The sequence below is a fragment of the Camellia sinensis genome, chromosome 2 (assembly GCF_055761805.1).
Source record: "Camellia sinensis isolate YWXY chromosome 2, ASM5576180v1, whole genome shotgun sequence".
NCBI lineage: Eukaryota > Viridiplantae > Streptophyta > Magnoliopsida > Ericales > Theaceae > Camellia > Camellia sinensis.
In genome coordinates, this window is record NC_138962.1 from 102,766,272 (window position 1) to 102,838,360 (window position 72,089).

At 33.9% G+C, this 72,089-nt stretch overlaps 3 protein-coding genes and 1 pseudogene across 10 annotated transcripts; 1 reads left to right on the forward strand and 3 right to left on the reverse strand.

Moving 5' to 3' along the window:
- The first annotated feature begins 1,304 nt into the window (after positions 1-1,304).
- Positions 1,305-39,360, forward strand: LOC114308457 (nuclear pore complex protein NUP107-like). Of its 8 annotated transcripts, none has more exons than XM_082915318.1 (24): positions 1,305-1,515; positions 3,517-3,884; positions 4,877-4,946; positions 5,835-5,933; positions 6,898-6,929; positions 7,017-7,142; positions 9,716-9,874; positions 10,180-10,272; positions 10,340-10,507; positions 10,854-10,952; positions 19,690-19,925; positions 20,003-20,060; positions 22,582-22,670; positions 23,192-23,323; positions 24,217-24,339; positions 26,405-26,503; positions 26,608-26,796; positions 32,265-32,439; positions 32,560-32,716; positions 32,877-33,079; positions 37,148-37,289; positions 38,028-38,188; positions 38,396-38,512; positions 39,144-39,360. In XM_082915318.1, exons 4-24 carry the CDS (start codon positions 5,906-5,908, stop codon positions 39,210-39,212), a joined length of 2,655 nt encoding a protein of 884 aa, XP_082771444.1. In that variant the 5' UTR covers positions 1,305-1,515; positions 3,517-3,884; positions 4,877-4,946; positions 5,835-5,905; the 3' UTR covers positions 39,213-39,360. The 8 variants fall into 8 exon arrangements, 6 of the variants coding, with proteins under 6 accessions (XP_082771444.1, XP_082771440.1, XP_082771439.1 ...); XM_082915313.1 differs by having other exon boundaries at positions 1,311-1,515; positions 5,835-5,948; positions 6,896-6,929; XR_014361428.1 differs by lacking the exon at positions 37,148-37,289 and having other exon boundaries at positions 1,311-1,515; positions 5,835-5,948; positions 6,896-6,929.
- Positions 39,361-44,297: 4,937 nt separating this feature from the next.
- On the reverse strand, positions 44,298-45,504 carry LOC145816543 (cation/calcium exchanger 4 pseudogene; annotated as a pseudogene).
- A 1,613-nt stretch (positions 45,505-47,117) lies between these two features.
- On the reverse strand, positions 47,118-57,319 carry LOC114324064 (putative disease resistance RPP13-like protein 1). Its single transcript, XM_082915320.1, has 3 exons — positions 49,207-57,319; positions 48,475-48,560; positions 47,118-47,908 (listed from the first exon to the last, which is right to left on the reverse strand). The coding sequence occupies exon 1, from the start codon at positions 57,062-57,064 to the stop codon at positions 54,044-54,046; it is 3,021 nt and encodes a 1,006-aa protein (XP_082771446.1). The 5' UTR covers positions 57,065-57,319; the 3' UTR covers positions 47,118-47,908; positions 48,475-48,560; positions 49,207-54,043.
- LOC145816557 (putative disease resistance protein At3g14460) lies at positions 52,877-53,962 on the reverse strand. The gene has a single exon (XM_082912557.1). It carries the CDS (start codon positions 53,960-53,962, stop codon positions 52,877-52,879), a length of 1,086 nt encoding a protein of 361 aa, XP_082768683.1.
- Positions 57,320-72,089: the final 14,770 nt, after the last annotated feature.

Sequence of the window (72,089 nt, forward strand, 5' to 3'; positions counted from 1 at the left end):
AATAATAAATAAATCATTCGGAACTGTAGTACTGAAACAAAATACATCATTCAGAAAATCTACTGTTGAAAAAATTGACAAAATTCAGAACTACAGAACTGAAATAATTTGTTAAATTCAAAATTCAACCATTGATATTTTTGTTTTTATTCGAAACTAATCTGTCAAATTAGTAAATATTATTCGAAAGTAAATTTCTGAAATAAACACATAATTTCGGAAGACTGGGGCCGAAAACTTAAAATCGCAAAAGTTGAAAAACAAAACAAGGGTTTTATGGCAATGGAGTGCACAAATGTTTGGAAATGATAAATGCAATAACAAAATGGAATGATGGTTCACATTCAACAATGCAATGGAGTCTCTTCCATGGTATTGTCGATGGAGGTCTTTAATGAAGTCTTCAATAGAATGGAGGTCTTCAATAGAGGACTTTAGTTCTTCAATGCGGGTCTTCACTTTGACTGTTGTAACACTGTGGGTCTACAAATTTCCAAACCATAACAGTAGCCAGCGTATGGAAGGAGGGACAAGTGTGCGAAATGAGGGTTGAAGGAGTGTGTGTATAATGATATGAGTGAATGATATAATTGATACATTTATTCCTCGTTTGGGAACAGGCTAATTTAGTAACTTTTTGGCTATTTGGCTAAAAAGGTAGGTAAAAAAAACTTGTATGTTTGGGATGACTTTTTGGCTAATTACGAAAAGATGTGCAAAAAGTAGAGAGAAAAGAGAATCTTTGACTTTTTGATATGGGTTGTTGGCTTTTTGGCTAATTTAGTAACTTTTTGGCTAATTGGCTAAAATAGCCTCTTGCCAAACGAGGCCTTAGTATATGAATTGAGAAAATTAATTAATAATTAAATTACAAAGTGTGTATACTAAGAAATGATATGGATTGAGATAATTAAGTATGTGAAAATATTTTCCTATTTTCATGCGTAGACTTTTAAGTAAAAAGAATTCAAATTCAAATTTTTGGCATGAAAGCATAAACTAAAAAAATGTGAGAGAAAAAAGTGCGGATTGATTTAAAAAATTAAAAAATGCAAACGGAAATAACAACAAAGGAGTGTTTTGGAAAGATAATTAAAAGATAACTGTTTAGGTTTTTTTAACATTTTAATTTTTTTTATAGAAGGAGAGAAGTGAATTAAAAGTTGGGTTCCAAAAAAGGCAAAAGGCTGTTTGGTGATGACGATGCCGGCTAGCCTGTTATTGAATTTGATTGTGCGTTACACCATATCATTGTTGTGACATGCATTAGCCAATTTTTCCTCCTCAGATCCTACTCCCGTCTCTCTTCCCTCTGCTTTGTCTCTGTCTAAACCCTAAACCCTTTGTATCTCTCTATCTTGGATCCAAGCCAGACTGGACACACAATTGAAGTGATTTAGGGTTTTGGGGATTTCCACAACCAATATTTGCAGCGATGGAGGTTGATATGGAGACTTCTCCCAGCTACTTCGACCCCGAAGATCTCAGCACCAGAGAGCGCTATCGTCGTTATGGGTATTCTGTTCTATTTACCATACCATACGCTTTGCATTTCAGTACCAGTCACTTTTTTCCCTCTATTTCTGCTTCACTATCATAACAACCCCTTTGTATCTTTAAAATGCCCAATTTCAACCAGTATCATTTGGGTTGTTCATATTTATTTCCATCAATTTGGTCTAACCACATTTATTTCCCCGTAGTATTAGTGCATTGTGCTCTCAGGCAGTGTTGGTGAATAATGAATTGGTGAAAGCGTTATGCACACTTGAAGGCAAAGGCATCTTGGAGCGTAGGTGCAAAGCTCACAGAAAATAATTATAACGATAATGATTCATAACATATATAATAAAAAGTTAAAAAGTCAAATAGCAATATATTTAGCCTTTTAACTGAAATGGTTAGAGTCTTATTCAGTTGTACAAAGGTTGTAGTTCAAATTTGCACAGGCTTGTTGATGTAGGACAAATAGAGATAGCAGCAACAGTGAGCTTTGGGGCTGATTTTAATGTCAAAGTGCAGAAAACATAATAGGAGAAGGAGAAGAAGAAGATAGTTATAGGAATCACACCTAGGCTAAGAAGCACAGACACTGACACTCGTTGGACACTTCCTGACATGTATCTAACTCTCGTCAAAATGTGTCCTATTTTTTTAGAAGATTTTTAGATCCGGACATTTGGAGGACACATCTGTCCATTGCTTAAACATAAGTGTCCATCGAGTAGACACACATAAAACTAGTTATAACTTATAAGTTTGAACTAAATAACTTAGGATACAATAATAAAAGAAAAAACAAAGTAAATTTATAAAATAAGTGTTGTATTACATTTTTTATTATTTTTGAATGACATAGTCATATATGTGACATATGATAAATGTATTAAATTATATATTTTATACGTGTCCCCCACGTGTCCTACATTTTTTGAAAGTTGGCATGTCTGCATGTTCGTATCGTATATGTGTTGTGTCGCGTGTCCATGTCTTTCCTTCTTAGTACCTGGGATTTGATTGCGTCACACAATCCGTAAGAAAATTTCAAAGCTTCTAAAATTCTCTAATATCAACTCTATTAACTTAGAAGCATTACACAACTTTATATAAGCTTTAGAGATTTCCGATTCCAACTAGAACTAAAAAAGAAAACTACTAAAAATACTGTGACTTTCAAAACTAATTTAAGGCCAAATAAGAACAATAAATTAAAACTAATTAAATAACTTGATCCACAAGATAATCCATGGGCAACCCCTACAGCCCATGTCAACAAATATGAAAATTACCAACATACCCTTGCCCTAAAAATCCTAGAAAACTTAAAAATAATAATAAAATAACACTCTAATAATATTAGAAATATGATTATATATGGTTCCTATTGGTTTTTCTTTGAAATCTTGCCAACTTTCAAATATTGTCGCTTTTTTGAATTTACGCTTCCTTGTGCTTCTTATACTTTGCATCACTTGCCAATATCTTTGAATTTGAAAACAATTATTGATGGATAATATAACAAAGTGACCAACTAATCATATACCATTTAAACAAATCTTTTTATATAATTTCTCACGTGCTTTACCAAATATTCACAATTACAAATTATTCTCAATCATGATACTTGATAGTCATAATCAAAATGAAGTATATGCTTGAATAAAAATATATCTAAAAGTCAAAATTGAAAAACACTAGTGGTCCATGCCTAACATAAGCAATGCAATACAATCCTATAAGTGTATAATGATCATTCTCATTAAGCATACCACCATGATCATTGTAATCTAAAAGTAGAGCTGATAAATTATGTGTTAAAATATAAAAAAAATCTCGATTTAAGCGTATTAGATAGAATGTTTTTAGTGCAGTGTTGTGAATACGCTTCGTTTTACCTACTAAAAGCTCCTGTTATTGCACTTTAAGTGCATTTTTACCAACCCTATTTTAACAAATTACAGAATTTACTGTATTTCGCTTGTGCATACCTGCACTAAATGATTATGCAATGTGTAGGAAAAGGCACTCAACTTCCAGTCACGACAATTCAGTTTCTAAGTTCAGTGGAACCAGGATTTTGTATGACGGGCAGAGCATTGAAAGGCGGCCAAACGCTGCACTTTTTCTTGAAGATATCAAACAAGAGGTTGAGAGCTTTGATTCTGATCAATTAGAAGGAACACCTGCAAAGACACAATCTGCTTTGTGGAGAAAATCATTGGCTGGCAGTCGCGGTGTATCTGAGGTAGATGCTGCTGCTGATTCAATACGTCGACCTGGAAGTTATTCATTAAAATCTTGCAAGCATGAGGATGATGCATTGTCAGATGGTGGAGATACAACTTTTACTTTATTTGCTTCTCTACTTGATTCTGCTCTCCAAGGTGCTTGAAGTAAATTTTCTCAATTAAAATCACAATTTTCTCAGTGTTTTTGCATATGGATTGGTCTCTTACGTCAATGGTTAAAGATTTTGGCCAGGTTTGAAGGATGTGTTTAAGTTGCATTTATTCATCTAACCTATGCCAGTTTATGTAGGTGTGAGATCACAAGATGTTTTCTTGAATCTAATTAATGTTTATCAATTTTGGAGCTGAGTGGATCATTTAAAAAAAAAAATTGAACTTTAATTATTGTGGATTCAGTGACATCAAAGAGGGCAATTCATCAAGTGCATTAATCTTTTGGAGTTTCAGGAACTATTTGATTACGCTTCTGCATATGTGATGCCACTATGTTTTTGTGTTTAATTATGTGTAAATCCAAGTTCACCCCTATGTGGAGTTTTTCTGTTTGTGTCATACATTATGGTATATATCCATTTAGGATTGCATGATGATGAAATAGTGCAATGCTACTTGGTTTTTTGTTGTTTTTGGGATAGCCATTTTACTTGCTAAAACTGGCATGGTAACTTTTCAAATTGCTTGATGCTTATGATCTTCTTTAGAAATGAAATTTGATTTTGACCTCAATTGAAGTTCATTTTGAGTTAACTTTTCTATCCTCTAGTTAAATTGTTATTTTACATATTACAAAATCTTTAAATTTTTTATTTATGTTATTCTGAGCCATGTCGGATGCTGATCTAGTAACTGTTTGGTGCTAACCTAATAAATATTTCCATTCCGTAACTCCTGGAGAAAGTTTTGGAGGATTTTGGACCTAAGATGGTAGACTTGAGAAGCTTACATTGATTATTGATTTGCTTCTTTGAAAGCTGAATGGATGCTTTATCTTGTTTCACATTTTAAATTACTACACTGGTGTTCAGAATTTCCTTTCTGTGCTCAAGTTTCTTCTGCCACAAAACTTATTATGAATAACATTTATGATTCCCTTGTGTATCTTACAGTTGACAGTCTATGTATCACAGGGTTGATGCCTATCCCTGATTTGATATTGCAATTTGAGAGATCTTGCCGCAATGTATCAGAGTCAATAAGGTGGGTCTCACACTTCTCGTATATTTGTATTTCTATTGAAGAGTCTTCTTTCGGAATGTGTGCACATGTACACTGTAGCATGTTGAGTATTGTGAATATTATTGTAGTATTTTACTTTGCATGCACGAGAAACGTATCTTTATTAGGATGAAAATAGGAGGTGGGTAGACAAGGGAGGAGGAAGTCTCATTTCTAGTTTATAAAGAAAGAAACAATGGGAAAGGCTAAGAAGCACGGATACTTCTAAGAAGGTAACGTATCCGTGTCATGTCCGTGTCGAACACCGACACTCTTTGGACACTCTTAAGACACGTGTCTGACACTCTTCAAAATATGTCCTATTTTAAATTTTTTTGAAGACCCAGACACTTTTTGAACACTTGGAGGATACACGTGTCTAGTGCTTAAACACACGTGTCTATTGATTAGACACTTGTGAAACTAACTATAAGTTTGAACAAAACAACTCAAGCACAATAATAAAACAAAAACCATATAAATTTATAGGAATTAGTGTCACATTACATTTTTTATTATCTTTGAATAATATATTCATATATATAATATAGAATAAATATATAAAATTATATATTTCATGCGTGTCCCTCACATGTTGTGTCCTGCATTTTTTGAAAATTAGCGTGTCGGCTTGTCCGTGTCGTGTCACGTGTCTGTGTCTATACTTCTTAGGAGAAAGGTCTCTGCCTAAAATATTTTGTATAGTGCACATTTTTTTTTGTTTGTAAATACTGGCTCTGAATTGTGCTGAATGAGGTTCGTAGGATGCAGTTATCATGAATATTTTGTTTTGATTTTTTCATATTAAATTTGGTAATGCTTAGCATCTTGGTTGTTTGTTTTACTGTATCCTGTGCTCTACTTCCGTAGGTATGGATCCAATGAAAGACAAAGAATTGTGGAGGACAAGTTGATGAGGCAGAAGGCTCAACTCTTACTTGATGAGGCTACTTCTTGGTCTCTTTTGTGGTACCTATATGGGAAAGGAAATAAATCTCTACCATTAATGTTCCTATCATAGAATTGATGTTTTATATAGATAAAGTGGGCTCTACAGTGTCACCACAACAATATTGAAACTTCTTGAATGCATGCTCATTGAAGTTTGGGAAGTTCATACTTCATGATTTATGTATTGAGGAGTGAAGTATTTGCGTAATTTATCCATTCTCTGTTGGTATCAAATTATTTAGTTGTGCTTAAGAAGAAATAGCATTGTGACATTCAAAAATGATTTTAAAGTAGTTCCATGTTACTAGATTAAAGCACACTTGAAGTTTATATTTGTCAGTTACATCCCTGCTGAATATATGAGCATATAAGTGATCTGACTATTCTCTTCAACATTTACAATTAATTCGTCTCTCTTGGTCAATGTAATATTTGACCACTCCACTCTGCACCTCACCTTTTAATCCACTGTTTCAATCGGGCTAGTTATGTAGACTTCTGAGAATCTTGCTGGTTCATGGTGTAATGATCTTCATGAGACAACATTGGTATATGTTACAATATCGGATCATGAATCAGCTAGTATTAGAAATCTTGGAAGATTTTTATTCCTGATTGTTGGTGCATGTCATACTTGATACCATGTCTAATTGAATACTTAGAAACCTTTACAAAGTGTTATCATTTTCCTTATTAAACAAATTTCTATTTGATGGTGAAATTGGTCATTCTTTTATGTACATTTCTCATCACATAACTTCCCACAAATTGAATTCTTAAATTAGATGATTGGCTATCCCAACATTCATCTTAGAATGTTCAAACTTTAGTTACATATTTGCTCACATAGTTTCCTGGTTAGGAATAATGATGCATATTGAAGTTACTTAGCGTACTTGAATGTTTAGACAAGGTATTCTTGTTGGCTCCTGCATGTTTATGTTGGCTTGTTTGTGAAATTATTTTATTCATCTTCTTGCAGGAAATGAAGAACTTCCAGAAGATCTGATGCTGGTAATGCATCTTCTATTGTTAACTCTCAAGTTTTCCATTATGTTTTCTTGCTCTTATTTTGTGAGTTCATCTAATGCCTTATGACAGTCGCCTACAACTTCGCATTTGGAGGCTTGCCAGTTTGTTGTTGCAGATCATACAGCACAATTAGGCCTCCGGATTGTTCAGTGGCTTGAAGGATTAGCCTCCAAAGTGCTTGATTTGGATAATGAGGTGATGACTCTGCTACTTTCTCCTGTTTTGACAGTCTAATGCTTATCCATGGTTTGTTGTTTCTTTACTTTTTAAAATTTAATTTTGATTTTGAATGTCTTTCTTGTTGCATTTCAAAAGATAGTCTGAAGCTGCCAACTATTGTGAATTGATACCATAATCCACCATATACTTGAATTATTTTTTCCTTTTTTAGAGAAATTATCATAGTTGAAGGTGGCTATTTTCAGCTGTTATTATTTTTTAGTTTATTTGAGGTCTATTTTAGTAAACAAATGATTTAAGATAGTGAAAATTAACATCTTTTTTCTTTAACATGCACATCAATGAGGTGTAAGGCTTGGAGTGCCTTCTTTCCAAATTAGCAGACAATTTAGTGATCAAAAAGACTTTTTCCCTGGAGAGATTTCAGTGCACGTTAATAAATCAAATATATTATCAAGATATTGGGTGGCAAAGAAGATAAAATATGCAATAGGTTTTATGTGCTGAAATTTGAAAGAAAAAGATCTAAAGCTTTTATTTTGTATTAGTAAAAGGAGAATGTGATTTGGTAGAAGAATCAGTGACTTGCAACATTAATTGCCTGGTTGTAGGAGAGTAGTGATGGGCCCTTGGAGGGTTAAACAGGAGCAATTGTAAATTGTATTCTGAAAGCAAAATTTTGTTTTAATACATTGTAGTTCTGAAGGCTGTTTGGTGGGAAGGTTACAATGCATGATATAGTCTTGGAAAAGGGATTACTTAAGTAGATAATTATATTTAAATGGAGACTAGTAAGCCAAAGATATATAAAAATTCACATGACGATCCATATTGTAAGTTTACAACTATGGTGTGTGGTGATCAAGACATGCATGTACTTACTACAATAAGTCATCTAGAAACTAGAGATGGATTATATTATAGGCATCATGGGTGAGGATCAAATGCTCGTGTCATGAAGAACTTAAAGGATGTGGAACAGTGACAACTTTACATTCATTATTTACCCAATAAACCACACAGGGGAACACATTGCAGCAGAAATTATTGACTGACTTGGTTTTAGGAACCGTATCTGTTTTTTTTTTTTTTTTTTTTTTGGGAGCAATTTATAGATATGGGAAAGGCATTGAGGTTTTAATTGAGGGCTTTGAAGATAAGAATAGTCTCATTGTAAGATGAAGCGTAACAAAACTGAGGTTTGCACTATTACAGTGGAATAAATTATATTTAACTAGGGAGTATTTATTTAATTTATTTTATTAGTAAAAAAGTATTGATGATATCTGCATGTGGAATAGAGGAGGTATTTTATATGATGAGAGAACAGAGAAGGAATAAAGAGGGATATAAATGCTGCATCAACTGCTATGTGAAAAATTTATTAGGTGTGCTGTGAAACTAAGAGGGTGACAGAGCAAAGGTCAAGAAATGAGACAAGAATAGTAGTATATTATGTGGTTTAGTATTATGTTGGTTATCCATGGAAGTTATTGTTATGTTATGCAACTGAAGGAAAGATGAGCATCTTCATATTGTTTTGTGGCTTTTGATGGAGTCATTACATGGGGGGCAAGAAGTCCACTGAAGTGATTCTTTTACACTAGGTTAAGGTTGCATTGGGAAGGTCTTCTTTTGGATTGATTATGGTTGGATTGGTTAGGCACTTCAGGGAAGAGATCCCATGTTGTTTGCCATTTGTGATCACTAGTTTGACTAGTAGAGACTGATAGTTTAGAGCTTGATTGCCTTGATTTAAGTTGAGATGCTTTAGATTTCAATGGGTATATATGAGAAGCAAGACTAGAGTTGGTAAAAGGATTTTGTAGAACTGGGTGCAGGTGGTGAGGGTGTAATGATAATGGATAGCCACTGTCCAACAAATTATGAAGACTGCTGATTTTATCTATCAATTGTTAGATAAAAAAAGCGCAGATGTAAGGAAATATCCTTAAGTTAATTTCATGATGAAAGTAAAAACATTGTTGTGTGGGATCAAGCATATGTATCGAATTGGAAGAAAGTCAATTAGGACAATGGGTGTGCTTTATTGTTGGACAAGATCCAGGAAGTGAAGGAATAACACACTCATAAGGGCGAACTTTAATTAAAACAGAGGAGGCTGAAATGGATGATTGATTGATGGATGCTGGAGATTTCATTAATACCACCAGTCGTGAGATGGGTAAGCAAATGTTGACTAAGCTTTCTGGTCATGCAAAATGAAAATGGAGACGTCTTAATGAAAACATAGACTATGGGATGACAATTTTGTGGCTCTCATTCACATTGTTTTTTTAGCCCGGTTGACTTTCAGTTTTCATATTTGAACATGTGGTTGGCCCAAAGCAGAAGGATCAAACCATGATTAAGCTATGTTGGGTCCTATTATCAATATCTAGACAGAATACCAAAGAACCATTCGGCAGCCATTTAGTCATTTATCTTCTTTGAAGAAGATTGTATTTAAAAATAATTGTTTGATTTCCTTGGTTCTTCCCTGATAGTTTAAACTTCACAATAATTTGACTGAAATTGTATTAGGAGTTCTGTGGTATGGTTGGCATAACTGTTGGTTGTCTTTGCAGGTGAGAGGTTCTCATGTTGGTACTTATCTCCCCAGCTCTGGGGTTTGGCGTCATACCCAACGTGCTCTAAAGAAAGGTGTCTCAAAACCAAAAACTGTTCATCACTTGGATTTTGATGCTCCAACGCGTGAACATGCTGAACAACTACCCGATGATAAAGTACTCTTCGATGAACAATTGTCTCAATATATATAATTTTATTTCACCGATGAACTGCTTGTGGTCTGTTGTAGTACATTTTGAATATAATTTTGATTACATTTCAATATATTAAAGTCCTTTTCACATCTGTTCAGCTTTGCAACCACGCACTGTATCTGTATCCTATGCCGTACATCTTGTTGGCTTCAATTTTCCTGAAACTAGTAGATCTATAAGATTTTTAACATTTTTTGAAATGTATTGTTTGTTTATTTATTTATTATTTGTTATTATTATTATTATTATTATTTTAATATCAACAGAAACAAGATGAATCTCTTCTGGAAGATGTCTGGACCTTGTTAAGGGCTGGCAGACTAGAGGAGGCATGTGATCTTTGCCGGTCTGCTGGACAGGTATGCAAAATATTTTTGAGGTTGTAAACTTTCAGTCCCATTGTGATATTAAATTCCCTTTGGACAGCCATGGAGAGCTGCAACTCTATGCCCATTTGGAGGGTTGGACCTATGTCCATCAGTTGAAGCCCTGGTAAAAAATGCAAAGAATAGAACACTGCAAGCTATTGAACTTGAAAGTGGCATTGGTCACCAATGGCGCCTTTGGAAATGGGCTACCTATTGTGTATCAGAGGTACGGGGAAAAATATTTAATCAAAGTACTTTCTGTGAACAAACTTTCTTATGCAGTTACAATGATTTCTATAAATGTCGCACACAAATTCCTTGTGCTCCCTTTTTCTCAATATTTTGTGGCTCTAAGTTTTCTCTTCAGCAACTCCCATTGATTGATAAATCAAATCTTGTTCACTCTCTCTTGTAAGATTGGTAGACAATCGATGTTATTGTAAATTGTTTTCTGCTCTTGTTGTTTGGAGATTCTCAATGTTCGTAGCTTAATAAGATGCTGCCATATCTCCATTAAAAAATGGTCGATCAATTGAGTGATTTTCTTTCTTCTATGCCTTCTTATATTGAAGAGAATTGCAGAGCAAGATGGTGGGAAATATGAAACAGCAGTATATGCAGCCCAATGTAGTAACTTGAAGCGTATTCTTCCTATTTGTACAGACTGGGAGGTAATTTTTTGCTCCTTAATGATGCTACCTTCTAATTTTTTATCAGTTTTTTTTTTTTTTTGGGTGAATAATTTTTTTCTCAGTTTTTGTTCCCCCATAATTTGCTTTGATACATCTTTTGAGCTTTTTTAAGAACAATCAACTATTTATTCCTTCTACCTATTACTTGGCATAAAATGCATATGAGCATATGCAAAAGCTCTCCCAGTTGTGGTTTTGAGTCCAAGCATGTCTATTTAGCTTCTACAACATGTATTGCAACATATATATATAGATATATGTATAATATATATTGAGGAGGCTGTTTGGTTAGGCTGATTTCAGAAAAGCTCAATGGGGTTTCCACAAATAGAAGTATGTGGGATTTCGATTCCTTTATAAGAGTGTGAGTTGATTGATCTATCCTTGAGTAATGCTCGGTTTACTTGGTCTAATCTTCAAGAGAATCGTGTTTGCTATAGGTTGGATAGATTTCATCGTACTTTGGGTTAGGAGGAGTTGTTTCCTAATTTACAACAAGAGGTAGCGCCAAGAGTTGTTTTGGACCTTTGCCTGGTGATTTTTGAGAGTTATCCCTTCAAATGGGGTCCAACCCCCTTCATATTCGAGAGCGTATGGCTGGAAAATCGCTCCTTTAAAGCTTATTTCAAGGAGTGGTGGGAGAATGGAAGAGTCCATGGGTTTTATGCGAAAGTTGAGAGGGTCAAGGAGAGTTTAAAGGTTTGGAAGCGTGAAGTTTTTGGTGATCTAAATGAGTTGAAAGCAGAGTTAGTTCAGGGTATTGAAGATTTGGATGCAAAGGAGTCTGGGGAGTGTTTATCTAGGACTTCAAGAGATGAGAGATCATTGCTCAAATTAAAGTTGGAAGAGCTTGATTTTAGGGAGTAGATTTTTTGGGGACAGAGCTAAGTTGAAATGGGCAAAAGAGGGCGACATCAATTCAAGATTTTTTCATACGGTTGTGTCGGGGAAAAGGAAGAAGAATTTCATTAAAAATTTGAAAATTGGGCAAGGATTGGTGGTGAATAAGGAGCAGCAAATCATTAATGAGATTTTCAATTTTTACTCGATTCTCTATTCTGATGGAGGACTGGACCGTCTAGGGATCGAAGGTATTTTTTGGGCTCCTGTGGATACCTTGAAAGCCAGTTGGCTCGAGAGACCCTTTGAAGAATGTTCGGTGCCTATCCAATAGGCCGTGTTTGAATGCGAGAGAAATAAGGCTCTAGGCCCGGATGGTTTCTCAATGGCAAGTGTATCAAGACTGTTGGGAGATCGTGAAAGGGGATCTTATGAAAATGTTTGGTGAGTTTTTTGAGAGTGGAGAGGTTAACTTATGCACCAATGCATCCTTCATTTGTCTCATTCCCAAGAAAGAGAAGTCGGTCAAGATTGGAGATTTTAGGCCCATTAGTTTGGTTACATCACTTTACAAAATTTTTGGAAAGGTGCTCTCCAAAAGAATTAGGGCTGTCCTTGGGGAAATCATTTCTCTCTCACAAGGGGCCTTCGTGCATGGACGGCAAATCCTGTATGTGGTCCTAGTGGCTAATGAGATTGTTGACATTTTGGGGACACATGGACACGACAGAGACAAGTATGGGACACACCGCATGGCGTGTTCCTTTATTTAATTAATTTATTTTCAGGGGACACACTAGGGACATGCCAAATTATCTTCTTTTTTTTCCATTTTATTTAGTACTTTTGATGAATGTTAAATGCTTATTATTTTTTTTCTTAGATTTAAATACTTAATAGATCATCTATAAAAAAAGATGTGTTAATTTAAAAGTGTTTTTTTTTTTTGGTATAAAAAAATATAGAATTAGAGTTAGTTTTTGTTAATATTCATTGTTTGTGGATGTAATATTAATGTAGATAGAAAATAAAAATATATGAAAACATATTTTATTGTTGTGTCCCTGCCGTGTTTGTGTCCCCATTTTTTGGAAATCGCCATGTCCCGTGTCTGTGTCCGTGTCCGCATCCGTATTCGCGTCCGTGTTTCTTAATTGAGGAGTATAGAGGATTGCATAAAAAGAGCGCTATTTTTAAGGTGGATTTCGAGAAAGCATATGATCATGTGGATTAGGGCTTTTGGATTTTGTGTTGGAAAGGAAAGGCTTTGGGTCTAGGTGGAGGAGCTGGATTTGGGAGTGTGTGTCGTCATGCAATTTGTCGGTCATTGTGAATGGTAAGCCTGGAAATTCTTTTAGGTCATTGTGAATGTCGTCATGCAATGTTACCATTTTTGTTTATTTTAGTTGTTGATGTGTTGGGTAGAATCATCGATCTAGCTAAAGAAAAGGATGCTATCAAACGATTTGTGGTGGGTAGGGATAGGATTGGTGTCACCCATTTACAGTTTGTGGATGACACTATTTTTTTTTTCCGTCAATGGAGGGCAAGGTTGGCAATTTGCTAATGCTTTTGAGAATCTTTGAAATTGTGTCGGTGCTCAAGGTCAATCTTAGTAAGAGTAGTGTTGTGGGTATTAATTTGGAGTCTACCTATGTTCAAAGGATGGCGGATATGCTGGGATGTCCCATTGAGTAGTTTCCTCTCAATATTTGGGGCTTCCATTGGGAGGAGATCCTAGATCGGCATCTTTTTGGGAGCTTGTATTTGTCAAAATTGGGAAAAGAGTGGAGGGTTGGAAGTGAGCTTTATTATCTATAGGGGGGGTATACTTTGGTACAGTCCTTGTTGGGTTATGTTCCTATTTACTTCTTATCCTTGTTCAAAATTCCGGTCAACATTGCAAGGAAAATTGAGAAATTGATGAGAGATTTTCTTTGAGAAGGGTGTGATGAGGGTAAAAGGGATCATCTAGTTAAGTGAGAGGTTGTTTCTCTTCCTAGGGATAAAGGGGCTCTTTCTATAGGAAACATTATTACTAGGAACATTGCCCTCTTGAGTAAGTGGTTATGGAGATTTCCTGTTGAAAGTGGGTCGCTATGGTATTCTATCATTAAAAGCAAGTATGAAGTTCATGCCAATGGTAGATATTCTAATGTGGTTACTAGAGGCAATTGTCGTTCTCCTTGGAAGTCGATCACTCGTTTGTATCCACAAGTGTCCAATTTCCTATCATTGAAAGCGGGGAATGGGGTGAGTATCTGATTTTGGGAGGATGTTTGGTTAGGAGATTCCTTGTTCGATATAGCTTTTCGACTCCTTTACAGATCGGTTCATACTCGGGATGTTTCAATAGCGTCGGTGGCATGTTCTAATGTGGCACCCATTTCTTGGAATCTTGGTTTTCGTAAGAATTTAAATGATAGGCAGGCTGGTGAGTTGGCTTCTTTGTTGTCATTGATTGATGGGGTTTTTCTTTCTTCCTCTTGTGATAATAGGGTTTGGAATATCAATTCTTTGGGGGTCTTCTCTTGTAAATCTTTGTCCGATAAACTCATTGATGATCCCTTTGTGTGCTCTTTATAAGAAAATTTGGACAGTGGTTGTTCCTCATAAAGTGAAGTTTTTCATGTGGTCCTTAGCTCAGAAGGGTGTCACAGCCAATGACCTTTTCCAAAGGAGAAGGCCTAATCACTTTCTTTGTCTTCAATGGTGTGTGATGTGTAAAGAGGAACTCGGAATTGGCGGATCATCTATTTTTGCACTACCGGGTGGCTTTTGCTTTATGGTAGCGTTTGTTTGCCTATGTGATGTTCAGTGGCTTGCTCCGCGGGACTGCATTCATATGCTTCGTGTTAGGTTCAATGGATTGGGTGGCAACAAGAGAGCCAAAACAATGTGGTCCTGTATTGTGTTTGCTATTTCTTGGACTATCTGGTTGGAGAGAAATGCACAAATCTTTGACGGCAAGGAATTAGATGAGGAGGCTTTGTGAAATAGGGCGGGATATTTGGCTTCATTTTGGGCATTTGCTTCTCCTCCTCTTGAAGGAGTTTTATTTTTCTTGATTTCTAGGAATTAGGTTGCTGCTTGCCATCTCTAGTGCTAGGAATTCAACGTTTTTTGTTTTGACTGTTCTGCCTTCTCTATCTATTTGTTTGAGGACTTTTTGTCTTCTCTCATTCTTCTTTTTTAATAAAATTCTTTGTTGATGCTCAAAAAAATGTTTCTTGAAACTATCGCCACTCTGTGTTTCGTCCTTTAACTATGACTTTTATTTATGCTAAATTACAAATCCACCCCTTGAGATTTAAGTTAAAATACGAATTGCCCCCTATAGTTTTGAAAATTACAAATACCCCCTTGCCAAAAATTTTTATGTACCAAAATTAATAGAAAAAATGAAATTCTTGATCACTCTCCTATACAACAATAAAATTGCTTGAATTTTTAATTGAAATATATTTATGATATTATTAAAAACTGTTGATTGACTTGATGATTTATTAATAAAAAGGGTCATTGGTTATGCAATTAGATACTTGAAGTGGCGAGATGTAATTTCCAGAACTACAGGGAGTAATTTGTATTTTAAGCAAACTTCAGGGGGTGTATTTGTAAGTTACCCTTTATTTTTATTTAGTCGTAAGGATTTTAATTTCAACTAAAGTAGTCCAATTGAATGTTAAAACCTAATTTGATGGGCAAAAAGTCATTTTAATAATTGAACAATTTAAACCACATGAACCCAACAATCATTTTTTTATTCGCTAATTTGAAATGAGGGTTAGAGAAGAGGATGGGTGTATAGTTGTAGAGTGTAAGTTGTCTAATATAGTTGTTGTATGATTTAGGCTATGTATGGCATAGCTAACAAATCTACATTTTTTTGCCTATTTTTTTTTTTAAAGTGATTTTTTAAAAAATTTGTGCCAAAACTTTTTATTTTTTAGGTTTGTCAAGTCTAAATGGATCTTATCCACCCAAAAAGTCTAAGTGGATCTTAAAAGTAGGAAAAAATTGAAAATTTCCAAAAAAAGCTCACTAGAGAAAAAAACTCAAAAAACACAATTTTAAAGTTTTTTTTTAGTTGCTTTTCAGGTCTGTTTAGTCTAGTAGGACTTAAAAGTGAATTTTTTTTTGAAAATTTCTTTTTATAAAAGTTCACTAAAGACAAAAAAGCCAACAAAAAAACTACTAAAAAAACTATTGCCAAACCCACTATTAGGTTGTCCAAACTGTCAAATTATCTTTTTGCCTAGTGGATTAGGTTTCCCTCATTATTGATTTGGATGGAATTGGACCATATGAACTGAAATCAAATTTTTACGGATTAAATAGATAAATTGATAATTTAGTGATGAAATAGAAAAAAACGACAATAGTTTACGGGATAAAACTGAAATTAATCCTAAAAATTATCTAGTAAACTGATACAAGAGGTGGTTGATATTGCAAATAGTTAATCTTTGTAATTTAGTTTTCTTGAACTGCTGTAATGAAAGGAGAATTAGTTGTTGACCTGTCATATTGTTATCTAGTTGAATAACTGTTTAAATATAGTTGTAGAAGGGCAATGAAGTAGCACAATGGTGAGATGACTTTGTCTATTTTTTGATGTCACATTTACAGGGTAAAATCCGTTTTCTTTTGGGAGACAATTATATATTATTATCTTATACAAGACTACTGTAGGTACCTATACCACGCTTGACACGTGGCAAGCCCTTCGGGCGCCGCATCATTGTCATCACACCCCCACGTGGCAAACCTCTAAGGCACCACTGTCAATTGAGATTGCATGCCTAGCCTAAGTCGAGGCATGCACCCCATCAAGTATGGAGAGCTCCAAGACAAATGAGCTGGGCTGTCAGCTTGCCTATGCGCTCATTGAGGACCTAGACTCACTTGCATGCCCATTTGGGTTCTTAGCTCACCCACGCTCTCTTGGGGGCCTAAAGTTGAGCCCTTGGCTGCCCATTCAGTCCTTTGGCTGACATATGCTCGCATAGCTACCTAAGGCTTGCCTTAATGCCACTCATTATACTCAACCACTTGGCTTTCTAGGCTAGGAGCGGGGCCTAGGCAACCTCGCTTGGGGACCATCGGAGGACTGTGAATTGGAGGCTAGGACCATGGTACCGTCAAGGTTTTGCTTGGCTGTCTCTTTAGGGAGAGACAATGTGGACCTTACATCCACGCCTCCACATGCGTGATATGTTGCCTTTGAGATATTAGATGTGTCACCCCAGACGATAGTTAGGTTGATATCAGCTTCTTGAGGTGAGGAGAGCCCGCCACCTGCCCCATAAGTTGCTTGGGCTCCTCCAATACTAGAGGAGCCTGTATTACATATCATATATGCAACGACCACGATCACCATACAACAAAGTCTATAACTACACAAACCCTAAGAGCACGTTTGGTAGATGGAAGGGGCTGAAATAGAATGTCCATTCTAGGTTTGCATTCCATTTCCCATGTTTGGTATGTCTTATCTAAGTGGGAATAGTCATTCCAATGGAATTGCTATTCTAACATGTGAGAATGCCTATTCCTTTCTCTGACCTAAGGAATAGCCATTCTATTCGATCATAGAATCACCATAAAACATTATCAATTAGCTACTACCACCATTTCCTTCTACTACCACTCCTTTCCACCACTGCCACCACCATTACTACTACTACTGTCATCGCCACAACCACCACCCTATTGTTGCCACCATCACAATCATTGCTACCATTACAACATTATCACCACCACCATCGATGCCACAACTACAAGCACCACATCACCACCACCACACCGCCACAACCACTACCACTACCTCCACAACCACCACCGCCGCCACCCTATTACCGCCATCGCCGTTGTCGCTGCTGCCGCCATCACCCCAACTACCACCGCTACAACCACCACCTCCACAATCACTACCAGCATTGTTAGAATCACTACCCTACTACTTTCGCTTCTATCATCGCCACTGCCTCTGCTGCTTGAACCATTACCTTACTGCCACATTTAACAAAAAGCATACGACCACCACCATTATCGCAAGAACCACCACTCTACTACTGCTACCCACCACCACCACCACCACCACCATCGTCACCGCCACAACCATTACCTTACCACCACTATCACCATTTTTACAAAAATCACATTACCATTATCGTGAGAACCACCACTCTACTACCACTACCTGCCACCATCACTGTCGCCACCACAACCAACACCACCACCTCCACAAACACCACAACACTAGCTTACCACCACTACCGTCATAGTGACCTACTGCCACCATCCTAATACCATCACAACCACCGATGCCGCCACCAATACCACACCACTCACACCATCCTTTCCACAACTATCATAATCTATATGAATTTTTAACTTGTTTGTTACTAGCTTGTTAAAAAAAAAATAATAATAATAATAAATAAAAAAAATTGAAAAAATAAAAAATATTCTATTCCATTAATTTAAAGGCATAACAAAACATGAGAATAAGAATTATCATTATATTTCTATGCCATTTCATGTTGGCAACCAAACAATGGAATGAGAATGAACATTCAATTCTATTCAACCTTGCATTCCATTCCCACACTCATTCCATTCTTTTGTACCAAACATGCTCCAAGTGTTCAAGGTCTTTCACTGCACGCCCCCATCTCTAGGCCTACTTTGGTCTTCTCTTCCTCCACCTCCAGTGCTCTCAAGCCACCAAGTGCCCGTCATTTTCCCAAAGGTTCATAACCGACCACCTCTAACCTCACTTAACCACAACTACCAAGCACATAAAATGCTATTTGAAACTTCCAAGTTTTCTTAGTGGTTGTATTCTACAATTTTCACAATAATAGCTTGGTTCACAGCCTTAAGGCTCAACTTATGTATACTGAGATTATACAGAAAAGATAAAAGCTCAGCTATGCAACATCTAAGGCACCTCTATATACCGTAGTTCTTCCCAATCCTATTTGATACCGCTTGACCAACATCTTATCTAATCCCAATCTTCAAACCATGTTGAGATTTTCAATAATTTTCAACAAGGAACAATTTTATTTAACTTCTGCTTTGGTTGTAGAGAGATACTTTAGAACTAGAAGCTTATACTTTACAAGAAGCACCTTCTGTGAAGGGGTAAGAAACTTCCAAGGCCCTCTCTTGACAAGCTATATTTGGCCATGACTGGATAATAGAGTTGGGCCCTGCTTGGGAAAAAGGGTTGGGGCTAAAATAGCCTATAAAGACAAAAAAGGCTAAAATAGGCAATAAGACAAAATGTCACATCCTACACATCAATCAATCACTTTTTTCTCAACCATCTATTCAACTACAAAAAAATCTACAAATCATCACAAACACAACTTTTTTTTCATCTCATAAAATAGTCAAAAAACCAAAAAGCCAACTAAAATAACCAAGTTCCCAAACGAGGCCTTAGTGTTATTTTAGCCATTATGAGGTCTAGAGTACCATTCCAATAAACACTCCCCTTCTTGAAGGGAGAAAAATAACGATCAAGCCACACATTTGCCTTCACAACAACCACGTTGTATTGTTTTTTATGCTTGTCGCTCTCCATTGTCATGAATACTTTCTCATACTATACTAGTAGACAACGTAATCAAGTTCTGTGAATAAGCAGTGTGTTAAGTTTAGAGCTTGAGGCAGTGAATTTTGATTCGTAGTTTAAATACGTAATTTGTTTAAATGGCTCAAATCTTGAGGTTTAGCCGCTCCCTTTGCAATATTTCTTGCGAGTTTTAGTTGCGTTGATCTTCATTTCTTCTCATTTTCTTGCCTTGTTACTTCTGTAGTTTATAGTTATTTTGGAAATTAACTTCCAATGCTTTTGCAGTCAGCATGTTGGGCGATGGCCAAGTCATGGCTTGATGTTCAGGTGGATCTTGAACTAGCTCGTTTGCAACCTGGTGGAATGGATCAATTTAAAACTTATGAAGATGCAATTGACAGAAGTCATGGACAAGGAGACAGTGTTTCTTCATCTACAGTTGGGCCAGAAAATTGGCCACTGCAAGTTCTGAATCAGCAACCCCGGCATCTGCCTGCGCTTCTTCAGAAACTCCATTCAAGGTATACGTCGTCAATTTATTACGGTTTTCTGGTGGGGTATATTAGTATTTGATAATTCTATTTTCTGCATGATTTAGTGACTCAGTACATGAAGCTATTACTCAAGAATGCAAGGAGCAACACCGGCAAATTGAAGTAAGAGCATCTTCTTAGCAGAAGACTTTAGCATACCTGAATATTCAAATGCCACTTCTTTATACGAATTGGTTTTGAGCTCTAAAATGATGTCTCACGGGCCACCTGTTCCATTATAAATAAGGGTGGTTATGACTTATTGGAAATGATGTCTTGTTGACAGTTAACTTGTTTGATGGATTGCCTAAAAAGGGATTGTGTTACAGTAATGTAAGGATCAACCCACCTATTTGCTGGTTTCAATCATCAAAGTTTATTTTAGGTTGTGTTTGGATCATGGATTTGGGTAGGGATTTGGAAAGGGAAAGGGAAAGGGAAAGGGTACAAGTTAGTGAAATGTGAATGAAATATAGCCACATTGCACCCACCTTTTTCCCTTTCTTTTTCCAAACTCCTACCCAAATCTATGATCCAAACACAGGCTCAAGGAATTTAACTTGCTGATAATTCTAGTAACTGACCACCTCCTTGACTGGCTCTCACGTCCTAAACATGCATGAAAACTAATACGTTGCACAATTACATAGTAAGAACCAAATTAGCAATATTTAGACCATTCAATATCTCAGTGTAGGAAAAATATTTAGACATGTTGAGTAGTAGATTATGAGTTCTATTCTACTCATTATGCATATTCTGAAGTTAATTGGATATAAAGAAACTTCACGGTCGTTGCTGACTTGGTGACCAAACATGTCAGGGCACATTTGATGTTCAACATGCATGGGATAGTATGCAAATAATATGATTTAGTTGACAAATAAGTGGGGTAAACTCTTAGGTTAAAATTGTGGGGGACACTATTGAATCTAAAGGTTTTAGGTTAAATAGGACCAAAACAAATTATTTGGAATGCAATTATAGCGAAGTTAGAAATAAAGGTAAATATCAAGTAACACTTGAGGAGGGGTAAGTGGTACCCAAGAGTGGTCAATTTCTGATGTTTTGAGTCAATTATTCATAAAGATTGAGGAAAATGTGGCTCATAGAAAGAATTAGAGTTGGTTGGATTGCTATACCTTATAAGGCAATTTGAGAAAAAATAAATTTTCCTCGATGTCCGACTCAAATTCAAATAAATTTTGAGAATCTCAACCGTTGCCGACAATAGGATTGGCGAAATCATCCGTAATGTGATCGGATTGGCCGAGCTGGGTGATTAGGCGGCCGTTTAAGATGGTATGAAGCAGGAGTCCCACATTGCATGGGTATGAAACTAATGTGCATTAAATAAGCATGTGCAACCTGGACCAACATACACACATGTAAGGAGGACTTATTTGATCCACATTGAGTGGTAAAATAAGTAAAAGGCCCAGGAGGAGATGGGTTGAGATGATAAGAAAAGACATAATTGATTTAGAATTATCTGAGGATATGACTTAAAATATTGCCAGCTAGGGGAAATGACCATGTATCCGACCACATGTAATAGGGAAATTTTTGTTGAAGTGAGTTGAGTAATTGGGCATAGAAAGAACACAATTCTAATCTGTGTTATTTGGTCCTGTCATTTATGGGGTGTTTTGTACTCTGTAGCTTAATAGAGTTTAGTTCTCAATTTGGATGAGAAAAAGCAAAGGGTTTTCTGTCATGACCAAAATTCCCTTATTGGTGACGAACCTGTTGCTAGCAACTCATTGGTATCATACTGCCTTTACAATATTTTGCTGATTATTTGTTTAGCGCAATAGGTCTATTGTGCATTCATTGGATTACTTTTGTATCTCCTTTCTCGCCTCTGTATGTATTCCCCTATAGAATGGAAGAATTTTGCGCCTTATCTTACTTTTGGCAGCTTTTTATTTTTTATTTAAAAAAAAAACCTAATGTAGGTTCCTATACACCATATCATGAATCATGACATCCGTGTAACCTGTTGATGAATTACATATATTTTTCTGCTTCTTGTGTGTATTGTGTTGGGACACAAGGCTTAGTTTGGTTTGGTTTGGTTCTTGTGTATATTATACTCCCTCCGTCCCAAAATAATAGTCCCTTTTGGGGAATTCAACTTTTTTTGGTAGTACAATTATTGCACTTTAAAAAAGTTGATTTTCTAAAATTACCCTTTGATAGCACATTTTTTAGGGAATATCAATTGTCATAATTGTACTTTTTATAATAAATTTAAAAGAAGGGCAAAATAGGAAATTCATATTATTTTTGTCCTTGATTTTTGAAAAGGGCCTAATATTTTGGGACAATGAAAAATGGAATAAGAGGCTAATATTTTGGGACGGAGGGAGTACCAAGAAACAAGTTTGGAGCACCACTATTTGTTTTATTCTTTTTCTCTTCCTCACTTCTCTTTTTTCAAAGTCCCTGCACTGTATGTTTGCTTGCTCTGTTTAATTTTAATAAAAACAAAGTATCTGTGCTTGGTCTTTTTTGCTTTCTACTATAGAAAGATTTTTTTGCTTTTCTGTATACATCAGCAAATGTGGCAATTGTTTTAGTTTCCGCGGTTTTGAATAACATGTCATTGGCCAGTCTTCTCTTACTGATCATTGATGTCCAGATGAATCTTATGATGGGAGATATACCGCATCTGCTAGACGTTATATGGTCATGGATATCACCATCCGAAGATGAGGAAAACGTCTTCAGGTGAATTTGTACTTTTTATCTGCATTTAAAGTTAGAGATACAAACCTTTGTTTTCTTTTTGATGTTCGTGTGCATATAACTTGTTATGGTCCTTCCAATTTGTGGCCACCTGTTATATTCTTGTTATATTCTTGTTGTGATTAACGAAATAGATATATAAATCGCAGTCGTCATTCACAGCTTTGTGTTGATCCATTTGAAAGCTAGACCACGATTAGGTGGCTGAAATAGTGCCAAATGCTTAAAAGGAAAACATCTTAAAAATAACTCTGTTGATGTTTCTTACTGGCATTCCAAGTAGCATTCTGTTTCACTATGGACTATGTTTGGAACTTGTTCTTCACTTTTATTTTATAAATTTCATTTTTTTTATTTTTATAAAATAAAAGTGAAGAACATACCGTGCACATGCATGCATGCATCCGTGTTTACTTAAACACTATTTGTTATATAAACATTCATCCGCCTGAGCATGGGATACTTGTGTCATTGAGCTGGATGTGCTTTTTACTTTCTCTCAGGCCTCATGGTGATCCTCAGATGATTCGTTTTGGTGCACACTTGGTTCTTGTTCTTAGATACTTACTTGTGGAACAAATGAAGGATGCTTTCAGAGAGAAGATCATGACTGTTGGTGACCTCATTCTTCATATGTAAGCATTTCTAAGCCATGCTTATTAATCATTGTTACAGATCAATAGATAGTAATACCCAAAATAATTGATTGTCAAAATGGAGTTATCTTTTAACATGGTTAGAGTTTGACAATAGTATTTTACATGTGTCTATTATTTTGATTTGTGCCTTTTGTTTTGTTGTTTGTCCTCAAGAGTTATCAAGGTAGAGAGTCCAGCTATGTCATGTTCATTTGCAATTATCATTTGAAAGCACATATAAAGATGATACAGTAGAACAATTCGTCTTCATATTCGTTTTGATAAGTAAGATACTTGCACCAGCGGTAGGAGAAAGCACTCGAGCTAAGAAGGAACAACTGATGATACTTAATGATTTATTAAAATTGAAAGAGTTACAGTTTTAAAGCATAGAATCAAGTTGGTTTCTTTAGAGAGTAACTGTATGAAAGCTAATTAGCATTATTAAACACAAGTTACAACCGACAAGTGACCTATTGTATAGAAAACCAAATATCAATTGTTGTAATGGATTTCAGTTTGAAATTTATTGGTCTGTATTTGCTCTTTTTGTTTGTAAGACCTTGGTCTTTAAAATCTATAATTTGTACCTGCAATTTTCTGCTAGTCCATTAGAAAGGACATGATGGCATCCATGTAGTCAAGTTGATTCATTTGAGGATCTCTTGGATGAGATATGGCTTCATACCCCTGAAATGTGTGACATCCGTAGATAGGATGGCTTACTTGCCTTGTGAAGAATGACCAAGGTTATGTTTTTTTTCCATTATATGATTTGGTATATGTTAAACAAAGTTGGATACAATTGTTTACATTAGCTTGGTATTGCCATGCTTTGGGAGACATTATGTGCAACTATTAACTGGGAAATGCAATTTCTAATTTTCCAGGTATGCGATATTTCTATTTTCAAAGCACTGTGAAGAGTTGGTTGGCATTTATGCTTCTCAACTTGCACATCATCGTTGCATTGACCTCTTTGTGCACATGATGGAATTAAGGCTGAACAGCAGGTGTTTTTTCACGGCAGAACTGAAATTTGTTTCATCTCTTTATTATTTTGGAAAAATGCTATCCAAACTAACAAATCTTACAAATTTTTCTTGCTAATTGTACAATAATGAAACTGTGGAAACTGGACTCACTTCAATGATATAAAAGGTGAGTTAGAAAAGTTTGTAAGATTTGTTGTGTATAGCATTACTCATTCTTTTGTTCTCCAACTTGTTCATTCCTTTTCCTTTATGTTTGATATATTTAGTCTTTTTTTTTACTTTTTTGGCTGGGGTGGGGGGGGGGGGAGTTGATGCTTCTTTAGGCTTGTGCACAATTTACAGGTGCCTCAATTTTGCTTCACTATTTATTATTGGGGGAATTATTTATCAAAAAAAAAAAAACTGTTTATTATTTTGGGAATCATCAAACAGTGGGATAGGAAAATTTTTTTACACAAAATGGAGGGGTGCAACTCCCGTGTTTTGTTAATTTTTTTTTGTTCGTACACCCTGCATTCTAATTAACCCTAAATAAAACTGAAGACGGTGTTGGAGGTGGTAATTTCAACCCAGGATTGAGTATTTTTTTCAGATGTGTTACTGAAAGAAGAGATTTTCTAGAAAATATTATAGTTTGGAATAAAACAATATTGGTCTTTGTAATGGTCCTTTGTCCTCCCTATATATTAACAAAATGGGATATATTTTATGTTATGTTACAATTAATATAAAATTTATTAATTTTAATTTTAATTTTATTTTTTTAAATTTTGTTTCGATTTTTTTTTTCTTTTTTCTTTTCAGGCAAAGTAATGATTACAAAGCTACAACTGGATTAAACAAACAAGCCTGATTCAAAATAACTTTCCTATAATCGTGACAAAATTTTTTTAACTAACGGTGGCCCTAAACCTACATTAATAATGAAGATGATGGAGCATACATTAAGGTGTGGTTTGGGATGATCTAAATAAGTGCACTTTTTGACTTTTTATAAAATATGGGTTGGATATGGGTTGGGTTTGAAGTGATGTGTTAGAGAGGTGACGTGACTTAAATAAGATGATGTGACTTAAATAGGATAGTGACTTTTAGCTTTTTTAGATCATGCCAAACAAGGCCTAAAGGTTCATGTTTATGAGTATTACTATGATGATTCAATATTGATTATCCTAGTTGCAACTATCAAATTCATTATGTGTCATTGTACGAAATTCAGAGAAAAAATCTAAAAATATAGAAATTGGATATAAATATTTCACATAGCCACAAATGGAGGACAGAGGACCATTACAAAGACCAATATTGTTTTCTTCCAAACTATAATATTTTCTAGAAAATCTCTTCTTTCAGTAACACATCTGAAAAAAATACTCAGTCTTAGATATTAACAAACTGGGATATAAAATTAGGCTTGTAGATATTTTTTTTTTTGTTTCTAAACTTGCTCATTTTGTTTGCAAAATAGTGTACATTTAGTCTTCTGTATGTATTGTAAGCTATGTGAGGTCGGGTAGCAAAAGAAAAGGAAAAAAGAAGATAAAACTACGTATGTTAAGATATTGCTGAAGTTCATCTGTTCAACTTGTTTATTTGCATTTGTATTGTTATATATTGATAGATATATTCTGTGAACAAATATAATTGCAATACAAAGGGAAATGCAGTGATAATGTTACTGTGCCCAGGTTTTCTCAACTAAACTATGTTAGTGAGATTATCCATGTTGTCACTAAAGAGATGTGTGGTTGTTTCTTTTGAAATGAGGAGACTTGGCTTCTTTATTTCATTGGCCTATGGTTACTGTACTGTGAGCAGTTTCATAACTGTTCTCTTTGTTCATTTGCTGTAAAATGTCCCACTAGCCGTGTGACAGAAGTTCTCATATGATCACTTTTGTCCATGATAAACATGCTTCTGATTTCCCTTTTCAAGAGAAACAACAAATTGCATGTAGAACTGGGAGGGAGAATGCTGTGCTACCAACTATCCTGGATACACAGAAAGAGTATAAGAAGATTCTTAAATATGAAGCTGTGAGTTTGTTTTTAATGTGGTAACTTGTTGCTTTTTCTTTGGCCAGTGTGCATGTCAAATATAAAATCTTCCTTTCTGCTATTGAGTACTTGCCATTTTCTCCTGGAGATGATTCAAAAGGCAGTTTCGAAGAAATTGTTGAGAGGTTTTTATCTATTTCCTTGACCTTAATTTTATTGTTTGAGACAGGGTGAATTGAATAGTATTATTTTCATAACTGGGGAGTTCGTTTACAATCTACTCTAACAGGGTTCTGTCAAGATCTCGGGAAATCAAACCAGGAAAATATGATAAATCATCTAATGTTGCTGAGCAACATCGGTTGCAGAGTCTTCAAAAGGCTATGGTTATACAATGGCTCTGCTTTACACCTCCCTCCACTATTAATGATGCTCAGGCTTCTAGTGCCAAACTTCTCCTCCGAGCACTGTTACACAGGTATATATATATATTTGATATTGCAAGTACTTCTATTTGTATTTGGTCCCATAAAAATTCCAACATGTCTCTTCTATTTACATGGACACTTTTCTACATGCACAAAAAAGAGGGAGGATTATCTCATATGTTAGAGAGTTCAATCAATATACATCTACCAACTCAACGTTTGTAGGCATTAGGTATCAGGCATCAGAGGTGGTGATGCAAAATATAAGAGGCTCAGGGAAGGCTAAATTCAAAGAAGTGATATTTAGATATTGGCATGATTTCAAAGAGAAACGTACAGGAATCTTATATAATTATGTTTATAGTATTATTAGAGTCTTATTTTATGATTATTTTTTTGTTTTCTAGTATTTTTAAGTCAGAGGTATTTTAGCTATTTCAAATTTGCTGACATGGGCTGTAGGGGTTGTCCATGTGTTGTCTTGTGGGTCTAGTTATTTAATTGGTTTTGTTTATACTTCTTATTTGGTCTTAAATTGGTTTTGGAAGTCAAAAGTAGTTTTTTGGTTCTAGTTGGTTTAGGAACTCTCCTAGTTCTATATAAAGTCATCTAATGCTTATATTTAATGGAGTTGATATATTAAAAATATTTTAGTGCTTTGAAGCTTTCTTATGGACTATGAAAGCTCCAAAATCCGTTAGGGTTTGATAATAACTAAGAAAGCTTTCTTAGTAACCCAATAATAACGAAGGGATTCCTAAACCTATCTTCTTCTTCTTCTCTTTCTTCTTCTTTACGCACATACCCTGGTTATTATTATCGGGTTACTATTCACAACCTTCGAAAAGTGCACTTTTCAACCTCAAAGCCCTATCCAATCACCCCCAAATCAACTTTAATCCCTTCCTATACCTATTAGCTTTTAATTTAACTATTAAAGCCTAAATTACTCACTGTTTAGGCCATCATAGGAGTTGGATGGGCAGGTATGATATCTTGGGAGGTGTGTCAAGGCATGTAGCAGGCGAGAGTGAAAGGTCAACGTCCCTTGTCGTTAAACCTAGTCAAGGTGGAGTTGTTTTCTTAGGGTAGCTAGGCAACCTTGACGAACCCTTGATCCTAGCCTCCAATCTATAATCCTTAAATGATCTCGAGCAGTGAATGCCTAGGGAGACATAGGGAGTGCATAAGGGAGACATAGGCAAGCCGAGGACTAGGTTATGTTGATTGAGTTGAGATAGTCATTCTCGAGTGTTCCTAGTAAGAATGAGGTACAAAGGACAATGGCCAACATAGGCTCTAGGCAAGCTGGGTGCTCTAGAGCCATGATGTTATCAAGTAGGTTATGGCTAAGCGGTGAACTTGGCTCTGCCACATATGCTCCTAACCATGCATCGTGCTCTTTATACTTTGACTCATTCACTTTGGAGCGCTTTCCTGTTAGGGCGGCACCTGCTCTTGTGAGCTAAGCATCCTAGTTGGTGGGTATATGTCCCTACTTATGCTAGGCATACAACCTCAATTTGTGTTGTGAAGACATCGTCGGGTCTCGGAGCTTTGTCATGTAGAGGTATGGTGATAATGTTGCGGTGCTCATAGGGCTCACCACATGTCGGGGTGGTATAAGTTCTCAAATGTCAAAATTTGTTTTGTGGTATTGCTTGACCAAAATTTCAAGTCCCATAACCCATGGCTGGTGGAATTGTGAGTTTTCTTTTGTCCCCTGTACGCATGCTATATTAACTACGAGTGTTCACGAGTTGAGTCGTGTTGAGTCCGGTCGGGTTACCCTTGGCTCGTCAGTTGAACCGACACCATTGGGTGAGGAAATCAATCACTCTTTATCGGTCGATATATTGTTCGTAATCAACCGAATCATAGACCTCGGTTTGATTATCAGTTTAGTTGATTTTGAAGATCCAGCGAAGTTAGAGAGAGTAGAAAATTTTTTATAAAAATTGAAATTCAAATTTCAAAACAATACACCTTAAAACTTATATTTATATATATATATATATATTTACAGATCTCTGCAGGAGAGAGTGGAGGAAGGAAATGGGAGAAAAAAGAGAGGAGAGAGTGGAGGAAGAAAATGGGGGAAGAGAGAGAGAGAGAATATTTCTTAGACTCCAATGGAGAGAAGAAAAACAGAGTGTGAGTGACCTATAGAGTGAAGAGAGACTGAGAGATAGTCTTTTTAGTTTTCTAGAAAAGACTCTTAGGGTTTATGAGAGAAAGACATTGAATGGTTATGAAGAAAAATGGGAGAAAGTGAGAGAGACTGAGAGTGAAGAGTGAGTGAGAGATAGAGAGAAAGTATTTTTGTTTTTTGGGGAAGTCTTTGGGTTTATGAGAGAAAGATATTGAATGGTTATGAGAAAGCGTAGCGGTCTGTCATAGAGAGCTCAAACTGACAAGAGTGTACTTTCAAGGCCACCAATATAAAATGCTATATAATTATATTTATTTGGTCGGGTGTGTATTTTTTGTATCCATTTCCGACCACAAACTCGTGAAATAATATATTAGAAAACTGCAGCCCATCATTCACCTGCTCGAAATTGTCTCTAACATCATGAGGCTGTCTAGGTCGGACGATTTATGCGGGTTAGCGGGTATAATGACAACCCTACTATTAACCCCAACATCCCATCCTTAATAACTTCTACACCTACGTATTTCTCAGTTCGTTTTCAACTTACCAATGTAATGGATGCTAACCTTTTTTTCGTGCTGAAGCCTTTTTTTCTATTTGGTTGACTCATTGCCAACTTCTCAATAACCATGTTTGGAAATGACGGTATTTGAAATGTTTTGGTTCTTGTTTTCTCCATAGTGGATCCATTATTATCTATAAAGGAATTTCATGATTTTATGTGTCAAGACTGTAGGTTTTATGAGAAATTTGTATATTCAATTGTATATGTAGTTACATCAAGACCTCAGTATATATAATCCCTAACTCCTAAAACTAAAAAGAAAATACAAAGATTACATAATTACAATCATACTTAATATAACGTAATTACAACCATGCCTAAATCAAGCCTAATATATACAATCAGAAGTATGCCTAATATAGAATATATACAATATATTCTCACAAAGACATTTCAATAGTAGCTTTAAGCTAAAGGACTTGCAATATGTGAAAAAAAATTCTTTGGTTGGATAAATATTTTATATGTGAAACACCTGGCAACAACTCTAGAAAGTGAAGTTTGTAAACGTAGATCCTTCTATGAGGCTCTGAATATACTTGAAATGTAGAAAAATTGTCTTTTGAAGTTTGATTTTAATACAAACAGTAAAGAAAAAGTCAAAAAAGATTAGCCCCCTTCAACAACTTGATGTCAAGCATATATTGTTACACGAAAATGTTTCTTGAGAGAAAATGGTTTAACGGAAAGGAAAGGAAAATAAAATAGAAATAATTCATTTTCCCGTTATTTATTCAGTTTAAAAGAAAATTTATGTAGAAAAATAATTTTGATTTTTCCGCGATGTTGAATCTTGTACTTTTTATAGGAAAGGATTTGAGGAAAACTAGTTCCTTAAAGAAAATAGTTCTGGTGGAACCTACATTTTCTTGAAACAATTGAACACGTGTACATGACAGTAAAAGAAAATGGTTTTCCTTACCTTTCCTGTCGCTAGAGTTCTTGAGTCTTCAAAGGATGCGTCTATTAGAGTGAAATCCTTATTTTTTCCCCCTCCGATTGGTGCTTTATTGGCTGCAACTGGAAGTTGAGTTCAAAAATATAACACCATGCTCAAACAGAGGCTTTTTTGCCTTTTTTGCATAACCCCATATTCAACTTGGAAACAAGTGGTCTGTATGCCCATGTACTCAAGTAATTATTGAAGCTTTAAATGAATTGTAAATACTTCGGAATGATCCCTATATTTGTTTTTTATATGCTTAATTGCACTTAAGAAGCATGAACATGGACACAGGATATGATGATCTTAAAAAATGGAACACGGATCAAACTTAACAAAATCACTTTCTCCTAATACCTATGAAGCATGGACACACCAAAATGGAAGCTGTGGCGGTGTCGGATACAAGGATACGCCGGGGACACATGGAATTTAATTTATTTTTTTGCAAGGGACATGGCGGGGACACGCGTATTCAAATCTAGACACGCCATGAGACACGGTCAGCAAGAAGAGTAAATGAAAGAGAAAAGGAGTACAAACCTGGTTGGCGCTGTAAGCCGCACTCTCTCTTGCTCTCTCATGAATTCGATCTCAAGCCAACCGACCTCTATCCAGTCCATTTCGACTAGCAATAGCCCTTCGACTTCGATGATCCAGTCCACTTCGACTCCCTTCGACTTCGACGATCCAGAGCCCTTCGATTCGACTTCTCAGAGCTCTCTCTCTCTCTCTCACCTTCTCTCTCCCTTGCGATTGTGATCACGATCGCTCGCTCTCTCGCTTCTGTCTACCTCTCTCTCTCTCTCTCGTCTTTATCTTCTTGACCCAGATATATATATGTAACTATTATATTATAATTATTATTATTATATATTATAATATATAATATGGTCTAAGAGTCAGTGGTTGGACATCAGAACATGAATTTCAATTTTAAGGATAACTATTATTATTATATATTATATAATAGTTATTATATAACATAATATACTTATAAGATAATATATACTTATACATATTAATAAATAAAAAAAAACACATGTATGTAAAATAAAATAAAAAAATTAATTAGAACACATTATTTAAAAAATATAATAAATAAATAAAATAATTAATGTATATTAAAATAAAAATATTTATAAAAAAATTAAAAATTTGCCGTGTCTCCTGCCGTGTCCGTGTCTGTGTCCCCATTTTTTAGAAATTACCGTGTCCGTGTCCGTATGCATGTTCGTGTCTGTATGCATGTCTGTGTCCGTGCTTCATAGCCTAATACTTTCAATAGGTCGAACCAACACCAGCTAACTGGCTTTGGCCTCAACCAGTTATAAATTTTCTTTACCCATCTGCTGTCGACTAAGTTACAGGAGTGTATTTAGTACAAGGGTAATGGAACTTAGATGAATACAAATATGAGTCCATTTCCCCGTGTCTTGAATTGTGGGGTTTTCCAAATCAAACATTTGGTTCCAGTATTGACATTCAATACTTGTATACGTGTCCACAAATCATGTAAAAAATGCCCCTTTTCAGTGAATAATGAGAACTCGGTGATTTTTATTTTTATTTTTATTCTTTACTTGATTTAAAATTGGAAGCAATTACATTTGTGATATTTTCTTTATTGCTGGTGCTTCTGGGTTCTGAACATGTTTTTCTTGTTCCTTTGAATAAGCTCTACCATCTATTTGTGGTTTGAATTTGTCTAGTTTCTCCCATTGTCTGCTACCGTGGTCTTTTCTTGCATTATTCTTATACATGCTTGACTAATTACTTTACTATTTTTCTTACCTACCTATTTTCTTGTTCTCATCTTGTTGGCTTGCTAAATACTGATCTTTCTTGTTTGTAGCAACATACTGTTCAGGGAGTTTGCTCTTATTTCCATGTGGAGGGTGCCCGCAATGCCCATAGGTGCACACACATTGCTAAGTTTTCTTGCTGAACCTTTGAAACAGCCAACTGAAACTCTTCTTTCTACTGAAGATCATGATGTTTCTGAGAACCTAAGAGAGTTCCAGGACTGGGTATGGTTTATTTAGATCTGTATTTGTTCATTGCACTCAATGTTGTTTATGCTTTTCTTTTGGCCTTGATATATTATCACTTCTAAGACTGCAAGTTTGTACAATGTTTCATTAAATTAGAGCGAGTACTACTCCTGTGATGCAACTTATCGCAACTGGCTGAAAGTTGAGTTAGAGAATGTGGAAGTTTCTCCCCTTGAATTGTCAGTTGAGGAAAAGCAAAGAGCGATTGCAGCAGCTAAGGAAACACTAAATTCATCATTTTCACTGCTCTTAAGTGAGTTGATTTACCTATATGCTGCAAACATTGCACGTAGAGATCTTTGGATTAGCCACCATGTTTATTTGTGTAGTTTTTACTACGGATTGTTGACATCATTTTATGTTCTACTTGTGAGCTTTCAGGTTTGAATTAATTGATATATTTTATTTTCTAGGAAAAGAAAATCCATGGTTGGTTCCCACTGAAGATCATGTTTATGAATCAGTAGAACCTTTGTTCCTAGAATTGCATGCCATTGCAATGCTTTGTCTGCCTTCTGGTGAATGTATGTGCCCGGATGCCACCTTGTGTGCAACACTACTGAGTGCCCTTTATTCTTCAGTAAGCGAGGAAGTTGTCTTAAATCGCCAGCTCATGGTATGTTGCTTCCTTTTGTCCTGTCATATGATTCAGAGGGATGGGAGCCAAGTGAAATGGTATATTAGTTTTTGGTAATTTGAGGATAGCTTTACACTTTTGTGCTTCATTGTGCCTTAAGGATCTATATACCAAATTTGATTGCATTATTTTTAGTGGGATAGTATGGCAATGTGTTAAGGTGCACTATTTTCCGAAGGTCACTACTCTTTATCCATGATTAGGTCCATCTATTATGATCTAAAGAAGCGTGGACACAGACACTTGACACGTGACAAATATAAAACATGATTCGGATTTGCCAACACAACAATCTTAAAAAAAGCAAGACACGACATGTCGATGGACGCGTGAAAAAGACATTTTTATGTATTTTATATGCAATATATATTACAATGTTCATGAATTTCGAAAATTCTAAATTAATATTGAGTTTTATTTTTTTTTCATTTTTATTGGATATGTTTTTATTTAATAATAAACTATTTGTTTATTTATTTATTTTTTTGTTTGCAATATTTTTTTTCCACGCATCATCCTTTGAAATGATGGGCTTGATGATATCCAAATCTGAGTAGCAAAAAACTTCTACTTAGGTGACGTTTCTTATTGAGAAATGTGTTTCTATGCTCCCAAGTAAGAAACTCCCTTCCAGCAACTAAGAAACTCTCTCTCAACTGAGATAGAAACGAAAAACATAAAAATATCAAAGAAACAAAAGAAAAACAACTTAAACTAATGATAGTACTTTCTATTTATATAATGTATATTCGTACTTGACAAAAACAATGTATAATTGACATCAATCACAAATTCTTATTCATATTTTATGTCTACGTAGAAAATTAATTGTTATAATATATTTATGCGTTTAATATATGAAATATATATACGCTTCCGTAGGCATTCCCAACCTTAGAAACTTCTATATGCTCTCTCTCCCCGGCCCCGCTTTGTGCAACTAAGATCCAAATACAAAGCCTTGCATAATGAATTGGATCGATGGAAATGTAGAATAAAACACCCAACAAATCCCATAATAGGTGTACAACATACCAACAGAAAAGAGAGTTTTACAGCCTAGCCCATTTGGTGAGATGTAAAGATTACAAACCCTAATAAAAAAGTAAAGATGTGTTGGAGACAAAGCTGGACCCAGGTAAGTACGTTTCTTTTTCTTTTGCCTTTTCCATTTTTTAACATTAATTGTAGTTATGCTGATATGATTAGCTCTACTTTTTCTTTGAATCATAGATCTAGGGTTCCTGCAGGCTGCATGAACAAAATCAGTGACTTTTTTTTTTGTTTTGGGGCCATCATTTTGTCCAAGGATTGCTCTAGAAAAGGACATGCATGTCCGGAGAATGTCAGAGGTGTGTCCAACAACCAAAAGAAGTGAAAAAAATGTGACGCAGGAGAGGGTGTCCAACATGTATTTGCCGCATCTCCGAACATGTTTGTGTCCTAGATGTATTGGACACTGATATGTTAGGTCAAATGAAGTGTCTGTGCCTTAGTAGCAGGAATCGTTACAGTAGGTGACGATTTTCTAGAAGAAACGCGATTTTGCGTTCCTGAATCAGAATCGTGTAAGAAACGCAATTCTTAAAAGAGAATCGTGTTTCGGTATGAGATGAAAACGTCTGTGAAATCAAACAACTCCAGATGCAAGAAGGTGAAGAAGAACCTGAATATGTTGAAGCTCAAGAGGGTGAAGCTGAAGCCCTAGATCGAGGTATGTCCTCCTTTGCTTCGTTTTTCTTCTTCTTTCATCACTTCGAAGGTCGTCTCTCTCTCTCTCTCTCTCTGTGCTTTTCGTCTCTCTGTCGCGGTTCGTCTCTCTCGCTGGCAGATCGTCTCTGTCTCTCTCTCTCGTAGATCGTCTCCCCCTCTCTGTTTTTTGTCCTCCCTCCCTCTCTGTTTTTCGTATCTTGCTAATCGTCTCCCCTCTGTTTTTCATCTCTCTCTCCCTTTTTATTTATTCTCTCTTCCTTTTTATTTATTTATATTTCTTTTTATTCTCATAAAGATTGAATATACTTTTTTTTTATATATAATAAAAACCTTACCTTTTTATTTATTTATACTTGAGACCTTCTTTTTATTTTTTCTATTTTTTATTTTTTTTTCAATTTTATACATATAATAAATAAATAATATTATAAAATATGTATACATATATATGTATGTCAATTTATTTATTAAAAAAAATATGTACATGTATGTCAATTAAAAATTATATAGATAAATTAAAAATATAATTAATAAAAATAATACATAAGCGCTCCTAATCTACGACTCCTCTAAGTGGCCACGTTTCCCCGCTCCCGCCTCTGCTCCTGCTTTGTGCAACTAAGGTCCGTGCTTCATAGAATATGATGTATATAGAGTGAACCTGAGGTTTTTTGAAAAGTTCAGAGAATAATTAGCAGTATGGATTTATATATTTATCGATCATTTGGATTTTTTAATATTTAGAACCCTAAACCTTTACAACTTCAAAATTGTTTGTGAATTATGACTTCTAAAAGTAAAACATTAAGTTCTCTTCCTAATTATTTTCAACATTTATATGTAGAACATAAACTATTTGTTATTATTTTCATATAGTAAATAGAAATTTTGCTATGTAAAAAAATGAATAATTTGTTTTTAATTTCATATTAAATAGATAATTAGCCATGACTTGGCTCTGATTGTATCCTAATTATTCGGAACTTGTTGTGTTGTCTGTATCCTTACTTGGGTTTCATACAACAACCAAAGTATTAAAAGGCTTTACTGAGGCTTGCCTTCATGTTCACCTCGCCTTGAGGCTAAGGTAAAACGTATCAAGGCTTTGATTTTTAGACTATGTTTTCCAAAGGGTTGCCCATCACAGTCTGTGGCATCCACCTTAGGTGAGCCTTGTACATTTTTTGTGCATAAGCATATGAGGCCATATGAAGAAGTTCCCCTAGGCTATTGTTAAACTTAATCTAGTAGATGAAACAAACATAAAAAAAGCAAAAAATAAAAAGAACCATTTTTGCAACTATATTCTATAAGAGGAAATGATCAATCAAGAAAAAACAGGGTTAATGTTCAAGTGAGAAGTTCAATCACTAAAGCTAAGAATGTTAATTTCACTTTTAATGAAGGCAGGTTTCCTTCTCTACAGTGAAATGTTTAATGCCTTGTGGAGAAAAGTATTTACACTTTTATATTTTAATAATTTTATTTATTTATTTAGTAATTTAAAATATTTGATTTAATAACTAAATATTAAAATTTAAATTTTGAATGCTTATGCCTCAATGCCTTAAGGCTTTCACCTTCCCTCGAGTTAAACCCCAAGGGGTTGGCTTGTTGGCAAGGCCTTGGGTCTTGGGGGCGTGCTCCTTCCTAGGTTCAAGGATGGAAACCTTTTAGGAAAACCCTTGAATTAACCATGGTCCACTTGCGGAAAACTCCTTGCCGAGGGCGTGCGCACCCCTAGGAATTAGTTGGGTTTTGACCCGGACAGCCTGATGCCAAGAAAAAAAAAAAAAAAAAAACCTCAAGTTACGCATTCGCCTTTAAAAACTTTGACCACAACTCAAATTAAACCTTTCAGTTCTTGAAACAATACCATTACATATCTGTTGATTTGTTTATGAATCACTTGATACTTAGGCCTCGTTTGGGATGGGCCCTTTTTAGCCAATTAGCAAAAAAGTTACTAAATTAGCCAATTAGCCAATTAGTCATACCAAAAAGTCAACAATTACGGCTTCTCTCTACTTTTTGCATAGCTTTTCGTAATTAGTCAAAAAGTCATCCCAAACATACAAGTTTTTTTTACCTACATTTTTAGCCAATTACCCAAAAAGTTACTAAATTAACCTGTTCCCAAACGAGGCCTTAAGTCCTGTATAATCGACAAAGTTTAATGAAGTGATGTAGGATATAATTATGTAATATGTAAAATTTGCTTCTGCCAAACTATTTTTCATCAGATCAGCTTTTTAAGTTAGGTCTCTCTCTCTCTCTCTCTTTATATATATATACACACGTCTTTTGTCTCTGATATTTTTCCTTGATGGGAAGGTGAGCGTCTCTATCTCATCAACAGACAATTACTGCATTGAGGTTGTTCTTCCCTGCTTGGCAACAGACGGTGATGGACTTGGTCCACATGAACTTAATGATGGTGGTATTCTTGCTACAGTGATTGCTGCTGGCTTTAAAGGTAAGGGGATGGTTGTAACTGCATTATCCTTTCAAAATTCATTATTTTGGAACTTAAATCTGATAACGGGAATTGTTTGAACACTCCTATTTTACTTGATGGCTCAATTTTTTAGGTGATCAACTTTTACTTTAGATTCCACATGATTGCAATAGAACTAATCAAATTTGAGGGGACATCCAAACACACCTTGAAAAAATAAAAGCTTGTTATATGTATATATGAACATGTATAAATACTTTTTTGAACATGTATACAGAGTTGCAAGCTTGTGGCTTTAATTAAATACTTTTTTGTTTCCAAAAAAATCATGCCATGTTTATGTGTTGAATAGAATTTACAAGTAACTAAAATACAAAGGATGACAGAAGATATAGTGGAACATTCTAATTTGAAAGTCTACAAAAGTTTCTTGGTCCTTACTGCACGTTGCTTGAAAAAAGGATATTGGCAGTTGGATTGTTGGCTCTTCTGTCACAAATTGGCCAATACCTTCATGTCCTTGTCTAAATTTGCTGAAATACAATTCGGTTCTATATTCAGATTGGGTAAAGTCTAATACAAGGCATCCAACAGGAATTACTAGGAGCTGTTTGACATCATATGTCCTGTCCTACATGGTATTTAGTAAATGGAGATGTAAACACAATGCAAAACCTGGATGTGAGCCGCTAGTTATAGGTTGTGTATTGTTTAAAACAAAAACTTTGTTTTGTGTTATATAATGTATGAATGCAGGAGAGCTTGTTCGATTTCAAGCTGGTGTAACAATGGAAATCTTACGACTAGATGCCTGGTATTCAAGCAAAGATGGTTCCCCGGAAGGCCCAGCTACATACATCGTGCGGGGCCTTTGTCGAAGGTGTTGCATTCCAGAAGTTATTCTTAGATGTATGCAGGTAAAGTTGTTTTCTGGAAGCCAGAAGTCCCTTGTGTTTCTTCAAATTAGTTGGTTTACCATGTAACGTTCTACCATTTTGCCAATTTCTTCCTTTTAAAAATAATATATATTTTTCTTCGCAATCTCAAGGAAATTTGTAAGAGAAACAAAGGATCTGTAGTAAAGAACAGTAGTTTTTAGTTTTTGTTTCTTGCTAAATTCATAGGTTTCTGTTTCGCTCGTGGAGTCCGGCAATCCACTTGAAAGCCATGATGAGCTGATTGAACTAGTTGCATCGCCTGAAACTGGGTTTCTCCATTTATTTAGTCAGCAGCAATTGCAGGTAATCTATTATCTAGATAACGAGTCTTTACTTGCTTGGGGTGGCTATTATCGCATTTTCTCTTTTCATTCTTCTTCAGTCATAGTTGACCTTCCCTAACCGGAGAATTGACTTGGATGCCAGTTTTGTCAACATAATTTTTGCCTTGGAAATAGTGTTGCCCTCCTAAATTTTGTCCATCCACCCTTTTATTATTATTATTATTATTATTTTTTGGGTTTCTAGTAAAGTTGCCAAGATTAGGGCCTTACTATAATCTTTACGCTTAATTACATTTTTGGTCTCCAAAAAGTGTTGTGTCATTTTGGTCCTCAATACTTAAATTGTGTCAATTTGGTCCTTAATGTACAAAAATTTGGTCCTTAATGTTTAAATTGTGTCAATTGGGTCCCCAATGTATAACAATTGTTCCAATTTACTCATATTTGGGAACTAAAACTGTAATTAAGCCATAATCTTACTATGTTAGAAATTCGCCTGAATGATTAAAGGTGTTTTATTTTTCATGAGTTTGAGAATTATATAGGTCCCACAAATAATCCATTTTTGTATTGTAACTTGTCGTTATTTTGGTTGATACAACAATTAAATACCATTGATTTTGCTGATAATTTTGTTTTGTTTTGTCCAGGAATTTTTATTATTAGAGAGAGAATACTGGATATGCAAATTGGAGCTTGGAGAGGAACTTCGTTGTTGATTTGTGTGTAAATTATGAGGTGTTGATTTAGGGTTTAATTATGAGGTGCTGATTTAGTAGCAGTGTAATGCTCTGCTGATACAGTGGTATTTTTGTGGAATGGATGAAGGGTTGAAGTTTTATTTATTTATTTTTAAATTTTTTTTAAGTGGCGTGTTTTGGGTAGTTCTTTTCTACGCAGTAGGTAGATTGAGATCCTGTATTTGTTGATTCTTAATTGATTGTTGAACTCTACTACTTCCATAAGTTTATGCAGTAATTACTCCAACTCCAACTAAACAAGGGAAATGCCATTTTAATGAATAGTTGGAAAAAATATATATATATTAATTTAGTGGAAACCTTGCAATATGGAAAGAAAATTTAATTAACTTTAACTGCTAAATTGAAAATATTTTTTGTACTGACATTATAATGATATTTCCCCTTTAAACTACCAACTATCATTTTTCAATTTAAAAGAATCTAATTCAGTGAAAATTAATTATCATAAGCATAATTGTTTAGTAAAATTCTCTTTTATTTCATTAAGGGCATGTTTGATTGGGTGGATTAGAGCATGGGATTGAAATTATTAATCCGTGGGCTCAATTATCCGATGTTTGTTTTAACATTTTGGTTTTGGATTATTAATCCAATGGATAATTAATCTAATAAATTTGTAGGATTATTAGTAATGGGGTAGGGGTGGAATTATTAATCCAATAGATATTAATCCAATTGGATAGTGAATACCACACTAATTTAATAGGATTATTAATACTTCACTATTAATCTAGTGAATCAAACATGACCTAAAAATTCTGAAGTCCATATTTTTATCATTTTCATTAGTTATCAAAAGAACTGATTTGTCTTGTAAAACATGCCCTTTTCTTGTGATTTTAGTTGAAATGTTATTTTGATTTTCAAAAGATTACATTAAATATGCATCCCAACCATGAATTACATATATAAATTGAAATACAGAAATAAAAATACAAAAATAGTTCATTGATGTTTAGATTAGAGATTGAAGACTATTTAACATATTATAATTCACAAAAACTAATTGAAAGCTCAGTTTCAAGTCATTCATCCTTCTTTATAATTACCAAATGCTTTTGGTGTTTATAATTAGTAGACCAAGGGATGATTATATTTAAGTCTTTAATCAAGCACTTCTAGCCAAACATGTGTGGAGGATTTTGATTGACCCTAAATCCCTCTTCTCCAAGGTTTTGTTAGGGAAATATTGTTCGTCTCAATCTTTTCTTATTGATACTGTCAAGAGCAATGCTTCATGGGTATGGAAAGGAATTTTATGAGGAAGAGACTTGTTAAAATCGGAGATAAGATGGGTGGTAGGGGATGGTAAGTTAATTAATCCTCTTTGGAGGATCAATGGATTTCAACTAGTCATAATCCAACATGCTTGAATCTATCTCATTTCATTGATACTCCAAATCATGCTTGGAGGATCAATCTTCTATGAGTATTCTTTCCACTGGAGTGCATAGATTATATTAGGGTTTCATTTATTGATGGTGCCTTTGCGAGATCAAATTATTTGGGGCTTTACTAAATTCGGCCAATATACCATTAAGGCTTTTTATTTGTATACAGCGCGCTCAGGCCATAGGGGTACACGTCACCAATTTGGTGATCCCATTTGAAAGTGATTGTAGAATCTTAGACTACCTCCTAAGTGGACACTTTTCTTATAGAAGTGTCTTCACTGTATCTTTTCAGTCCGATAGGTGTTATATGGGAGAGAAGTTTCCACTAAGCTTAGTTGTCCATGATGTGATAAAGGGATTGAGATTGTGGAACACTGTTTATTTGAATGCCAGTATTCTCAACTAGTTTGGCGAGCTTCTTCGTTAGGCTTGAATTTTTCTAGAGGAAATCCCATGTTTTTTTTTCTGGATTGGTTCAAACAAAAGATAAAGAAGGTTTGGGATCATGAAATTATTGTCCAATCCATTGCTATTCTTTGGGCCTTTTTGCGTCAGAGAAATAGTTGTGTTTAAAGGCATGAACATGGCACAATTACAAGCAAATCTTCTTGCTCAAGAGCTCACCTCTAATGTTACTTGAAGATCATTCCCATGTTTAGAGCAGGCTTTAATACCTCAACATCTACTGCTAATGTTTATAATAATGATGATATATGTATGCTTGCAAATTCTCTCTCTAATGTGACAGATTACTAGGTGTAGACTGACTTTTGTCATAGATGGTTCATTGTGGGCAGTTGATCAAAGTGTGGGCGTGTCATGTGTTTGTTTCAACATAGATCAATCACGAGTTCAAGATTATGCTTCTAGGATGCAGCTTCCTTCTCCATTGCTGGGAAGTTTTTCATCGGGCTAAAGGCCAACATCTATTAAGCATCTCCATTTTCATGGATAGTCAAGTTTTGATATCTACTTTGCATGGGCAAGGCATCCCTAATTGGAGCATTGTGACTATTATTAATGATATTAAGCTAATTAGTACGGATTTTGATTTTCTTTGTATTTCTAAAGTTAATCGGGACTCATGTACTAGCTAGACAAGTTAAGGATGAGTTGTTAGCATTTTTCATAAAAAAGTGAAGTGACTACACACAAACAGACACTCTTATCTCACACAAGGTGCATGCGTGGTGAATTGATCATATAATATTGGGGACGGAGGGATTGTACTGTGCCATATATGCTTATTCGCCTTCACTTAATAGGGAAGTCGTGGTCATGAAGGAATTAGATGCCACACCATAGAAGATCTCTACATTAGTGCCCTCTACGGCTAGTATGATGTCCTTTGGGTGAAGATGTTAGTGGTCTGCATGCAATCTAGTACCACAACAGGCGCTCTGGGGGTGGCCATCCCTATAGACTAGCTGCATCCTCGCATCCCTGCTTGCCCAAATACCAAACTCGATCGGCAGAAGGGGCCCTCTAGAAAAATCCTCTCCAACTCACCAGAGTGATGTTGAGCACTGTGATGAAGTGCACCATGACATCTGAAGCCACACTAGCCCACAACGCCCGAGTCACAAACAAGATTAGCGAAAATTTTTAGAATAAATGCGTAAATGACATGTGCAACGTAGAAATGACATAAAACAGTACATTTTACCTCCCATAATCTCTAATGCCCTCTGACGGTCATCTCTCAGCTACACATGACAGCACTCGCGTATATATAGAGGGTGACTAGAGCAGCGCCACCTCAATTATAGTTGTCGATGTGACCGATGTCTACCATTGTTGCCAAATAGTGGAGATGTATCTTGTTTAGGGTCAACTCCACATAGTAACTGATGGGGTCCGAGGACCCTGTCAAACTATCAAAAGTTTTTTTTAAAAAAATTATTTATGTTATCAATATTTTGTTTAATATAAATTAATCTCATCAAAAAGTTAAGAGACTCCATCAAATACAAATCCACAATTTATTGTTTTGAGAAGTTTAAATCACTCTGTTTGATTAACAATTATTAAAAATAGTTTTTAAATTTTTTATTTTTTATTTTTTATTTTTAGTGAACTTTTTAAATATTTATGTAATTATTTTACTTTGTAGATTCACTTAATCTAGATACTTAGATACATTTCAAAAGTAAAATATTTATGAAAAATATTTTAAAAATTCACTTACATAAAAAAAAAATTAAAAATCAGTATATTTAAGTTTTTTTTTTTTTTTTTTTGTATTTGTTGATTTTTTTTTTAAATTACAAATATTTTACTTTTTAGATGCACATAGGTTAGGTACGTCTAAAAGGAAAAAAATATAAAAAAATAAAAAAACTCGAGTTGTTTTTGAAAATTCAAAATCACTCAAAACCAAACAAAGTAAATGTTGTTTAGTTTAATTTTTTTTAATAGAATTTACGTAACTTCAAGCTTTTGGAGTGACCTGTCTATAAGCTAGTGCAAATTTATTAAAATTGCCATTTTGAAATGCAACGAGAAAAAATCAGCTATATATTTATAAATAAATCAATTAAACACTGCAAAATATACACACCTCATTGAGCCTAGGACACTATTGGCCCTTCTACCTTTGCTTGTCTTGCAATTTCATCACTGGAAAAAGTAACAATTAGTCCACTCCAAAACTCATACCCCTTCATATCTGCAATATATACTCAGATCTGGATTATTAACTTCATAACTGCACATATATATACATATTCAAATCACAAATTTCATGCAAAATGTGGAGTGAAGAGAAAAGATCAAAGTGAGCAAGCAGGCATTGAAGATAATACAAATAAACATAAACACGACTATAATAAAAAAGAATAACACTTACTAGAAATGGAAGCCAAAAGAGCACTACTATAATTTGAAGTTTGATTTTGCACCTAATAGAAAATTCAGGTGCCTACACTATACAAATAACAGTGACTAATTAATCACAAATAGATACATTACCACTCAAAAAAGTAACAAAAATTTCATCAATAATACAATATCAGCTACTTACCTAACAAACAAAAATCCAACTATTCCCCAGCTCCCCCCCCCCCCAAAAAAAAAAAAAATAAATTAAGCAACCACTCCAATTTCTAATGAGACGAATCTGTTCTCTAGCATAAGCATTTTCTGATATGAAAATGAAGTCATTAATTAACCTACAAAAATCCTAAAAGTAGAGAAAGATTACACTTGCAATTTCAGTGAAATTAACAGAATTTTAACAGAACACTACTTACCTCTAATGTTCAAATTTGATTTTCGAATTTCATGTTTGGTTTGATTTTCAAATTATACTGAAACAAGTAAATCACAACATAAAAGCAGAGGATGGTAAATTCAAAAATATCACCTTATCTTTGTACAAAACAAGCAATTATAAATTAGAATAAAGCCTACAAAAGCGTTGCCACATCCTTTTTTCTTGTAGTGAATTTAACTGTACAACAATTGATTACTCATTTCCAACTTGCAAGTACAGTAACTGATCATGATCATGAGTTTTTTTCTCCTCCTAGTCCTTGGTGAGAAACAACTTCAAGATGACAATAATAGATAAGACAAAATACACATCATCTTCTTCAAAAATATTTGTTGTTAACCTGCTTTTCCTGAATATTCGCTACATCAAATGTTAACTTCGACCAGCCAATGATATGGTTCCTATGGCATTGATTACCCTAATAGGGAGAAATATCAAGTACAGGGCAATGAGGCCCACTCCAAGCCTCCTGGTAGGACGCATATCATTCCTTGGTAAAACAACAAGTGCCCAGATCGGTCCTGAGATGAGAAATCTCATAGTATAGAAGAGGCTTCTGTCTTGTGGAATAATGTACAAGCCAGGTTTCTCTGATCAGGCTCCAAGTAGCATTGAGATCCCCAAACCACCAAGTGTGTTGAACATCGGACTTGCATAGTATCCAGACAATGCAATCTACAAACCATCTCCACCATTCATTGCCAATGAAACATTTGACACTAAATCACCCATCGAGTTGCCCCATGCCAATATAGTTAATCCAAGGATTGATGGATTAACCCCTAGAATTACACCCAATCCTACCAACAGAGCAACAAGCTTGTTTGCAATCATGTAGAACCAAACAATGCTCATCAAAAATCCACCCAAAACCAATGGAAGTAAAAACTTCTAAGGTGGACGGTATGATCTAGTGTACCGAAATGCAAGAAAACTGAGTGCACAACCAATGGAAACACCAAGCATATAAGCAACCTTTCTACTTTTAGAACCTAGAGTCTTGAGTACTCCAGAGAAATGCCAAAAGAATGGGAACAAGTGAAGCACTGCCTACAGCGTAGAGACCTTTGACTAAGATTCCTCCTCAACTAGAGGAATTGTCAATCGGCGTGGCACTTTTAAAGGCAACTCCATTATCGAACATAGTTTAGAACATGAGAATGACGAGTGATCAGTTTCTATGCCATCATCAATCCAACCCCACACATGCCTTTCATTGTTAGACACCTTAGCTGACTGATTTGAATATATTGCGACATTTGACACCCACATCTATTGAGGCAATGCATTACGGGACACGATTGTATCACTTTCTGTGTCCATGTCAAGCAAAGTATTATAGATAGAGTCATCCTCTTGGTTCCCTTGAGAGAATGCACTTCCTTTAACAAGAAACAACAATGTAACAACAACCAATTTCAACCTTTGAGCATGTTTCCTCAAAATCTCATTCACAGCAACAACAAATGCATAAACTGCATAAATTGCATAAATCAAGAGAAATGTGATGGCTCCCCCAACAAATCACCTTACGAACATACAAAATCAATGAAAGTGATACAAGAGTAACGAGCTGCATGTGAAATATGTGGCATGGGATACACTTCTCACATTGCTCTGACTTGGATCTCCATATAAGTGCAATTACTTTAACTTATTCACACTTTAATGTATTTTCTTCTATATATTATGTTGTGGGTGTAAATATTTAAATAAGTTACCCTTGAATGTGATTTAAAACAAGTTTGCTTGAATTAGGTTGTACTAACTGCTTATAATCTAAAATAAATTCTAATACTAATCATGTTAGCCGTGTCATGTTCGGATTGACACGACCTCAAGTAGGTTAGGTCAATGTTATGATATTTGACACGTTTAATTAAATGGATCATTTTAGTGTATCATGTTAGTTTTGGGTGTTTTAGACACGAACCCGTGATGACACGACATGACATGACATGACATGATTCCTACCCCCACTTGGGATGAGGATATTCTTAGAGTGCGTTTGGATCAAGGATTTTTGGGAGATTTGTGGAAGGAAAGAAAAAAAAATAAGGGAAAAAATGTATGAAATAGAAGCTAAAATTTTTCCCTTCCCTATCTATTTTTCTCCCCATCCACATAATCTTATAATTCTTAATTTAAACACAACCTTAAAGTTTCAAAGTGAAACACTAGAAATAGCAATCTTGATGAGCTGCAATACATGAGTTCAATGGTTGCGTTGTTGAACTACATACAGAAGACCTTAATGCTAAAGGGTTTTGATTTACTTGGACTGAAAAACAAGAAAAAAGAAAAAGACCAGTAAGTTAGCGAGAGTACTAGTTAATAATACCTAGTGCGTTAAAGTTTTTAAATATCATTGTCCTAATGTTTTTAAATGCCCGAAATTAAATTGAGAAAACTTATCAAATTCTTGAATTTTTGGATGAAGCATGATATATCAAGGAGATTTTTCAAAATTCAACAAGTATTAGATTCTCCAAGTGTTGAGAATGAATATTAAAATTAAAAGACTTGACTCAGGAAATTGAACAAAAAACACTACTCTAACTTTAGTTTGAGAGTCATTAGAACCAAAGAGAAACTAAATTAGATCCACGTGTTTTAACTCTCCATATAGTCATAGAAAAACAAGAGGCACTTCAACATTATATTAATCCGTATGTTGCAAAAGAATCATTCCACAACTACAATGCCAAAATAAAATTAAAGTTGATAGCCATAGACTAAGGAATAATATTATCAGCCATTATGACAATAATGGGAAGAAATTAGAAGAGATAAATGAGATTAAGGCTTTGAATATACATATATATATATATACATTATGTATGTCCATGTATACATATTTTGCCTATTTCCTTTAGACAATTATATATTTCACTCAATAGGATTTTTTTTTTTTTTGGGGGGGGGTGGGGGTAGGTATTATGTTCCAAGTGCCAAACTAGCATTTTGCCTCAGAACATCAACTAAATTGAATACAGGATCAGAACTTTGTTCAAGTAATTGTGCTTCTACATTATTTATATGAGCAAGTAACAAAACATACTGTCTCTCAAGAATGCTCTTGAAAAGTGAATAACATGTGAACACTCAGGCCCCTGTGGCAAAGACTAGAAGAAAGTTAAATTCTAATAAATCAGCTACCTAAGCAGAGCTACAAATGAAGATGTGTCAAGAGACTTAAAAAGGGCCAAGAACTACATTGATCCACAAATTGTGTTGGGTGTCGAAGTGAATGACTACAATGCTAACATTGTCAATCACATTGTAAGCTTACTCAAACCACCAAAAACATCTCTAATTTGCCACTAATGTACAAGTAAGCAGTCATCAAATTGAATTACTTTGCACGTACTCAAGTTTCATTGAACAGGAAGGATATTCGAATAGATTTTCCATCCAAACATTTTCACTTTATTCAGAACTTTCAGCAGCTAAATCTTCTACCAAAATGTCCATTCAAAACTCATTCCTTTTTAGGTGGCTACGATCTGCTGCTTACCATCTGAAGAACTGACCCATGTTTCTCTTCTTTGCAAATCCATCTCCCAATAATATGCCGATTAATAGAAAAAAAGAAGGCCATTTTTAGTAAAGTGCCAAACCAGTATGTCATTAGCAAGCCTTGGGCAAAAAGGGATTTTACATATCAACTCAGCTTCAAAATCCAAAAAGCACCATGTGATGAGACCTTCATTCCATTCCTGACACCAGTGCTTTCATCAATAAGGGAGAAAACTTTACATTGGCGTGGAATCCATCAAACTTTCCAAATCATCACACACCAGACATTGAAATCCCTTCAAACCCTTTCTTGGAGATTGCACACAAAATCTATTGCCTTTGACGACGAGGGAATTGTTAGATGTGCATGAGTATTTCTACCTGCACTAGAATTTTTTTTTTAAGTTTTCCCATGACAAACCTCCATATTGTTGTGCAGAGCCTCAAGCATCCTCAACAATTACCTGCAATATAAGGAAACAAAACCATAAGTTGATAAGAGGTTCAAAGTAATATACATGAACACAATTGTAGTGGAGATAAGAAGGCAAGTGAATTTGCTTAATAACAAATAAATTGAAATGAGCAACCAAACTCAAGCTCACTTAAAGGAAAAAGGACCAAACTTCATCATTTTATTAACTATTATTGTAAAGTCTTAGCTACTCTATTAAGTAAAACATGAAATGACCAGTTCTTCCATATTGACATTTTTGGGGTGACAAAGTAACTATGGATTGCCCACATGGATTTTAACCAAACAAGGTGGCTTCCTAATAGTCTAATGTAAAATAGCATGCAAGGAGAAAGGCTTAAAAACACAAAGTGATTTTTTGCAAGGTCTGGAAATTTAAATGATCAAAAGTCTTGCCTAAGTGTATGTTGGAGGGAGGTTTTTTCAATCATGGAAAGGACTTCTTCTCAATTATCTCCTTTTTCAATTTTTTTTGTTCCTGTCTCTTATTCCTTTATTACCTATGAGTGTTTTCCACATTATCCAAAGTACTTGTCATGCAAATTTCTGGCATACCTTGAGAAGAGGCACAAAAACTCGCAGTGCAGTTTAGATGATGAGCGTGCATACATCCTAAAGTTTGTTTCCACAACAACAAAGCCCTGAGAACAAAAAGGTAATGACAATAGTTAGTACATTTTTCTATTTAAATTTTCAACAAAAAATTGAAAAAATACTGAAAAGCACAGTTTTACAAGCTACAACTGCAGGTTTTAATAAACTGAGGAAGTTGTCCTCTTTAGGGTTAAAAATATTCTCGATGCTCATGGAGGTGTATTTGTATTTGGTAGAGTAGGTGAACGTACTCATGAAGCAGATGAAAAACAATATCAGCATTCCAAGTGAAATGGAACCACTCATTAGCTCTCGCCTTGGCAATTTCAAAAAAGAACAAATAATTCGAACTAATACAAATTACTGAACCATTTATTTTGTAGCCATTGGAAACATTATGAAGCTAGCTAATACATCATATGTCACATTTCCATTGTTGATGTAATAGATTAATTTTCCAAAAATATATTCCATGCTGCCATGGATATGATACATTATGCTGTCTCTGGCACTGCTATATGTTCTGCATAAATGCGACACACCAAATTTTCGTGTCCCAACTAAGTCCAAAAAATTGTAAAAGTGGAATACATAATTCTAACTCTATTGAAATGAAACTAGAAGCCATGGTATGGACTACAAATAGATAACATAATGAAATTAAAGACAAAGGAAATTTTGTCTGCCAATTACCTGGAATTGAAGCAACAGCACAGGAAAAATGAAAGATCAAGAGAAAAGGCACCGTCTAGCTCGGATTGTGAATGAAGAACCTGGAAAAAAAATATTTTTGTGTGAGTTGGTGACAAGGATGAATTAGAGAACTAATGTATTCCTAAAGTAAAAGTGAACCATCACAACCTACAGAGTAGATTTTGATTGTCATCCATAGGTGAGCATGGAAGACCATGAACCTAGTGACTAAGATTTTGGATGATTGATAAGCTCCACATCTTTAGAGATTGTCACTTATACGGTTTGGGAGAGAAGCATTGTTGTCTTTTAAGGATAAAAAAATTCTTCAATCTTCCAGCTATTCATTCTAAGCAAGACCCTAAAATTTGAAACTCAAAATTTATGCATAAGCTTATCATCAGTAAATTTCAATTTACTAAAGCTAGAACCTGAAATAACTCGAAATTACAATGATGGTAACAATAGAAGAATTATGTTTGAGTGAGTTACTATCGTGAAGAGTATCAAAAAATGATGCTATACTTTTTAATAGACTCCAAAAAACCAGATTTATAAAGTTCAAAGCTTGTATATCATTTTTTTTCTCTTCAGAATGAGATAGAATGCATGTTAAATGCACAATAGTAAAATAAAGATTCTCTTAAGGTCCTAACAAAAATGCAAACTCCAAATATAACTGAAACATGGTGCAAAAGTAAAATTTTTCCTTCCATTCAGGTACTTGTAGAACAAAAGTGCAAGGATTCTATTGTTTACTTAAACATGGATGAATTAATGTGGGAACAAATAGAATTTTAGAAAAATGGTAGTTGATTATGCATGAATTGAGCTCAGGGTGAGTAAAAATTGGGGAACAAACTTGATACATAAACTTGAAACCAAACAATCATCAATAGCCACCCCTTTGACAGAATATTTGCTAAACCTAGAAAAAATTCATCTCTTATGCTTTGTTTGTTTTGGCCGAAAATGCTTTTTGGAAAAATGTTTGTCACATTTTATGGAGGTTAGTATGATAGAAAATGAAAGTTAAATGGAAAATGTTTTCTATGGTCAATAAAAAATAAGCCTTTTGAGTGAAAAATGCTTTACACTTTTGAAGGTGAAATTTTTTTCCCGAAGTGTAAAACATGTTTTGGTCTAAAGTCTTGCCAACACTACCACCACCACCACCATTGTTGCTACCACCCCCCCACTCCAACTAGTGCCACCGCTAATGCAACCACTAGTACATTAGTTTCAAGTTGCATCAAACATAGGAGATCATTTTCTAGAGAAAACATTTTATAAAAAAATACGTTGCGTTTGGTTTACTTTTGGAATTGTGGTTCTAATAAAAAAATTTCAAAACTCATAACTAAACACACAACTCAAAACTCAATTCAAAAACAATTTTTAAAATTCATAACACACAATTCAAACCTCTTTTCAAAAGTCATAACCAAACTCTTTTCAAAACGAATAGGGCACTTTTTCCATCAGCACCTATGAATAATACAAGATAAAATAACAAATGAGAATGAAAATTAAGAGAAAAGGAGATATTTGCAAGGAAAAAACAAAGAATGAATTGAAAAACAGAGCAGTGTGTTTAACAATAATTAATCAGTAATGTATTGGTAATTTCAACATTCACAACAAACTGAAACTCTCTTACATTCCAAAAGAAGTAGATAGTAAACTCAGAGTTGTGCTAAAATCTGAGATGATATTGGTAATGAGAAAATAAATAAATAAAAATGGTATGAGAGATGTTGTGTTTGCTTGTTTGTACCTTGCAATTGGCCTATGATCTTGTAGAATAAATATATCTAAAGCTAAGTCTCTCATTCCAAACATTTTTTAATATTTCATGTTTTGGAGTTTGCCGGAAGATTTTTGGAGTGGCAAAGTAGTGAGGATTTCTCGCTAGTGTATGCTAAGATACTTTAGTCTTTGGTCAACCCCATCCCGAAAAGAACCCGATTTTATCAAAGATAAGAGAACTATTTGTTAATATTAGATGAACTGCCTCTTATGTTTTCTTCTTATTGTTTTCCATATGGCCCTCTTCATGACAAGTCTAAACAGATCAACATGTAAATTTAAACAAACAAACACAAAAACTCTATACGGTATACCAATTTCTAATAGTTTCCTATATTTTTTTGAATATTTGCCTTGGATTTGAATTCTAAATAATACTCCAAGTAGGGTAGATGGCTTCTCAACTCCCCTTTAATAAAGGAAGCCTAAATCTCTCCAACTACTAGAACAGATTGCCCACATGGATTTTGACAAGATTACGTGTGGCTTTGTAACTGTCAAATGTAATCCAGCATGCAAGCAGGATGGTTTAAAAATACAACTTGATAGTAAAAAAAAATTCCCTTCTTGCAAGGCATGGAAGTCTTAATGATAAAAAATCTTGCATGACAATGTGAGTTGATCAAACCATAGTAGCAGGAAACTCTTAATTTGGTGATGTTTCTTACTAACTATGACGCACGGGTACGAGTACGAATACTAGTAGTGGTACGATATGTGTATGTTGATATGGTAAAATCCCAAAAAAGTTGGGTACGGGTACGGTTTGGTACGCTTATAAAAAAAATATTTATTTTTAATTTAGAGTAATGTTGAAATTAATTAAATGGTTTAATTTGTTAAGATCCAACCTATAATTAACATTTAATGCCAAAAATAAACGTATAAATCAAAATTAAATGTCAATATATTAAATAACTTACAAACCATAGTTTAATTTTAAAATCATACTAACCATAAAGCTAAAAATAAAAACAAATTCTAGTGAAATGAGTTTTATCTATGTAGTAAAAGAAAATATTGTTTCAACTAAGGTACGGTACGGTTTAGGTATATACTAGATACGTCTGGGTATGCCAAAAATTAAGAAGAAAAATTTTGGATACGTGTTTTGTATACTTGGTACGTATATAGAAGTATCATGCGAGGTACCATTCGCCAGTAAGTACTCAGTACGGGTACGACATGCTTTCTGAAATACCCATGCTTCATAGCTTACTAAGAAATGCAATTCCGCGCTTTCAAATAAGAAACCAGCAAAAAACTCGCTCATTTCTAGGAATAAACTCGCTTTCAAGTGAGATCGAATCTCTCAAGCATACAAATTTTAAAGAAATAAAAGAAAAACAACTCAAACTTATTATAGTACTTTCTATTTACATAATGTTTATTTACACTTAATAGAGACAATTTGTAGTTGATATCAATCTCCAACAAAAATTCATATTTTAACAAATATATTACAACTAACTAAATAGAAAAAAATAATTTTTAGAATATAATTATATATTTAATAATCTAATATATAAAATATATACATGCTCCAATAAAAGTATGACAGATTTTGTGTTTGCTTGTTTGTAAGTTGAAAAGTTGTTTGATAAAAATTTAAATGTTAAACTAAAACAAATTATTTGATATGTATAAGATCAAATTTTAAATTCAAAGTTTAAATTTAAAATTTATTATTTTTAATTGTACTTTTTTAATTTTTATATTGTGATGATAGAGGATGCAAATATAAATAAATCCTCATTTGTGATAAAAATCTGAAATTGGTAATGATAAAATAAATAAATAAATAAATAAAAATGGTAGGACAGATTTTGTGTTTGTTTGTTTGTACCTTGCAGGTGGCTGCTTATATTTCCCAATCTACTTGAGGAATGTATTGGATGATGGGCCAATATTCTTTCCCCTTTTCACACTTCTGTTTCAGTATTGGATTACAATCTACGATCCACAGTGACAAAAGCGAGGGAGGGAAGCCTTGTTCTGGAAAGGTCGCAAGCTCAGGGCAGCCAGAGATCCATAGATGCAAAAGAGAGGGAGGCAACCCTTCCTTTGGAAAGGACGCGAGCTTAGGGAAAAACACGATATAAAGTGCTTCGAGAGAGGTGAGGTTTTGAAACTCCTCATAAGAGAGTCTTTCCAGATTTGGGAAGTTGTTGATTCTCAAAGAGATGAGAGAGGTGGGCAGGAACATCCCTTCTTCTGGAAAGGACACCGTATCTCCCCACGGCCAACCTCCGCCATCAAGGTGGAGTGTTGTAAGAGAAGAGAGTTTGTGCAAACCCCACTCTAATGGAGATGGAGGCGGAACTGGAAGTTGGCCGACGTCGTCCACTGTCAAATCCCCGATTGCAAGTGAAGTGATGTTGGTGGGGAAACTCCCTTCCTTCACAAAGTAGGAGACCATTCCTGCTCTGCATCTAATTAAACACAGATCTTGAAGCGAAGTGAGTTGGTTGATGTTGTTCTCATCACGACCAGCAAGTGACAGGGGCTCCAGATTAGAACAACCGTATATATCCAATTCACTGAGATTCCTGAGATTATTGGCTTTAGGTAAAGATTTGAGATGGCTGCAACCGTTTATTACAAAATTTTCAAGAGATGGACAATCAATTTTGATCCCTTCCTCTGCAAAAAGTGACTCCAGATTTCTGCAACCCCAAATCACAAGTTGTTTTAGTGTGGATGGTAGCCCACCTCTTGACAATAAATATGTGAGCGATGCACAGTGAGAAACCTTCAACTCTTGCAGATTATTGAGTGTCATCAACTCGGGTAGGGACTTCAAAGCATCACACCATGAAACCCCAAGTTCTCTCAGCATAGATGGCAAACCTTTCATTGGAAAAGAGATCAGACTTGCACAATCGCAGATTCTAAGCACCCCAAGAGATGTGTATGTGTGCAGATCTTGTGGCAGTTTCTTCAGCATTCCACACTTTTCAATTGTTAAGTACTCGAGTCTCGCCGTCATGCAAGGCAGCCCCTTATTCCGCCACAATGTTATGAGTTCTTAGCAGTTAGTAATGTCCAATTTCTTGAGTTCCCTCAAATCTCGAGTAAACCATGTCGGTAGGAATGCCAGTTTTTCAACATGAGAAATGCTCAAAGCAGTTATTGAAGTCAAATGCTTAGACATTACATTGGCAAGTAACTCCGCATCAGTTGTGCTTGGATTGCACAGGGAGTCGAGAACTGTAACATGGCTAATATCCAAGGTGAGGGAACCAAGTTCAATCCTGTTCTTCGTCCCTAAGAGTGCTGGAAGGCTTGGGAGCATAACATTATTCATTGACAAGGATGCAAGTGATGGCTGTACGAGGCTCGAAACATCAATCAACAACTGTGGACAACCATCAATTTTGAGAGAATTGAGACAAGGAAGATCATTTGGTAATCTTCCAACAAGTTTGGGACAATTTATGATGGAAAGCTCACTGAGATGACCGAACGGCTGAACTCCCTCATTTTCAAAAGCAGACCAATCCTTCCATTCTGGCATAAACTTAAAGCTCAACCTCTCTAGAGAGGGGAAAGGTTTGGCACCACGCTGCTGCCCATAGAACTCATAACCCAGGTGCTTTATTGCACTCATTCCTTCAATGTAAAGGTCTTTAAGCAAGGGTAGTCGTCCAAGTGGTGGCAAAGATGTGCAATATTTAATTCCTTTTAATCGCATGAACACCATTTTAGAGTATGAAACATCTCCAACCCAGTTTGGAAATTTTGTACTGCCATACCCAATGATGGTGAGTCGTTCCAACAATTTGAAAGGTCTCATCTCGTCAAGCACATTCCTCTCAACTATGTCATTCTGCGAATGGTGAGATTCATCCCATTCTAGCGATAACTCTTTTAACTCCTCCTTAGACATAAAATTGGCATCCCTTGCATCCTTAACACCACTGACATTCTCCAGTCTTGATATGTGTATTGTCCCTCGAATGTTCGATAGGTTTTTCAACTCTCCTATTTTACGCCCACAATCTTTACCCACCATAAAATTTGACAATGTTTGGAGACTAGTTAATTTACCTATATGTGGCGACATCTTTTCTAATGATGGAATATTCACGCCAGTCATGTCAAAATGGCGCAAGTTCACTAGCCTCCCTATGTTTAGGGGCAACTTCTGAAGTCGAGAACAAAATTTCAAAAACAAGACTTGTAAATTGTAGAGAGCTACCACTGTGTCAGGCAACCTTGTAATCCCAGAATAGGATACATCAAGGTACCGCAAGTGCTTTAGATCTCCAATGAAATCTGGTAGTTCATCCATGCCATTACAATGTAAACGTAACTCACGTAAGCATTTTAACTTTGGCAACAAATCATGAAACAAGTACCTCGATGCATGTATACTCGGTGGAAAAAACTGTAAGAATGTTCGTAAGCATTTGGCATCATCAAAAACTTTAAATTTTTTGATTCCTTCATAATCGTTACCAACATAAGATGAATGTCGAGCTTTGTCCGAAATCTTGTTATGCCTGCCATACTCCAAATTATTCTTGAACCTAAAACATTTGTCTCCTGCGACATTTTGAGCCAAATCATTGATGAGGTCATGCATTATGAAGTTCAATTTGTTACCACTTGATGGTTGAAAAAATGATCTTGATACCAATTCGTGAAAATACTTGCGGCCTAAATCTTCCATTTGCTCTCCACCTTTTGGTTGCTCAATTAAACCTTCAGCCATCCATAGCAAGACTAATTCCTCCTCCTTGAATTCGTAGTCCATTGGGATAATTGCACAGTAAGAAAAGCACCTCTTCAAATGGGAAGGGAGATGAAGGTAGCTCAATTTCAATGCTGAGAGAATGCCACTTTCCTCATTCCATATATTGCTATTTAGTATTTCTTTCCATTCACGCTCTTCTTGTTTACATCGTAATAAGCTGCCAAGGGCCCTAGCTGCCAAGGGCAAGCCTCCACACCTATGCTTAACAATTTTCTTCCCAATTGATACCAATTCCGGGCATTCCATGATATTTCTATTCTCAAATGCATGATGGGCAAAGATTAACCAACAATCATCATATAGTAAGTTTTTCAAATTGAGATATTCATCCATACCCATCTGTTTTACAACACCTCCTTCTCGCGTTGTCACAATGATTTTACTTCCAGGTGCTCCGGCTTCAAAGGGCAATCGTAGCGAATTCCACCCATCATGTCCATAGTGCCACACATCATCTAGAACAAGCAAAAACTTTTTTTCTGCCAGTGTGTTTCTTAGTTGGACTTGAACCTCATTTAACTTGCCCAAATCACATGGACGGTGAGTGAATGACTCGAGAATTGCCTTTGTTGTTCCCAGAATGTCGAAGTCAACAGAAACACAAACCCATGCTTGCATATTGAAATGCTTTTCCACTTTGTCGTGATCATAAATGTGCTGAACTAGTGTAGTCTTGCTGATCCCACCCATGCCTACAATAGGAATTACATCAAACTTTTTTGCAGTAGGTGCATCCCCAAGTAGCAATTCGATAATTTGCTTCATGTCTTCATCTCTGCCACGAATATGAGGCTCCTTCAAAGATGTAGTTTGTGATCTCTGCCATAGATCTGTAGACATCCTCCCAGCAAGTCTTTTATCCAAACCAAGATCTTTTCCTTTCGTAGCAACTTCTTGTAATTGACTAGTAATCTCATTTAGCTTAGACCCATTTTTTAAATTGAATGGAAAAATAGTAGAGAGGCGTGGAAACTTAGCTGGTCTTCTTCCCATCGTTGTCTCCTCCGCCATTATCTTCCTTTCGAGAGCTTCAGTGGCAAAATCATCCAATAAGTCATCTGCATCGTAAGCCAAAGGTTGAACCTCTTCTAGCCACTTTTTGATATCCTTGTCGTACACTTGTTTGTTCTCTGCATCAGCCAACAGAGTCTCTAAATCCTCTAATGCCGTCTTCAGATTCTGGATGCCAGTGCCAACGTCCGCTGTGCTCACTAAGTTGATTAAATAAGAGGACAATTTATCAACCGTAGCTTGCACAAATGGAGAGATAAAGATCCCAAATACGTCCATGGTGTTTGTTCTGAAAGAAGGAAAGGTAATGAAACCAAGCAAAAAAAAAAAAAAAAAGGTCGAACAACCTCTGCAAATTTTAAACAACTTTGGTGTGTAGGTGAAGGATAAGAAAGGTAAGAAAGGAAGCAACACAGAATAACTTTGGTAGGTAAGAAAGGTAAGAAAGGAAGCTGAAAGGTAAGAAAGGTAAGAAAGGAAGCTGAAAGAATAACTTTGGTAGGTAAAGGTTGTAAACTCAATACAAACAAAGCACTGCATAAATCAAAAACATGGTCAATACTCAATAAGTAGACCCCAAAATATGTTGAGAAGAAGAAAAAAAAAAGATGAATATGTCGAAGCAATCAATTATAGAGTAATTTAATAAAATAAAAGGAGAAGAAAAGAAAGGAATTAGAATAAAGGTCATTTACACACGAGTCCTAATTTACGAATTTATACTCTATTAAATCATAATTAAGATGTTTTGAACCTTCAAGTCTTATTAAATTTTTAATAATTAGAATTACCTTTCAAATAATGATTGTTCATTATTTATGATTATGTATAAAGAAATATGATTTGACATTTATTCAAATAATGATTGTTCATTATTTATGATTATGTATAAAGAAATATGATTTGTCATTTATTTTGATTTTTAAAACTTTAAAACAACAATTTCAAATTGAAAAAAGTAAAAAAAAAAAAATTATGTAAATTTTTTGAAAACACTTTTAAGAAAATTCTACTTAATTGTTTTCCGTATTTTTTTGTTTTTACTAATTTTTTTTCATATTTTTAGCAATTTTTAAAATTTTTAGACACACTTAACATAAATACACTTAAAAAGTATAATTTTTGTGATTTTTTTAAAAAAAATCACTAAATACCAAAAATACAAAAAAATAGTATATTTTTCGTATTTTTGTGTATTTATTAATTTTTTAAAATATGTTTTTACAAATATTTTACTTTTTAGATACATCTAAGTAAGGTGCATCTAAAAAAGTATAAAAAAATGCTTAAAATTTTAAAAGTATTCACTAAAAACAAAAAAAAAATGAAAAACAAAAAACTAAATTTTTAAAAAACTTAATTCAAAAAACTGAAACCAAATACACTGAATGTTTTTTTTTTTTTTGAAAAATTTGAAAAACTGAATTATTTTTTTTGTACAAAACTGAAAATTTTGTGTCTATAAAGGAGTATGATGATGGAACATTGATGTGCAAAACTAAAAATAAAAATAAAAATAAAAAATTTAAAAATGAAAAAACTGATAATGTTCTCAATTTTAAAATTTGAAAAAACTAATCACTGTGTTTGGTTTGAGTTTTTTGGATTAAGTTTTTTAAAAACTGACTTTTTTGGTTTTTGTGTTTTTTTGTTTTTAGTGAATACTTTTTAAATTTTAAACATTTTTTTTTACTTTTTTAGATGCACCTTACTTAGATGTATCTAAAAAGTAAAAAAATTATGAAAAAATATTTTAAAAAATTAATAAATACATAAAAATACAAAAAATGTACTGAATTCTTGTATTTTTTTTGTATTTTTGGTATTTAATGAATTTTTAAAAGATTTGTTTTTACAATTTTTTTACTTTTTAGGTATATTTATGTTAGGTGTATCTAAAAAGTAAAAAAATTACTTAAAATATTAAAAAAATTTAGTAAAAACAAAAAAACAAGGAAAATAAGATAGTAGAATTTTCTGAAAAGTGTTTTGGAAAACTGGAAACCAAGCAAGGTGAATAATATCCTTTGTTTTATTAGATAGTTGAATCAAACCAATAAGTAGAAGGGCAAAATCGTTTAATCTCATACTCTGTTTTTTTTATCAGTTAGTGAAACAATTATATGGGACATTACTATGCAAAATTGATAATGTTCTTAGTTTTAAATATTGAGAAAAACTGATAATATTCTGAGTTTTACTAAATAAAACTTATTTGTTCAAAAAATCTTAAATAGGATCTGAACTACCATATCATTTATAAATAAGACTTTTAAATAATTAACTCTAGAATAAATTATTTAATAAGAAAATTATATAAAAGTTTACTTTCTAAACCCAATAATGTGTACAAGATATAATTGACAGGTGATTAGAGAAAGATATGAGAGAGAATTTCTTTAAATATCCTAATTAATTGTCAAATCATTAAATTTAGGATAAATTACACTTACACCTCCTAAGGTTTGAGTTTAATACATATCACCCTCTAACGTTTGGAAAATTATACTAACCCCCCTGTCATTGTAATTATTTAGACAGAATGAAGACATTGAACTCATGCACTCTCTCTTTTTTTGCTTTGCTTTACTTTCTCTTTTTTTTTCCCATTTCCTTTATTTTTTTTTTTAAATGTAATTTCCTCTATTTTTCTACTAGGAGTTGTTACCTTTTATATAAGCAAGGGGATTTGTGAAATGAGACTATTAACCACAGGGTTGGGAATGTAATTTCTAAAACGTCAAGGGATGAGTAGTAATTAAACCAAATTTCAAGGGGTGTCAATGTAATTTACCTTTAAATTTAACAAGTAGTAAGTCTTCTAACTTTATCTTAGGTTTTAATATAATCTTTTTTTAATTCTTCCATGTAAGCACTTTAACTTTGCTTTTGCTTCAATGTAACTATTTATTTTTTATTTTTTATATTTAAATCTCTAACTTTAACCATTAGAGAAATTTATTTATAAATCTCATTAGAGGACTTGTAACCCAATCAATTTACAAAGTATTCTTGTGTTCCATCTAATCCTATACATTTGAACTTATACTTCAATAGATTTGTTATCCTTTATTAGAAGTATTATGTGAACTATTTTACCCTTATAGACTTATATTATAATATATATATATATATTATACCATATATCTAAGAGCGAGAAAATCATTTATTAGATATCTTTTATTTATGATATATATAAAATAGAAAAAATTAGTGACAAATCCAATTTAAGGAGGGTATAAGGTATTAGATTCAGTGGATGTTTTTTTATTGGTAAGAGGTCCACCATTTGTGAAATAGTTTGGTGAGAAGTCCTTTTGTTATTCTGGGAAGACATTTTGTTTTTAATTTTACTCCTTAATTTACCTGTTGACTCTTTTTTTTTTTTTTTTTGCTATATGTTGAAATTTATATTTATCTGTTCAAATTGAAGGTCCATTTTCCTATCTATTTGAAATTTCACAAACTTGTTTTCTATCTGTTGAAATTATCCATTGCAACAAAAACAACACACCAACAGATAAAAAAAATAACAACACACCAACAGATTAAAAAACAACAACACAAAATAAATAAAAAAATAACAATTTTATAGATATGAATAACTAAATCCAAAATATATCTGTTCAACAAAGAAAAACAATTATCATTAGAGAGGGATGATTAACAACAACAACAATAAAGAAAAAAAAAATTATCTTTTTGTTTTATCTGTTCAACAACAACAACAAAGAAAAAAAAATTATTTGTAACAACAGATCTATATTCTAGGGTTTTTGTCCAACAAATCTATATTCTAGGTTATTTTGCAATTAAAATGTATTTGGCCTCACAGCCATCTTGAATGCCAAACTCTAGGCGACCAAAGACCTCGCCAAAGTAGATCTAGCGATACCTGATTACACAGATCACATGAATACAACAAACTAAACCGTAAACCCAAAATTATGGGATTACTTGGATCTTTATACACATGTTGATATGCACCCTTCGAAATACTCATCTGATGTATCTATACTACATCTAGGCAAACATCTAAAGACCCTGCAATGAAGGATTTGTTGAGATTTGAGAATGAATAGGTTGAGATATTCAGCATTGACGAACACCGGATAGAGTGTTACTCGTCAAAGTTTACTTCTATTGCCAGAGTTCGCCATAAACCATGAAAGGGAGAGTCAGTGTGGCAGATGATCGTCTTAGATCAGGTTTCTCTACAGGTGAAGACCGAGAGTAGATAAGAACCTTGAAATTCTATGTACCAACGCCGGAGCAAGCCAGTGTGACATCATTTTTGAAAGATCTAGATCTACCACCACCGCCTCCTCGTTCATCGCCATATGAGAGTATAGCACTGACTCCGCTGGACAGATCGAACATTGGTGGCAAAGAGTCGTTTTGAATCTTCTTCTTTAGGCCTTTGGCGGCGGAGGACGATAGAAGAGGAGAAGAAGGAAGAGAAAGAGGTGTTGCGATAGTTCGCTGGTGTTGCAATGCGATTGAGAGGTCGAACAGCGACTCTAACGACTTAGGTGACTCCAACAACTACAATACAGAAAGAAAGAGAGTTAGGGTTTGAAAAGCGCGCATGCACGTGAGAGAGAGAGAGAGAGAGAGAGAGAGAGAGAGACAGAGACAGAGATGGGGTTAGGGGCATGTTGGTTATTTTGTTTAAGTTTGTCCTTTTGGACAAAGTACTCTAGTGCTTGGACTTTTGACAAAAAAAAATTGAAAATTGGACTTTTCACCCAAGTGCCCTATAAAATATTGTATATAAATATAGAAGATTATTATTCTTACTGTTTTGTTTGCCTCAATGTAAAGGATTCACTTTTATCAAAGATCTTCTTTCCCATTATTTTACAATAAGCTTCTGTTATGGAAGAACATTTAGAAGAGAAGGTTAGTTGTACATATAGACTAATGATAGAGATTGTGGTGGATTCGCAATAGAGATGATGGTAAATCGACGATGAACAATCATTTTTTTGCCATTGTCATACATAAATCATAGTCTCCCTGTCGGTTTGTGTAGTCATCGATATTGTGTAGTTTATGTACTAATATTATGCCGGAGTTTATTATATACAGGTTTTTCTAAAAGGTGCATCAATATATATATGAACTATCTGATGATTTTTTATATATTGTTTGGTGATTAGTTGTATATTATGAGTGTTTGGAAAGTTGTTATTTTAGTAAGTTAAAATTGTTGTGATTAGGAAGATGATTGGATTTTTTTGTAATTGGATATGATGTTTGTGAGAGAAAAAGTGAAATGATTATGGATTGTATGTGACATTTTGTTTTATTAACTATTTTAGCATATTTTGTCTTTTTTGTGAATTTTAGCCTAAAAGAGGCTAAGGCTGTGTTTGGAGAAGCTCTCCAAATACATCTTCACCCATTGATTTCAGTGTGGTATTTGTTTTGAGTTTTCAAATTATAATTCCACACCCATTTTTGAAAACTTCTTTCCAGGCGGGAAAATTTGGCTAACCCGGTCGTCTCCTGAACATCCGGCCGGTTGACCAGAATAGTGTTCGATTTTTATTTTTTATTTTTATTTTTGCACCTGTTATTAATTTATTTTAAATAAAAAATATTTTCAGAAAAATTTTCAAAATTTTTATGAGTTTTGAATAGGACTTTGGGTTATGTGTTTGGTTATGAGTTGTAAGTTTTTTAATTAAATATCATATGTCACATCATTCATTTCAAACTCAATTCAAAATTCTTTTCAAAACTCATAACCAAACAAATTTTTCACACTCAAATCATAATTCCAAAACTCACAATTTTAAAATATAACTCTATTCTCAAATCATATTTAGAAAACTCTACTAAACGCTACCTAAAATTTTTCTTGCCAAACACCCTCATTTGTTACTATATTTGTTGGTTGAGCAATCATTTTTATTGCTATTGAACAATTGAAATAGTCAATCTTTTTTTTTTTCAATTTTATTTCGTGTTTTCATATTGCAGTGTGAACGTTTACATTGGTGTGAGTTTACCTTTTTTAAGGCTAGTTATATATTAATTATAAACTGTGAACATTCACATTATATTTTGGTATAAATTTTATTTTTTTCGAAGGTTAGTTATATGTTTGTTGTTTTTGTCACTATACTTGTTGGTTGAATAATCATTTTTTGTTATCATTGAACAATCGAAATAATTAATTTTCACTTTTTTGTTTTTTATTTTGTTTCATGTTTTCATGTTGCAATTTGAATGTGTACATTGCTATGAGTTAGTTTTGTTAACGGTAATTGTATGTTAATTGTAAATGGTGAACATTCACATTATATTTTGATATGAGTTTTATTTTTTTAAAAGTTAGTTTTATGTTTGTTCTTTAGTATGAACATTCACATTGTTCTTTGCTATATATTTTGTTTTTCAAATGTTAATTGTATATTTGTTATTTACAGTAAACATTTACATTGTAATGTAATTTTTGTTTAGATTTTTATTGCGTTATTTTTAAATTTTCATATTATAAAAAAGAGTGAAAATAAAATATTTATTATTTTTCATAATTTTAAAAGAATAAAATTTTAAATACAATATTTATTAGTTTCCATGATTTCAAATTTACAATTTATCTTCTATGAATAATGCTATATGTATCAATTAGTGTACTAACTAGTGTACCAATTAATGATGTGGCATGATTTAAGAAGTTTTTGGTATTTGTAATGTGATTAATGAGTGGAGTCAATAATAATGCCGTAATTAGTATTGGTACACTAGTTAATACACTAATTAGTGCATGTAACACTACCGATCTTCTATATTTACATTGCCTTACTCAAATGTGAATGTTCACATTTTTTACGTTGAATGTGTTTCTAAAAGCAACGGCGTCGTTTGTCAATTGGTTTTTTAATTGATTTTTTGGTTTTTTAATTATTTTAATTTAAAATTAAAAAATTCGTTTGAATTGTCTTTTTTAAATTTTTTGAAAGAAAAATATTGACGTTTTAGCTTATTTTTATCTTTTAGTGACTATTTTAGTCCGAACTAAACTTGCCAAACAAAGCCATAGGATTGGTTTGGGATGTGGCAGTTTTTTGACTTTTTAACTTTTTTAGCATGGGCTAAAAAGTCTTGTTTGGAATGAATTTTTTGACTTTTGTGAGAGAAAAAATGAAACGATTATGGTTTAGATATGATATTTTATCTTATTAATTTTTTAACTTATTTTGTCATTTTGTAACTATTTTAACTCAAGATTGAGATGTCAAACGAAGGCATAATTTCTTTTATTTTTTTATTAAAAATTGTTACCTTTTATATAAGTAAAAAGAGATTGTGAAATGAGATTATTAACTAAAAAGATAGAAATATAATTTTCAAAATCTCAAAAGATGAGATATAATTAAATATGATTGAATCAAACAGCAAAAGTTGTTAACGTAATTTACCCATAAAAAACAGTAAGACGAAATTCACAATTTTATATTAATTGATTTAAAACCATAAAACAACATAAAAATTTGTGATTAATTGGTCCCGTGATACCTCGTTTTTTGATCGAGTCACATGGGGTACCTCTGAACACCACTTTCTCTTTTGCTTTTGATAAAGAGTCGCTCTTTCACTTCTGTTAAAGGCTACCTAAAAACACGAATTCAATCACTCCACAATTGTTCCATTTCTTAATTAAAAAATTTTGAGAGTGGTTTAGAAATATGTTATTTCAATAAATTTTTAATTTTTTTTTTAGACTCGTTTAAGAATATGTTATTTAAGTATAATTTTAAATTTTTTAATTATAATACGAGATAAAAAAAATTAATATATTTAAAATAATATTTTGATTTTTTACGAAAAGATATGTAAAAGGTAAATAGAAAAAGAAATCTTTAATTTTTTGATATAGGTTATAAGTTTTTTAATTTTTTTAATAATATTTTTACTTCTAGACTAAAAGTATTGTTTGCGAAACGAAACTTAAAATTTTTTTAAAAAAATTTGTATTAAAAATAGGTAATATAAAATAATGTAATTGTGTGAATTTACCTTTTTGCCCCTTATGTGAGGTCACCTCATGCGCCAGCATATCACATGCCTGTTGACTGAAATTAAATTTTATTTTATTTTTTCTTTCTCTTATGCAGCTGGCACTTGACAGGATTCTTATACTCCGTTTGGGAAGTGGGTTGGCTTTTTGGCTTTTTGGCTTTTTTGGCTATTTTAGCCTGGGCTAAAAAGCTTGGTTTGGGAAGGGTTTTTTGGCTTTTTGCCTTTTTTGACTTTTTTTGTGAAAGAAGAATGTAATGATTATAGGTTGGATGTGATGTTTTGTTTGTTATGGCTAAAATAGCCTATTTTGTTTTTTGTGGCTAAAATAGCCAAAAAAGCCTGAAAAAGCCCTTGCCAAACGGAGGCTTAGCTGGCACGTGACGGGATTTTCTTTTTTTTACATTATTTATTTATTTATTTGTCGTCTTGTGGGGCATGCAAGGAATCTCTAATTTTTTGTCATCAGTGAGGGCCTTAATTTTCAGGGTCCTGTTACGTTTCATGAAAACTGTCATGAAAATCATCTGCACCGTTGGATCATGAGACACATACCTGATCTAACGGTGCAGATGGTTTTCATGACAGTTTTCATGAAAATTCTTCATAAAGCCTAGCATTTCCCTAATTTTCATCACTGTCTCCAAGCCTTGTAAACGGGTCCCCATACAATGCTTAAAAGTTTTTTTTATTTTTTTTATTTTTCTGATATTTTTTTTTTAGAGATGAAAGTGAATTAAAAGTTGAGTCTTATTTACCATAGACGTCTTATTTTTATTTATTGTGATCGTCACTTTATCATTCGTACAATTGGCTAATCAACTGATCTGAAATGATCAGTATAAATAAATTTGGACAATTCCAACAAACATCAAATTCGATGAATATAATATTTTTATAATTTTTTGTTATATTTTTTTATTTAATTTTTTATTTTATAGTTGCATCAACATTATTATGCATGATAGAAGCATTTTAAGGTTGTTTTAAGAAATTATAAATATATTAATTTTTTTACTTATTATGAAAAACAGAGCTGTTACAAGGCCTGAAATTTTCGAGCTCGAATTTGTCCCGAATCCAAAACGACGTCGTTTTGGATTATCTTACCGGTAAGAGAATTGTAATATATCTTACCGGTAAAAGAATTTTATTATATGTTACCGATAAGAGAACCCAAAGCGACGTCGTTTTGGGTTCGAGCCAATTTCGAGTCAAACAATTTTGGGCCCTCAAACATTTTTCTATGAAAAAATATATAAAAAATAGAGAAGTAATGTGATTTAAATTAGTTTATAAGTCACTTCTCAAAAGAAGCATGGTAAACAATTTACAAAATTTATTAAATTGATTCTATTTTTTACCGCCCATTGCTCCACCACCGCGATCTACTTTGCTCCCTCCTTGATTTTATTTAGGGCAAATTTCACTTTACTCCCTGTCGTTTGAATCAAGTGTGGTTTATCTCCTAACGTTTAGAAATGATCACATAATCTCCACGTGATTTGTAAACTAAAGTGCACAGTTAAACATTCCGTTCAACTTAATAGTAAGTGTGAAACATATGGCAAATATAAGGGGGTTATGTACTCATTTTCAAATTTCAATGAGGTAAATCACATATGAAATAAAGTACAAGAGGTTGAAGTACACTTTACGTATCAAATAAAAGATTAAAATATCTGTAGTTCACACACCTAAGTTACTTAGATACAGAGGTATTTTAGTCTTTTTATTAAATCGTTAATAGGCCAAACAATGCATTTCAATCCACAATCATGTGGTTGCTATGTGGTCATTTCCAAACAGTAAGGAGGTAAATGGCACATAACCCAAACCACAATAAGTAAAGTGAAGTTTGCCCTTTTATTTATTAAATATATTTATATATATAATTTAATTTTTTTTAATATAATAAAAGTAGAATATTAAAATATTGTAGTTAATATTTATTTTCACTCATTATAATACACCCTTTAACTCTCCTTAATTATAAATTATTATTTATAATTTTACTTAAAAAAATTATTTGTAAAGTTACAAAATTAACTCGCTTCCCGCACTCCCCGCTATGATATGGGCGGGGGTGGGGACGGAAGATGACAAATCCGCTCCAAACCTATTCCGTTGCCATCCCTACTCATTGCTATTAGCTACCATCACTGATAACCTCCTTCGCCAACCACATTCAACCACCATCTCCCTCAATCACTAATCACCTGCCATCACCACCAACCATCTCTTACCGGCGATAAACACCTTCGGCCACCACATTTTCTTGAAAATCACATTCAACCAGCACTTTATAAATTAAGACAAATATTAAAAACTAAATAATAGCTAAGAATCTCTCTATCCATAAATAAATAAACCCAAACACAAACCTAAAATCCTAAATTCTAAATGAAGATAGAATTTAAATCACAATTATACCACTTTATCAATTTATAATAGGTTTGAACAATTTCAAACAGGAAAATGATAACACTGTGTTAAAAAAATATTAAAATATATGACAAGTACATGAAAATTGCAAGAATTTTTTTTTCATAAATCCCATGTATAGGACTTATTTACCTAAAAACTCTTTACTTTTTGTTTTTCTTATAACTCATTTAATCCTATGGCATACAAAATTACATAAACACTCAAATATTTCAATCACACATGTTTTGGAGTTCGAATTGTAAACTCCTAAGTAATGATATACTAGGAAGGTAACTTTCTAAAATCTCCAAACATGAATTTATTGTGGTGTTTTGAGAAGTTGGTGAAATGTTATCTTTTTAGTTTTTTTAGGCCTATTTTGAGAAGATGATAAAAAGTGACATTTTAGCTTTTAACCAAGCTTTTAACTTTTTTAGACAAATGATTTGAGAAGTTGATAAAAAGTTACTTTTGCCTTTTTTAGATTAATATTTGTTTATGGTGTCAAATCACAATAAAATGACCAAACTACTTCCATGCAATTAAAAATATTTACAACTTCATCCATATAGCACATTTTGACCCATGAGGGATAGAATTGTAATTTCATCAGTGACTAAAAACCAACTTCCCAAATGAAAAAAAAAAAAATACAAAAAAGCCAACTTTTGGCTTTTGCTACAAACCTAAAAAAATGGCTAAAAGCCAAGTTCCCAAAACACCCCCTAGCCTATTTTGTCTTTTTATGGATAAAAAATGTGAGAAGTGATGTGATCCAAAATGGGTAAAAAGCTAAAAGTTGCCTTTTTATTTTGTTCCCAAAAGACCCCATTGCTACGAATATCTTAAATCAATATTTCATTCTCATTGTGGAATCAATTTTGACAAGCATCCGTTATCATCCTAGTCGAGCTATCTTACTTTAGATATTGAAAAAAAAATAAAGCAAAAGAAAGCGAAAAAAAATAAAGAAAGTAAAGTAAAGTAAAGAAAAAAAAAAGGGTGTATGAATTCAATATTTTTATTCTGACTAAATAATTATAATGACAGAGAATTAGTGCAATTTCTCAAACATTAAAAATAATATGTATTAAATTCAAATCTTAAAATGTGTAAGTGTAATTTATCTTTTTTTTATCAAAAATGTTTGGGAGCTCTAAACTATGAGCTCTAAAGGAGCTCTAGGGGGTGAACCCCACTCATTGATGTGCTATTTTGGCCTTAGTTTTTCTTTTTTCTTTTTATTGTTTTATTTTTTTTTTAATTTTCACCTCATTAGTGTTCAATTAGAACTTCCAAACTAGATGGATGAATCATTATTATTTTTTTATAAATCAAAACATATTTAATAATACATGTGACTGTATGGAATAATTTTAGATAGAGGAGGGCCCTCTCTTTCTACTGTCAAATCATAATCATAAACATAACCACCAAGGATCCTCTAGAGTGAAATTTCCCTAAAGTTTCCTAAAGTGCTACAGTGTATGGTTGAGATTTATTGGCAAGTCACGTCAGAAAAATTGATGTGACTTGCCAGTAAATCTCAACCATACACTGTAGCACTTTAGGAAACTTTAGAAAAAAATCACTCTAGAGGATCCTTGCTCAAACATAACCGCAATGATTGATAGCTCTAAAAATAAAATTTTAAATAGAGTTTTACTAAATTGATAACTTCAAAAAAAGTGAAATTAAAATATCACATCAAGATACAACAATGATTCATCCCTCTAATTTAAGAACTCTAATTAAATACTAATGAGATAGAAATTAAAAAAAAAAAAAAAAAAAAAACTAAAACTAAAACTAAAATATCACATCAATAAATAGGACCCACTCTCAAAAACTCTTTCAAAACTCATATCCCAAATATTTTTGCATCAAGATAAAATCCACATAATTATCTCATCATTAGAACTAGAGCACTTGCCCAAGAGCTCTTAAACACTTTTCTAAACATAAATGAAAGAAGACAATAATGGAGTCCCATCTCAGTGGCCTACTTTGCACTCATTTCTCAGCATTTCAGTGGCATCTAGCTAGTTAGCAGGACTAAAGAAATTGAACTCATCACCTCGCACTTCTTGCTAAAAGGGAATGGGTGGTTGTGTATTTGCAAAGGCTTATTTTATAAAAGTTATTTTTTTTATTTTTTAAAAAATAATATATAAAAGAAAAAAAATGATATGATTTAAAAAGTTAAAAAATTAAAATTAAAAATTAACTTTGAATTAAGTTACCAAAACTAGCTTGAGAAATAAAAGAGAAATGACAAAAGGAAAATGAAACGAAAACGAGTCAAGTGATGGGGTTTTAAAGAAAATATGACCTTTTTTTATTTTAATGAAATTTTAATGCGCAAACTGCACATCAATGTTGGGGTGGGCGAGATAGGTGACTGCATTGAATCCCTAATTTTGACAAAATTTAAGTACACTTTCAAATAATGTCTGAGTCTATATGATTAGCAAGATTAATAATAAAAATATTAATAATTTATGAAATTAATATAAAATTGATTATTTAATTGGATTAGTGTCACGCCCCACTTTTTATTACTCGAAATCATTACCAAATTCATTACTTGAATTCAAGTTCAGAGATCACATGCGGAAATAAACTCAAATGTTCGACTAATAGAAATGAATAACCATTCTCTCATTCGTATGCAAATTAAATACAACATGAGCATACGAAATAAATTGCCCTTGGGCTTACATCATTAAAGAGTCAAGAAGAAGGGTATAACCCTTCTTTCATAAATGGCATTCCGCCAACACAAAAGAGGCCCCGTGGCCAACAAATATGAAGATCCAAAATCTTGTAGTACATCTTGATTATCACCTGAAAAAGATTTAACAACGTGGGATGAACATATAGTCCAGTAGGGATCTCAACATGGTCCTCAACAATAACAACGTACAGATAGCTATGATCATGAATGCTCAATCTCATACTAGAGTAGTAAGGTGGCAGTTTATACAAAATATACATATGTATGAACTTTTCTCAAAATCAGCCATTTCATTCAACACTGAAACCGATTCACCTTTCTTTTCTTTTCATTACCCCTCTTCCCAAACTTTCATTTCAATAACAATTCTAGAAAACAGTTTCACCAAGCCCATTACTTTCCCCCATTTTCCGTTCTTACAACCAATTTCCCTTTTTCAAAACATATTCAGAAATATTCAATTCCTTCCCACTTTCCAAAATAACATAAAATATTATTTATGTCGGTTCCCAACACATTCACATCTATACATGCATTCCTTTAGTAAAAAGGGAAATAACAAATCATCAACATGTGTATAATCAACAAATAAGGCAACTTGGCTTTTCAAAACCATAACCATCATAACTCATGACATACTCAGATACACTGAGACAAAGATGATAAAAGCTCTACTCTTCCTGCCATAAGCACGGTAAGTTAAGGATACACCTTACGATCAAATGACTAGCCATATTCTCCAGACACAAGCTGGAAGGTAATGGTACCTAGTCCAAGTTCTCCAGGCGCTAGCTGGAAGGCACTGTGTAACGCCCTCAAAATAAACCCATAATAACCATAACATTAACATGCATTTATAAAAGAAAACGAATCATTTGAGTTATTCATCAGAGTATTCTTATTGAAAGACATCACGTGTAACATCCTGCAACATCAAAATAAATGCCCTAAGGGCTTACATCTTTCCAAGCTAACACTTGGACACAAAAGGATGAGTACTAACTCATTTACAAGTTAAGCCCTAGGCTTGAATGTTTACATGAAATCTCAAAAATAACAAAATAAAACATATAACTAAAGACAAGTCTTCAAAATCCCAAACATCAAATCCTTCCAGGCTAAGTCCGTGGAGGTAGCTTATCACCTGAACCTGAAAATGATGTTCCCATAAAGGGTGAGCCACAGCCCAGTAGAAAAAATACTAAACCAAATATAAGCATTGAATAAAGCTATAGCATTCAATAGATGGTTAATCGAGATAATCAATTTTATTATTAAACAGTCTCATGACACTAATGTCTAAGACACATTTCACTTTCCATTATTATCAACATGGCTCAGAACCTGGCCAAACGTACAACAGTGAATTATATATCATAATCACATTACTTCCAATATCAACAAAACAAATGAGACTCATGCTCATATCAAAACACTTCATACTTCCCATTTGATACACATTTTAGTGCTGTATCAATAATCATGTAAAAACACTTCAATATAATAAGCACACATAAAAATGGTGCTAATGGAGTCCATCCCCTATCTCCTCCCAAACAAAAATCCGGTTTAGAGGTCCATCCCCTATCTTCCCCTAAACCGTGGAGTACATCCCCTATCTCCTCCCACACAATATGCAAATGCAATGCTCAACCAATACACGTATTTTCAGTATTAATTCAATAGTCAAAATTAATGACTTAACCAATGTGATTAGTTTCAGTTATTCCTAATCCACATGCAATGTCTACAACAATCACGACTATCCTCCACCGATAGCCCAAAACAGTTATTTCTAGACTGGAAATAAATATGTCAACAATTTAATAGATGAGTGATTTAAATCATCCAACTACACCATTTAATCTATGAATTCATCAATTTCATGAATTTAACCAAATTCCCCAATTCCCTTAAATTAATTTTACAAATTAATTAATTAATACAACTAGGGTTTTTCCCAAAATTATCTAAGTGACCTCAACATCTTAAAATACCAAAACTTAGAACAAAGCTTATAGAATAGAGTAGGAAATCCCTACCTTGAAGATCACAACTAAAATAGAGAAGATGGAGATGATGACCCAAAATCCAAAGTGCTCCAAATCC

Excerpts from the sequence above, each read along its gene's own strand:
- LOC114308457 (XM_082915313.1), top strand. The coding sequence starts at position 1,436 with ATGGAGGTTGATATGGAGACTTCTCCCAGCTACTTCGACCCCGAAGAT. Across the intron at positions 9,875-10,179 it reads AACAACTACCCGATGATAAA|AAACAAGATGAATCTCTTCT; the intron begins GTACTCTTCGAT and ends TAATATCAACAG. Across the intron at positions 32,440-32,559 it reads TAAGAGAGTTCCAGGACTGG|AGCGAGTACTACTCCTGTGA; the intron begins GTATGGTTTATT and ends TCATTAAATTAG.
- LOC145816557 (XM_082912557.1), bottom strand. The coding sequence starts at position 53,962 with ATGCTGAAGAAACTGCCACAAGATCTGCACACATACACATCTCTTGGG.
- LOC114324064 (XM_082915320.1), bottom strand. The coding sequence starts at position 57,064 with ATGGACGTATTTGGGATCTTTATCTCTCCATTTGTGCAAGCTACGGTT.